The sequence below is a fragment of the Vulpes vulpes genome, chromosome X (genome assembly GCF_048418805.1).
Source record: "Vulpes vulpes isolate BD-2025 chromosome X, VulVul3, whole genome shotgun sequence".
In the NCBI taxonomy this organism is placed as follows: domain Eukaryota; kingdom Metazoa; phylum Chordata; class Mammalia; order Carnivora; family Canidae; genus Vulpes; species Vulpes vulpes.
This window is the reverse complement of record NC_132796.1, coordinates 104,097,492-104,169,580: the sequence shown is the minus strand read 5'-3', so window position 1 is coordinate 104,169,580 and position 72,089 is coordinate 104,097,492. Positions and strand designations below refer to the sequence as shown.

Sequence of the window (72,089 nt, the reverse complement as noted above, 5' to 3'; positions counted from 1 at the left end):
AAGGAGAGCAAGATAAATACAAAGAAAGCAGGAAGGAAATAATAGTGATAAGAACAGAAATTAATAGCATTGAAAACAGGGAATCAATAGAGAAAATTAATGAAACAAAGAGCTGGTTCTTCAAAAAAACTCAGTAAAATTGATAAGCTGCTAGCAAGTTTGAAAAAGTAAAAATAGAGAAGATGCAAATCACCAACATCAGGAATGAAAGAAGGATATCACAGCAGATGCTGCATCCCTTAGAAGGATCATAAAGGAATACTACAAACAACCTCATGGTTCTAAATTCTCATGCAAGAACTTGTACACAAATTCTGATAGCATCTTTTTTTGTAGTGGCCCAAACTGGAAACTACCCAAATGTCCTTCAATGGGTGATTGGTTAAACAAATTGTGGGGCATCCACCCTATGGGATACTATTCAGCAGTATAAAGGAATGCACTCCTGATAAATGTAACAACTTAAGTGAGTTTCAAGGGAATCATGCTGCAGAAAAAAAGCCAATCTCAAGAGAGTACCTGTTGTGTAAGTCCATTTATATAACATTCTCAGAATGGCAAAACTATAATGAAGGAGAACAGACTGGTGGTTGCCAGAAATGAGGGGAAGGGATAGGTGTGGCTATGGGGTAAAACAAGAGCGTTTGTGGTGATATTATAATTGAGTGTCTTGATTGTGGTGGTAGTTATACAAAGCTTCACACATGATAAAATTGCATAGAGCTACACACACACACACATTCATGTGTGCATGTGCACACACACTCAAGTGCATGTGTATGTGTATAACGGGTAGAATTTGAATAAGTTCTGTGGGTTTTATTAATGTCAATTTCTTGGCTTTGATATTGTACTATAGTTGTATCAGATGTCAACATTAGAGGAAGCTAGGGGAAGGCTGCTTCAGACTTCCCAGTGTCTTTCTTTGCAACCTCCTGTGAATTTATAATTATTTCAACATAAAATGTTACCAAAAAAATTTTGGAAACCAAGCAAGAGACTCCATATATGATGACCTTAATCAACTGAGGTCCATATATATGTTCTTTATTAATGCTATTGTTACTCACCTGCCTTCCTGATTCAAACTCGTCCCCATGTATAACAGCCTCAAATAGTATTGCCAAAGTGGGTGGCTTTGCCCAGTGTGGTCGACTCAAGGAAAACCAAGATTCTTTTTTTAACCTAGCTAAAGCATGGGGTCCTCTATTAGGCACTCCTCCTAGTCCTTCCTTGCTTTCAAGATGGGCAAGAAAACACATTTTTATTGATAGAGTAAGAAGCACTTGCATAAGGGTGAACTTCACGTCTAGTCAGAACAAGAGTTAACAGCACCAGCAATCTAAACTTTACAGGGCATACATGTATATATAATTATATATATAAGAGGAGTGATATTTGTCATTAATTTATAGGAATCCGGAGATAATGGCACTCTGCTCCTTTGCTTTGGAAACAAGCTTAGTATGAGTTCAAACATTTCTCACTCTATCTGGCCTGGGTTAAGAACATAGGCACTGCCAAGGTAAACTTATCCAAATCCCAGTTCTGACACTCACAGGTTGTGAGAACATAAGCCATTTATGTTGACCTCTATAAGCCTCACTTCCTCATCTGTAAAGTGGGGTCATAATCTCAACTACCTTAGATGATTGCTTGCATGAGCCAATAAGAGTTTAAAAAAATGCTTAGCATGACACCTCCTGGCATATAGTAAAAGCCCAATACACAGTGGTGCTACTAATAGTAATCATTGTGGTTATTGTTGTTATTACTAGTATCATCATTATTATTATTTCACCACCCACCTCTAGTGGTAGCAGAGGCCTTAGAACCCAGGGTTTTAGATTTCAATCCTTTTTGTAAATCTGAGTAAGGCTGGTCCTTTCTGTCTTCACCCTCCCAAAAACTTTTGAGCAAATCTTTAGGTTTCAAATAAACCTTTACTTCTGTGGGGTCTACACTGTGGTTTTGACTGAGTTTCACTCTGATATTTGGGTTCAGCCAAAGGTAGAATTCAAAGTGAAATGTAAAGAGGAAAGGCTGTTTTATGCAAATGTCACTGAAAAAAAAAAGTTTCTGCAAAATGGAAAGTGCTGAGTTTTGCACAAACTTTAGGTCAGTTGGCTTTCTTAAGCTAGACTACTCTGTTGTCTACACTGCCAGAGCCATAGGCCTAGAAGAGAGAAGGAGCTGGGGGCAGAGAAGAGGCCCTCTTCTGTACTCAGTAGTTATCTTGGGTGGTGACAGAGAGATGCTTGTCAGCAGGGTTAAAATAGGGGGCACCTGGGTGGCTCAGTGGTTGAGTGTCTGCCTTCGGCTCAAGGTGTGATCCTGGGGTCTTGGGATCGAGTTCCGCATCAGGTTCCCAGCCTGCTTCTCCCTCTGCCTATGTCTCTGCCTCTTTCTCTGTGTCTCTCATGAATAAATAAATAAAATATATTTGAAAAGGGGGGGTCAAAATAGGATCCTGTCCTGCAGCTCAGTGTCTGCTGATGAATCCAGTCATCTTTAGATGGCTATCCTTGTCGCTCTCTCAGGCAGAGGCAAGTTCCATGAGGCCATAGTGAGTGGGCGTCAGCACAAATGCCTCCTCTCCAACTTCTCAGATGGGAAGTAACTATGGAAACATTGTAGCACTCTCACAAGCACATGATACCTGGTATGTACAGTATGAAACACAAGTCAATGGTGCTACTAGTTTTACAGCACTAGGAAAATAAATTGTTGCAATAGACTGTGCCCCCCCAATTTACATGCTGAAACTTGACCCCCAACGATGATGGCATTAGGAAATGAAGCCTTTGAGAGGTAATGAGGTCATGAGGTGGAGCCCTCATGAATGAGGTCAGTGCCCTTACCAATGGGACCCCAGAAAGCTCCTTTGCCCCTTCCACCATGTGAGGACATGGCAACACAACACTGTCTATAAACCAGGAAAAGGGTCCTCAACAGACTCTGAATCTGCTGGTGCCTTGATTTTGGACTTCTCAGTCTCTAGAACTGTGAAAAATACATTTCTGTTCTGCAGTGTAAAGTATTCTGTTAAAGCAGCCTGAACAGACTAAGACAGTTCTTTGTGAAGCCAGAGAATTAAAGATTTTTTAAAGATTTTATTTATTTATTCACGAGAGACACACAGAGAGAGAAAGACAGAGACATAGGCAGAAGGAGAATCAGGCTCCCCACAAGGAGCCCAATGCGGGACTCAATCCAGGACCCCAGGGATCACACCCTAAGCCAAAAGCAGATGCTCAACTGCTGAGCTACCCAGGCATCCTGAGAATTAAAATTTTTAAATTCAATAATGTTCTTTTGAAACCATCAGGCCTCCCGCAAACTTTGGGTCCTATTATTCCCACAACTAAGGCCATCCATTCACGGGTGAATACTCCTTTCTGAGATGCCGGCTGGGTATAGTGCTGTAGATGCACACATTTGAAATGCCATACTAGGCAGCATTTTGCCAGGAGTAGCCAAGAAATAACCCCTTGCATGAATGGAAGATCTGGGAGCATAACTGAGCATTCTGATCAAAGAATCCTGTGAGTATAAAATAGATTTGCAGGATTATTTTTCTACATTGTTTTTAGTTTTAATTTTTCAATTTTCATGCTGGTTTTGGACCAAATGTGCCTCTTTTATCCCAGCTAAGAAAATCCCAAGTGTTTTCAAATAGCACTTTTTAAAAATTGAAGTGTAGTTGACATGCAATTTTATTTTGGTTTCAGGTGTACAACATAGCGATTCAACAAGCATATATGTTATGAAGTGATAAACGTCACTTCTTTGGAGGAGCTTTCTTTGACTCGTTCACCAAGTCCCCTGAGGGTGGGATCCTACAGTATCTCACAGTCTCTGCTTCCTTTTTGTCAGAGGGCATGTCGCGCTTACAGTTCCCTAACGAAGTGTGTAGTTGTGAGTTTAGTGTTTGTTTTTTCTGCTGGACGGTACATTCTCTAAGGACAGGGGCTGTGCCCATCTTAGTCACTGCTTACCTGGGACTCCTAGCTCAGAACCTGGCACATTGTGGATGCTCAGTAAATATATCTGAATTAATCCAATCTCCCCACCCATCCTTTATGCGAACTAGCTTGATGGGTTTCTATTCCTTGCAAACAAGAGACTTGAGTAGAACGCAAAGGAATAAATGAAAACTCAAAGTCTCTGCGAAAGCTGAGCCCAGGTTTCTTTCCAAGAGTTTATTTACAGAGGGATTAATCCTGTTGGTAACACGGAAGGTGAACATTTCACATCCGGGTGCTTGGATAACTCCATCTGCTTCCTCTAAGCAGGTACTAAAATGTTACACCACTCTTTGCCTCGCCTCCATTCTAGTTTCATTTTTAGGTTGCTTATCTGACCTTTAGTGTTTTTTTTAAAGACACCAAATGCAAAGAGAGTGTAGGTATTTTCCCCAAGTGTTATTACCAAAGTGAGACAACATCATTTCTTAGCTTCTCTGTACTTAGGGACTCATTCGCAATTAAAAGTGCCTGATCCTGATGCATATGCCAGAATGTACTCCATCTTTATCCCGGGGGCCAGTTTTTCTTGGATAAGTTGGGCGGTGGTGTTTATAAGAATGTATAGTATTGAGAAGAGAATGGTATGGTTTATCCTTTGTCCATGAAATCCAAAGGCTTAGCAAGCAACAGATCTTTGAATATGGGATTTAATAATACTCCCCCAAACAAAGGATTTGGTCCCATTCAGGTCAGAATTCAATAAATGCAACCAATTCCCTCCACTACCACCACTACCACATCCGTATTCAGGCAGAAGTTGGAAGCCCTTGGTCAGGGCTGATATAAAGCAAAGCCCTGAATTGGGTGAGAGAACAACTCTTACTCTTTCATGAAGAATATGTTGGTTAACATGTTTTAATATGTAAGAAGACATTACTTTCCTAGCCTTTGTTTCCAAGAGAGATGGTCACTCCTAATTATCTTTTGATCTCAGCTTAACATATCACATCATAGAGGGACCTGGCTGGCTCAGTCAGAAGATCATTGCGACTCTCTCTCTCTTTTTTTAAGATTTTATTTTAAAGAAATATTCACACCCGACACAGCCTTGAACTTACAAGTCTAAGATCAAGAGTCACATTCTCTACCGCCTGAGCCAGCCAGGTGCCCCTAGACGCGCAACCTCCACCCCAGAGTTGTGAGTTGGAGCCCTGGATTGGGTGTAGAGATTACTAAATAAAGTAATAAACTTTACCAAATAGTTCAGCAAGTATTAAAATCATTTTTTAAAAAGATATCTCATCACCTCCTCTAGGAAGCCTTCCTTTACCCCCACTAATGGGGTGCCCAGCTCTGTGCTTTCAGAGCAATTGCCCCACCCCCCACTACCCAGGCAGTCTCCAGCAGGGCACTTGACCCTACATTTCCTTCCAACTGTTTCTTCATTTGTCTCTAACTGCACTGAGAGGCCCCTTAGGGGGCCAGGAACAACTCTTATGCCTTTCATCAATTCTGCCCTGTCTAGCTTCTGGGCCTTCACTCCTAATTACCCTTCAGGGGCTTTCTTTTTTTTTTTTTTTTCTTCAGGGGCTTTCTTAAGCACTGTTTCCTCTATGAAGCTTTCTGGGACACTTCTCGCCTCACGCTCCCCAAGCCTACACCAAAATCCCATAGCCATGGGGCCCATTGGCTTTACCATAATCACCTATGGCTAGTGTGTCTCTGGTGCTGTGATGGTAAATGTTTAATAACTGGTTTTCTGGAAAAAAAAATCCTGCCTTGTAATGATCGCTGATTTCCTTGATATAAATTCTCCTGCCGTATCCAATCTCAGGCTACCACAGTGAGGTCACTCAACACTAAGCTGGGAAGAAACAGTAGCAGCACAGCATTACATACTATCCTATCATAGTATATATTATTTGCACCCTAGAGATACAACAGCGGTAGATTACCCCAGGAGCAGAGATAATGATAAAAGGCAGAAAAAAAAATGGTTGGGAAGCGATAAGCTTTGAGTTCTTGGTACTTTTGTTTTAATTATATTTTATTTAATGGTAAGCTGATATGAAATAATCTGTAATATGGGACACCTGGGTAGCTCAGCGGTTGGGCATCTGCCTTTGGTTCGGGGCATGATTCCAGGATCCGGGATGGAGTCCCGCAACGGGCTCCTTGTGGGAAGCCTGTTCTTCCTCTGCCCGGGTTTCTGCCTCTCTCTCTGCATGTCTCTCATGAATAAATAAATAAATGATAAAAAATAATAATAATTTGTAATAGTACTGTGTTTCACAGTCGGTCTGCAATATTCCTGAGTGCTGATTAACTCTCCCGACCCAGTACGAGCTGGCTGCAGCCTGTTACCATCTGTGTCCCCAACTAGACTAAATTTTGTGAAGACTTAGGCTGGGACAGCCCCCAGCACAGAGGACGCTCGCTAATGTTGACTGTAACCAGCCCGGCAATTCTGTCCTTTTGTCCTCTGTAAAGAAGTTAAGAGAGAGCTTAGTGTGCTGTTTAACCACAAAGGCCACTTGGCAAATGCTCTAGAGGAAGCCAGTCTGACCAAGGTCAGAGCTCTGTTAAATATAGCACCTCATGACCAACTTCCTTCACAGTGAGCTAATGTGCCACTCCCTGTTGACAGACGGAACAAGGCTTTGCCAAGTGTCTTAGACTTTCCTTGAGGGGTGATCACCTAAGGAAGCAAGCAAGATAGTATGGATCTGGTCTTCTATGAGATTCGAACCAAATCCTCTACAGGCAAAGTGAATTCTTGCCCCTTCAGGCCTCAGACACAGATCTGGTTATTCCAAGACCCATCAGAGTTCACTGAATTCCAGCCCACGGAGAATTTAGATATTTCCCTGAGGTATCTTGTAATGGTTTGGACTACACTAGAGCACCAGGCAAGCCACCAGCAGCGGAGAACTGTGGGAAGGGACCACAGAGGGTCTGAGACCAAGACAGCCATTAATAGCACCCTATGGAAATGAATTTTTATTAATTCCATCAATAGCTACTGTGCACTGAGTGCTTCCTACCTTGGTGCCCGGCTCCATGAGGGGCCATCCTCACAAACTAATGAACGAGGTCTCACATAAAGTCCTCCACCAGTGGCACCATTAAGATTGTCACTGTCCAGGGGCTGTTGTCAATCCCCCGGTTGGGATCAATAGGTTCTGCTTCATTATCTCAAATGACTCTTTCCCTTTCTGCCAAGATGGTGCCAATGTGGCTTCCTCCATAAGTGTGTTCAAGTCTCACCTTGAAGCAGTCCACTGAGAAGCACGGCAGGAAGAGGTCCCACGGGCTCAGCTTTGCCCCTCTCTGACATCCGTTCAGAGAGTTGAAATTCGTTGGCTTTTCAGGGCCCTGGGTGACACTACCCACGGTCCCCTCCAGATCTCAATAGGTTGACATTTCGCATCATTTGAATAAATCAAAGTGACAGAGGCCTATGAAGTTGCTGAGTTGGAGAGACGATCACAAAGAAGTGAAAAAGACATTTTCGTTTTCTTGCTGATGAGCAAAATACGTAAATTTTGCAAAGGAAGTGGGACGCTTTGTGAGAGGAGCCTTCCCAGGGAGAGAGCGGCAGGGCTACCTCTGCCTGGGTAGTAATAAGCTGGTGGGGGAAACATTTCAAAGCCATCCATTAGGTACACTCGAAAAGCCCATCATGTAGAATCCACACTCTACCAGAAAACGAGAGAGTCCTGATTTGGTGAGTCCTGACCTTGGAATACAAACTCAGTGTCACTTGGAAAATGGAATCCAGTTTCCCCTGAGTAAAGCTTAAACTTTGGTCTCAATGGCTGTTGATCTTCATCTTTTCCTACAACAGGAAAAAGTAGTTTTTCTACCATTGGTGGAAACATAAACTTGGGTGCTCTTCTGTTTGTGTGCAGAAACAGACTAATTCTGCTTTCAGGCTGCTTTGTTCAAAATGTGTTTCAAGGATTTGGCAAGTGGAAAAAAAAGCCAGCCAGCCAGCAAACAACAACTCTAAATTGTCCAGCAATTTGGGTCAGAAGTTGAAAAACCCAATTGTGAGGCCTCATTCAGGAAGGAAGATCTTTTTCATGCTAATCAACTACTAATTATAAAATTGGTGATAGCAGGGGAGCAAGGAACTAAAAAGGAGGGGGTGCTAGTTCATGATTTAGTCACCCTTGATTGGAAAGTGGGTGTGTTAGGGTTTTTGGCACCAAACCCCAGCAAGTCACTCTGCAGCGTGGGTTTCTCTCACTTTGGGCTTTCAGTTTGGACGCGGAAAAGAAAGAGCCAAAAATTAAAGCCCGAAGGCCTGATTTTGAAAGGCCAAGCTGCATAAAGAGTGGGTTTTGGACTTCTTTGCAAATAGAGGTGGAATAATGGGAATTAACTCTTAAAGGCCGGGGGAGAAGGAAACCCGTGGAAGTGGTCCACTATTGTGTCCAGATAATGCCCTCAGAGTAGCCCCTAGGATCCTGGGCATAATAGGAAGTTCTGGGTTGGGGGTGGGGGCTGCTAAAGCCATTCTAGGACCGAGTCAGAGTCCTGACATTAGCAATGTCAACTGGCTGGGGTTTTCCGTGTGAGGCAAGGAAGGGTAATAGATGCAGATTAAGAAGTGGACAGGGGTCAGATGGTAAAGAATCTGGATGATGTGAGGGAGCCGGAACTCTATCCTATGAGCAATTGGGAGCCACAAAAGCAGCATTTCTCCTATTTGGCTACAAATTGGAATCACCTGGAGACCCTGATGCCTGGATCCCCAAACCCCAAAATTCCAATTTAATCAGCCTCCGGTGTAACATGGGTATCTGGATATTAGAAATCTGTCCAAAAAAAAAAAAAAAAAAAGAAATCTGTCCAGGTGATTCTGTGATGCAGCTAGCGTTGAAAGCCACTGCTTTAAAGGGTTTCAAGCAGGGCAGGGATGTTTTAGAAAACCCATTGTTGACAGCAAGTGGAGAGAAAGCAGAGGCAAGAACCAGTTTGGAGGCAATTGCAATGGTCCAGATGAGAGATGATGTAGGATGGACCAAAGCAATAGCAGTAGGACTGGAGACGACAAAATTTTGGAGAGATGTTTAGTTTGTTCAATTGGCAAGACTTGGGTTATTGATTAGCTGAGTGAACTTGGGAAGAAGGAGGAATCAAGACTGACTCCCAAAGAAATTGCACCCTCATACAAGGCTGGTGGGTGTAACACAGCACATTCACTTTGGAAAATGGTTTGGCAGTTCCTCAAAAACCTAAACATAGGGATCCCTGGGTGGCTCAGTGGTTTATCGCCTGCCTTTGGCCCAGGGCGTGATCCTGGAGTCCTGGGACCAAGAGCCACGTCAGGCTCCCTGCATGGAGCCTGCTGCTCCCTCTGCCTGTGTCTCTGCCTCCCTCTCTCTCTCTCTCTGTCTTTCATGAATAAATAAATAAAAATCTTAAAAGAAAAAAACCCCTAAATATAGATTACTGTATGACCCAGAAATACCACTTCTAGGTATGTGACCAAGAGAACCAAAACTAAATGTCTCTGCAAAAATTTGTAGATGGGTGTTTACCGTGGCATTGTTCGTAACTGCCAAAATTTGGAAACAATGCAAATGTCCATCAACTGGTGAATGGATAAATGAAATGTGGTATTATCCATACAGTGGAATATTGTTCAGCCATAAAACAGAATGATCCGTGCTACAACATGGTTGAACCTTGCAAACATTATGCTAAGTGAGAGAAGCCAGTCACAAAAGATCACACATTGTAGTATACCATTTATATGAAAAACCCAGAATGGGCAAAGTCCAAAGAGACAGAAAGTAAACTCATTGTTTTCAGGGGTAGAAGGAGCGGGAAATAAGAAGGGACTGTTAATGGGTAAGAGGCATCTTTTGGGGAGTGATGAACTGTTGTAAAACCAGATTGTGGGGCCAGTTTCCCAACTGTGAATTTGCTAAAAATTACTGAATTGAACACTGTAAAAGGGTGGCTGTGCAAATTACATCTCGATTTTTAAAAAAGAATGGCTTCTAAGTTCTTAACCTTGACTGGCTTAGTTAAGGATGGTTTCATTAAATGATGCAGAGAAAATAGTGGGGGAACACATGTGGGAAGGACTGGTACCTGTGGGACTTCTGGGTACCAATGTGCAGAAGACAGGTGGGTGATGAGTCTGGAGCTCCCAGGAGAGATCTTGGCAGGAGACAGGGATTCTGGAGCAATCAGCTCGGTCATCAGTGGCCACTGGTGTTATGGGAAACGATGCACTTAGGAAGAGGGTATAGGGTGTGAATGCTGGAGGCCAAAGAGAAATCCCTGGAGGATGCTAACAATTAGGGGATGGTAGGGAAAGAAGAGTTCATGAAGGCGCCAAAGAGGAGCCTCAGAGAGATTTGAAGAAAGGAGCAAACGAGGAGGAGCGATTTTCTTTTCGTGGGATCCAGAGCAGTGAGATTAGAGAGAAGATCCAATTTCAGTGCTATTGTAGAATTAAGTCCTTGCCCACAGGACCAATTCCTACTGACCTTGTTTTGCAGATATGGATAAGATGAATTTTGTCCAATGATCAATTCTTGATAGTTCAAAAAAATTCTCCTGAGAATTTTTCAAAGTTTTTTAAATTCCTTTTTTCCCTTTAGCTACAAAATGCATTTATTTCCAGCCAGATAAAATTCTCCAACTGAGTATGTGTGCACGTATTATGAAGACCTTCTTGGATACATATCCTGTTCATCAGAGCCAATTCTGATTATTCAAATGTATACTGAGCATCTTTGACTCTTAAAATATAATGGAGAAAACCATGGGGGGGGGGGCGGTGCACCGGGGGCTCAGTGGTTGAGGGTCTGCCTTCAGCTCAGGTTTGATCTCGGGGTCTTGGGATCAAGTCCTCCATCAGGCTCCCAAAAGGGAGCCTGCTTCTCCCTCTGTGTCTCTGCCTCTCTGTTTCTCATGAATAAATGAATAAAATCTAAAAAAAAAAAAAAATACCCTGTGTGTTAATGCGTAAGCTCTGGGTCTGTCATTATCATGAATGGCATGCGATTCTTCACGGATGAGTCCAGAGCAGTATCCACACATCACCCACTCCCTTTTGAGACCGTTTTAACAAGAATCTTTTACAACTGTCTCTTACAAGTCCTGGTTCCTCTGGCAGTTTCCTTCCTGCACCCCCGGCAAGGCAGAGGTCACCTCTCCAGGGCAGAATTTGTTCTTCCAGCCTCTGTAGCTCTGGTTCTTCTGCAGCGGCTCCGGGAGACAAGAGGAAAAATTATCAACCCCAGAAGAGTGAAAACTGAGCTGTTTTGCTTACCATTTAAAATAAGGGGTTTAGGGCGCTTGGGTGGCTCAGGTTATGATCCCGGGGTCCTAGGATAGAGTCCCACATGGGGCTCCCGGCAGGGATCCTGCTTCTCCCTCTGCCTATGTCTCTGCCTCTCTCTCTCTGCCTCTCATGAATAAATAAATAAAATCTTAATACAATAAAAATAAAAGAGGGGGGAAACGAGACAAAAAGAAATAATTTGCTTTTGCCTGACTCTACAGAGCTAGAGAGCAGTAGGACTCCAGAGCACTTGGCCTTCACTGTTACTCTTCCAAGCTCTCAGGAAGCAGCATAAAGCTGTGTGCAGCAGCGAAGGGAGTGAGTTCAAAGTCACAGTCAAGTGTAAACTCTGTAACCTGACAGCTAGCCGTGTACTTGGCAGCGCATGCAACCTATCTGAGCCTCTGTTGCCCAACCTCTATAACGGGGATATTCATATTTGCTTTGCATACCTCACCAGTTTGTTGCGATGCTCAAACAAGATGTGTGCTAAGAGACCAGCTAAAACAATAAAGCTCTGTGCACAGACTCTCAATTGGCAGTTGACACAGAGTAGGGGCTTAGTACTGAGGATTGAAGGAACACAGAGGTCCTGTCCCATGCCCTCTGCTGACACTAACTGCACTTGGGGGTAATTTTCTGTTTGGGAATCCGTCTTCCCCCCTAGGCTGTTTGCCAAGGGCCAGGACCAGAGCTTGCCATCTCTGTCTCCACCGCACCTCGCTCGGTACCTGGCCCGGAGGGAGCACTCGCAAAATCGCAGAGACGGTAGAAGAGACAGCGTTAGCAGCACAGCAGGAGCAGCCCCTGCGGCGGCGTCGGAAAGGAGGCACCTCCTGGGCGCCGACAGCACCAGGCTGCGGCCAGCAGAGAGCAGCAGAGACCCCCGAGTCCGGCCCCCTCTGCGCGCAAGCCCCCACCCCACCCCCACCCCCCCAGCATCCGGGCCAGGCCTCCTTCCATCTCTAACCTTGCACCGCATTTGGCCTCTCTCCAAAGGGGTGGAAATCGGGCCCGGTTTGACTAAAATGTTTCCCCGAACCTAAGCAGTTTGCAAATTTCGGCCTGAAACTAGGGCAACGGGAGCACTTTTAGTCACCAAGGCCATTCCCAGTGTTAACGGCGGCACAGCATCCATGAGGTCTGAAACTCTGCGGGGCCGGACAGCTTACCACTTGAATGCGTTTGACAAAAGGTCTCACGGAATTTGGAAAGAATGCCTGGCTTTAGAAGATTGAGAACTGGAGAGTTCTGCTTTTTTGTTGCTGTTCAACGGCGCTTTCAAAGGTCCCTTAGAGGGGGCTGCCTATCTACATATAATTTGATGTTCTACAGTGAAGTAGAGAGCCGAATGAAAGCCGCCCCAGCCCAGGTTGGGAGTCATTAAAGTGGCTGAATGAACAGTAATTATTTTAGCTAGCAGTGGGACGAAGGACCCAGCATATTGGTAAAGTGGATCACCGGCTTTTACTAACTGATGGGCGGACCTTATTATCTTTCCCATTTGACACCAGAAGACCGCTGGAACTAATGGCCTTTCAAGAGAAAGCAAAAGCTTTCTATTTATTTACTTTATTCTCTGGCTTTTACAGGGTTCCATTTTAATGCTTTTTAATTACGCTACAGCTAGCCGTTGAGTGTAGGGGTTAAGAGTATGGGCTTTGGAGGCAGACAAAACCGGGCTTCCATCCCAGCTCTGCAGCTTCCCAGCTGCGTGGGCTGGGTCACTTGCTTGAGCACTCCAGAGTTTTATTTTCCTTTCTCTGCAAAAGAGTGACTCTAATTCATGACTCGTAGGGTTATTGTGATGATTCAGTGAGCTGATGCATCTAAAGCACTAAGCCTGGAACCATAGTGCTCGGTGGGTATGTGGTAAATCGGAGCAGTTATTACTCAAATATTTTAAGAATTTTACGCACGGCGCACGCGTGCATACATGCATAGAGTTATGAAATCACCTTGAGGGTGGTCCATGGCAGTGATAAGATGCTCACAACAAACCCTGACAAAGAAACAAGGCTCAGAGGGATGCTGGTCATAAAGTGCTGGTGATGAATGGCAAACCCTGTGTGTCTGAAGCCAAAGGCCTTACTCCTAATGACAAGAATGAAATCTCCCCTGTCAACTTTTTTCTAGAGGGACAACCTGTTTTTCTCCACAGCTTTAGCTCTTTCTGAGCCCATGTGTAAGGGAAGGCCCAGTGCCCACTTGAAGGGCCATCTCTGAACTCAGCACTCTGACTGAGGCTGGCTCCCAGAAGCCAAGCTATTTGTCTAAGGTCACACAGTTAGCTAAGCAAGGAGACCTGGAGAAGGAGTAGTAACTCCATTATTCCTTAGCCTTGACCTTATACTACTGGAACATGGAGTATGATTAATATCCTACGCATTCTGTTATTCATAGACATGGCACTGGGAGTGTGGTAATGGTCAGGTCAGAGCCAGCTCATGGTCTGGTGAGGACCACAGACAAGGGAACAGTCAAGGAGGATAAACACAGAGTGACCAGTGCTGTAATAATGGAAGCCGAGCAAGCTGTGGGAGCCTTGGGTGGGGGTGAAGGTGGGGTTCCAAGAAGGATCCATTAAAGTTCATTTGTTGTCCTTGTCAGCCAATAGTAATAGCAATTGGTCAGTGGCAAAATGCTATTTTCATTCATTTATTTATTGAACAAAAATGTACCAAATGAAGTCCCTGTGTCAGGCACCATGCTGGGCATGATAAAATACAGAGATGACTCAGACATGAGGATTGCTTTTCTGAAAGCTGGCTCTTTTCTTTGGAAGTGGCGGCAGTGATGCTTTTTGGTTTATTCAGAATGATCAACTGGATCCACTTCAGGTAACATAACACCAGAAGTAATCTGAAGATTTCATTGGTTGGATTTCTATCTGACTTAAACATCCATTGATTATCTGTCCTTTTTGCATCACAAAAGGCTTTGGTTCTTGAGTAGGAAAGTGTACCTGAATTTCTAGGCATGGTTGTATTTACGATATTAGCTAATGGAGTCTTGAAGACCAACCTCCAGCTTTTGAGTGTGAAATCAAGTTCAGTGTCAGTGGTATGAGGAGACATGTTAACACTGAGGTTTGTCTTTTTGTTTTTTGGTTTCATTTTTCATTTTTTAAAGATTTTATTTATTTATTCATGAGAGCAGAGAGAGAGAGAGAGAGAGAGAGGCAGAGACACAGGCAGAGGGAAAAGCAGGCTCCCTGTGGGGAGCCCAATGCAGGACTTGATCCCAGGACCCCAGGATCACCATCTGAGCCAAAGGCAGATGCTCAACCACTGAGCCACCCAGGCGCCCCTGGTTTCATTTTTCAATTCTAGTCTTATGCCTTTTAAAACCTTGGCATTTTACACCATAGGTTTGTTCTGCCTGGCTTTTGTTTTTAAACTGTATATAAATGGAATCCTGCTACTTCCTCTTTTAAAACTCCAAAGTATTTCTTTTCAGTACAAATGACAATATCCTTTCAAGGTACCAGGCTCTTCTAACCTAGAATTGGAAAGCCTTCTTTCATAAGTTCAATAATTCTAGAAGCTGCTGAGGTGAGGCCAGTTAGAGTGGACATACCACCATTGCAATTAAAGTTTTGAGACACAAAACCCCAGCCAAAGGGCTGAAAATTTTTGAAAATGAATCCCAATTGTCTTCCCCCAAAGTGCTATTTTTGTCATTAGCTAGCTGAAAGCAAACTAACAGATGACAGATTCACAGTACTCCAAATTAAATACACTGCTGTTGCCTTCACAACGTGAGCAAATCATTACCAGAAATCTAGGTTTTTGTACCATCTAGTGGTGCATCCCAATACGGCTGACATGTAAATGTTTTTTAAGTCCATGATTCTTGACGAGAACCACTGAGGGCTCAGTGGGTTGTTTCAAATAGAGGTTGCAGGTGCAAGGAGATGGTCAGCTTCCTCACCCTGCTGTTAATCTGAGTTTTGTGGCTTGATTCATCACCTGTCACAAGTAGGATAGATTCAGGCCTACAATCTGCAGATTCCAGGTCTGCACTCACCACAAGAGAAAGACCACGCGACAGCAAAGAACAGAACGTGTTCTCCACCTCGCTCTTTTTCTTCCTTGGACACTGTTTAAAAGCACCCAGAGCTCTCTAAGGGGTTTTTAAAACCATTTTCTTCAATGTGGTCAAAAACATATAACATAAAATTGACTATCTCAGCCATTTCTGAGTGTGCAGTTCAGTGGTATTAAGTATGTCCACATTGTGCAACAGATCTCTAGAACTTTTCATCCCACAAAATGGAAACTGTTTCTGGGGAAACACAGCCCCCAATTTCCCCTCCTCCACTAACCTCCTTTACCAATGGATCACTCCGCAGGCAAACATTTCTCTAGGGGCCCGTGTTTTTACCATACTTATTAAATTATAGTATATGTGAATAATGAATAATTGTCGTGAGAAAGCAGTCATTATCACAAAAACAAATGGTTCTCTCCTATTCCCGGCCTGCTACCTTGGGAACAAAAGGATGATTTTGAAGTCGTGATTCCTTATCTTTTGTTAACCAAATATCTGAGCTGAGTTCCCGTTTGCCCACCGTTCTTGCTCAGGAAGGCTGGGAGCGGGGGTTTCAAGACCTTTAAATGCAGGATTCTATAAAAAGAAAAAGTTAAAATTATTTTTTTTAATTGCAGGATTATATCAAAGGAACTCCAGGCTCTCCAGGGAAAAGCTAGGGAGATCTCTGTGGGCTAATGGAAGGAAAGGGCCAGGTTTCCAGCTGTGTGGCTGCTATAGCCAGATTTTTCTCTCTGCGCCCCCCCCCCACAATTTCCAGGCGCCCCCCCCCCAAACTTCTAGGCTTTAACCAAATCCCTGAGTATTTAGTGATGGTATTTGGAGGTGGGGCCTTTGGGAAGTGATTAGATCTTAAGGGCAGAGGTTTCATGAATAAGGAACTGAAATGTTAGGGAAGGGACCTCAGAGAGCAGCCTTGGCCCTTCCCCCTGTGAGGACACTGCGAAAAGATGGCCACTTAGGGGCCACCTAGGACCCAGGAAGCGGGCTCTCACAAGCTACCAGATCTGCCCATGCCTTGAACTTGGGCTTCCAGGCTCCGGAACTGTGAGACATAAATTTCTGTGGTTCATAACCTATCCAGTCTGTGGTAATTTTTTGTGGCAACTCTAACGGAGTGAGACAGAGGCCTTGGGGTAAATTAGTGAGCCTCTGACAACCTCAATTTCCTCATCTGCCAGATGGGAATGACAATGCCTACCTGTTGTGAAGCTAAAATGAAGTAAGTTATATACCATAGCCGGCACATAGGAGGTGCCCATTAAATCCATTCCCTCCTCTCTCCCATTTTTGGTACTATATATGCGTATCTCCCTGAACCTCAGTTTCCTTATCTGTCAATTGCACAGGTCCCTGTGAGGTTCAAAATGAGGCGATGCATGTGCAAGTTAACTTCATAACAGACGAGATTTTTTTTAAATGTATTTTTATGTCTACAGAGCACTAACTAATCAAGAAAGAAAACTCCTTGAATACAGGTGATTAGTGTTTCCCAAAGAAGGTTATTAATATTGTCCTCATAAGCAATGATTTGTCTTGAATCACTTAAATACTGTATACCTCTGAAGGCAGGGGCCTGGCCTGGCCCGGGTCATCTCTTGAGGCTGTGTCTTCCCCCGGGAGTCTATCACTCTCTTCCAGTCTCACAAAGGGAACAGGACTCAAAAAGAGAATTGCTCTGGGTTATCAGGAAAGCTTTGAAAGAACCAAACATATTTTGCTGCTTCACAATGTTCACACCACTCAGAGAGAACCACTGTTCATTTCCTAAGAATGTTCTGCATAGGGACACCTGCGTGGCTCAGCGGTTGGGCGTCTGTCTGCCTTTGGCTCAGGGCGAGATCCCAGCGTCCTGGATGAGTCCTACATTGGGCTCCCCGCAAGGATCCTGCATCTCCCTCTGCCTATGTCTCTGCCTCTCTCCGTGTCTCTCCTGAATAAATAAATAAAATCTTAAAAAAAAGAATGTTCTGCATAAGACATGTATGAAATAGTATGAAAACTATTTTCTCATGAAAATGACACATACTTGTAAAAGGCTCAGAGACCAAAAGAGTATAATGTGAAAAGTCAAATTTGCCTGACCGCCACCACCACACACAGATATATACTACATACACGCATCAGCTCCCCCAACCCACTCTTCAAAGGAAATCACTTTTGAGGTGTCTGAGTGGCTCAATCAGTTAAGCATCTGCCTTTGGCTCAGGTCATGATCTCAGGATCCTGGGATCCAGCCCCACATCAGTCTCCCTGCTCTGTGAGGAGTCTGCTTCTTCCTCTGCCTCTGCCTGCTGCTCCCCCTGCTTGTGCTTTCTCTATCAAAAAAATAAACAAATAATCTTTAAAAGAAAAAAAAAAGTAGGGATCCCTGGGTGGCGCAGCAGTTTAGCGCCTGCCTTTGGCCCAGGGCGCGATCCTGGAGACCCGGGATCAAATTCCACGTCGGGCTCCCGGTGCATGGAGCCTGCTTCTCCCTCTGCCTGTGTCTCTGCCTCTCTCTCTCTCTCTCTCTGTGTGTGTGACTATCATAAATAAATAAAAATTAAAAAAAAAGAAAAAAAAGTAAATTACTGTAGACAGATTGTCTGAGCCTCTCCCAGTAATTATCTATGTAGGTTCTACACATGTACAAATACACGTATACTAGATACATATATACATACATACATGTGTGCATGCCTGCATATACACACACACACATCCTGTGTTTCAGAGAGAGCCTTAGTCAGGTACAATATCATGATAAATGTGAGTAGTTACCCTGAAATTGTGTAATCTTGTGCAAAGCAACAACCTGCCCCTTACCACCACCATGTTAACAACTCTTTTTCCAAAAAAACACAGAGAGATAATACCAAACTGGCTATTTTGGAACTTGCTTTTTTCAATTAATAATATAGCTTTCCATTTAAGTGGAAATGACTTTACCTGACTGTACCTGCTCCCCAGTGTTCAATTGTATAGATGTATTATAATTTATTTAGCCAATTTGTTGTTGTTGTTTTTTAAAGATTTTATTTATTTATTCATCAGAGACACACAGAGAGAGAGAGAGAGAGAGAGAGAGAGAGAGAGAGAGGCAGAGACACAAGCAGAGGGAGAAGCAGGCTCCATGCAGGGAGCCTGATGTGGGACTCGATCCCGGGTCTCCAGGATCAGGCCCCAGGCCGAAGGTGGCACTAAACCGCTGAGCCACCTGGTCTGCCCTGTTATGTTTTTTTTAAAGATTTTATTTATTTGAGAGAGAGAGCACAAGCAGGGAGAAGAGGCAGAGGGAGAGGGAGAAGCAGACTCCCCGCTGATCAGGGAGCCCTATGTGGGGCTTGATACCAGGACCCTGGGATCATGACCTGAGCCAAAGACAGATGCTTAACTGACTGAGCCACCCAGGTGCCCCTAGATAATTTGTTTTTGACAGAAACTGGGGCCACTTCTAATTTTTTTGCTACTACTAATATTGTAATAAACAATTATGCCTATTTGAATTATATGTGTATATTTCCCAATGAGCTTTGAGTACCTATGTGTGTGCGGTGAATGTGTGGACAGCTTTTTAACTTAATAATATGCATTTTCATGACAAAAGATCTATTGTGTCATTTTTTAAAGTTTATTTATTTAAACCCAACGTGGGGCTCAAACTCACAACCCCAAGATGAAGAGTCACATGCTCCACCGACTGAGCCAGCCAAGCGTTCTATAGCACCATTTTTAAAGGCTGTATATTAAATAAATAAATAAATAAATAAATAAATAAATAAATAAAAATAAAGGCTGTATATTGGGATACCTGGGTGGCTCAGTGGTTGAGCGTCTGCCTTTGGCTCAGGGTGTGATCTTAGTGTCTGGGATCAAGTCCCACATTGGGCTCCTTGTGAGGAGCCTGCTTCTCCCTCTTCTTGTGTCTCTGCCTCTTTGTGTCTCTTATGAATAAATAAAATCTTTTTAAAAAATAAAGACTTATACCGTATAGTATTGGATGGATGAAACATAATTTGTTTCACAGATGCCCTGCTGTCGGGCATTTATATTGTGCCTGATTTTTCACTATTAGAAACAATGTAGTGGGGCAACCCTGGTGGTGCAGCAGTTTAGCGCCGTCTGCAGCCCAGGGCGTGATCCTGGAGACCCTGGATCAAGTCCCATGTCGGGCTCCCTGCATGGAACCTGCTTCTCCCCCTGCCTGTGTCTCTGCCTCTCTCTCCCTCTCTCTCTCTCTCTCTGTGTGTGTCTCTATGAATAAATAAATAAAATCTCTTTTAAAAAAAGAAACCAAAAATAAAAAAATAAAAAAATAAAAAAAATAAAAAAAGAAACCATGTAGTGTTGAGCACCTATGTACTGAAATCTTTGTGCATTTGTCGAATTATTTTCCACGGGTACACTCCTAGAGGTTAAGTTGCCAGGTCAAGGGGTATGCCTATTTTGAAGAGTAGCCACTTCATTTAAAAGAAAAACTGCCAATTCTGTCATGCAGATTTGCTACACAGAGGTCCTCAGATATGATAGCCTCCGAGGGGAAACATGTATATCAGATATGTAGGTGTTTTCCAGACCTGATATGGCAGGGCAGGATAATAGCCCCAGCGAGGTCCTCATCCTGGCCCTCGGGCCCTATGACTGTCTTCATTGACAGGGCAAAGGGAAATGAAGTGTGCAGATAGTATTAAGGTAGCTAATCAGCTTAATGTAAAACAGGGAGATTATCCTGATTATTTGTTGCCCAATGTAATCACCAGGATCCTTGACAGTGGAAGAGGAAGGAGGCTCTGAGAGTTCGGGGTGTGGACTTATTGGGGGAGCCTCAACCTGTGAAAGATACAAGGGGGGGAGGAAGCAGAGGTGAACAGAGACTCAGACCATCATGGGGAATCTCACAAAGTCTTGGCCAATTCAACAGGAATCTGGAACAAATATCACCCAGTAGAGGAGCCCCACAATGGGCAGAAGTGGCCAGGCACCAGTGCCTCTATAATGCTTGGTTACTGGTTGGGAGCTACCCACAAATAGCATGGCTGAAGCAGATGCTAAGTCTCCAACAGGTAGAGACACTCAATGAAGTGCACTTCTTGCAGCTGAATGGCAAATCTGGGGCCACCGCAATTCTTCCTTCTGTTCTTCAGCTGTCCAGACCCTGGCCTCTTCTTTGAGCTCTGGTATGGCAACTGTTGATAGGCCTTTTTGAAAATACATTTATTTCAAAAAAGATTTTATTTACTTATTTGAGAGAGAGACAGAGTGAGAGCAGAGGGGAGGGGTAGAGGGAGAGGGAGAAGCTGACTCCCCCTCTGAGCAAGGAGCCCATGCAGGGCTCGATCCCAGGACCCTAGGATCATGACCTGAGCCAAAGGCATATGCTTAATCGACAGAGCCACCCAGGCACCCCATAAATACATTTATTTCAAAGTGTAGGCCATCAGAGCTGGAGATGACTTTAGGGATCACCTCATTTTCCACAAAGAAAAACTGAGACCTAGCAAGGTAGGGGCCTATTCAAGAGAACAGCTAGCATGAACAGCAGAGCCAGGACTGGAACACAGGGGTCCTCATTCAAGGTTTGCAGTAGCATTAATAAAAGGCCGGTCAGGGGCACCTGGATGGCTCAGCAAGTTAAGGGTCCAACCCTTGGTTTCAGCTCAGGTCACAATCTCAGGGTCGTGAGATGGAACCCCCCTATGGGGCTCCCGGCTCAGCTGGGTATCTGCTTCCCTCTCCCTGTCCTTCAGCCCCTGCCCCTACTCACGTACTCTCTCTCTCTCAAATAAATAAATAATTTTTTTATAAGCCTGCTCATTTGGAAAGATTAGTAGAGGGTCACCATTTTCACCAAAAAAGTAACGGTCACTGCTATAAATAAATACTCAACTTGCGTCAAAGTACAGAATCATTAAAAGGAAAAAAAATAACCAGCCTGATCTTTGAGAAGACCTTTGAGGTTTAAATTAATCTTAATTAAATTCATTTAAAAATAACGATAAGGGATCCCTGGGTGGCGCAGCGGTTTGGCGCCTGCCTTTGGCCCAGGGCGCGATCCTGGAGACCCAGGATCGAATCCCACGTCGGGCTCCCAGTGCATGGAGCCTGCTTCTCCCTCTGCCTATGTCTCTGCCTCTCTCTCTCTGTGTGTGACTATCATAAAAAAAAAATTAAAAAAAATAACGATAAAACGCTAAGCCTTATAAAAATGCTAGAGCCCACTTCATCCCCACTAATCTGCAAAAATTCACAGTGACATACAGTTTTAAAATCTTACACAGTAAGGGAATTAAGATGGGGTACTGCATTATTACTGCACGGGTGGAAGATACAAATGGTTTACTAATTATTTTCAATTCATGATATCAAGCTAGGGAAACCATTATGGAAAGGGCAGAAATTATGTATATGGGAGAGAATGATTATATTCTAGTTAGCATTTACTTGTGGAGAGATGACTTTATTTCCAGTGTTACCGGTGGAGTTGTAGACTGGAAAAGTGCGCCAAACCCGTCTCAATTGGATCTGCAAACAACATTCTTATTTGGAATTCTTTTTTTTTTTTAATATTTGTTTGTTTGTTCTTTATTTTATTTATTTTATTTTTTTTAAGATTTTATTTATTTATTCATGAGAGACACACAGAGAGAGGCAGAGACACAGGCAGAGGGAGAAGCAGGCTCCATGCAAGGAACCTGATGTGGGACTCGATCCGGGGTCCCCAGGATCACACCCTACGCTGAAGGCGGCACTAAACCGCTGAGCCACCTGGGCTGCCCTGCTGGTTTGTTTTTTAAAGTAATCTCTACATGCAACATGGGGCTCAAACTCATGACCCTGAGATCAAGAGTCTCAGGCTCTTCCAACTAAGCCAGCCAGGTGCCCCTCTTCCTTGGAATTCTTAAGATGGTCTTTGCTACTAGAAAAAAAAGGAGTTGTCACTTTTTCCTTGCTTTTTCAGTACAGGTATCATTCAAGTATGGGAGTTTCCCATTTGAAGCAATTCCAATTTTCCCAACTGTCAAGTTCAGAAATGGGTGTGTTTGGGGGGAGGGACAGCAACCAGTGAGTCAATCAGGTCACTTGTCCATTTCCCAAAATTGTAGAGAAAGATGTGAATGAGATTTGTGAACTCAAGCTCTGTTGGGCCCTGACTTCCCTGGTTCAAACCTCGATCCATCTGCTAATTCTACACCCCCACCCCTAAACTAGCATCTCACAAGATCATCAGCTAGGAGTGTAGATAAAGCCAGGCAACACACGGGGCCAGTCACCCCACCTTTGTGTGTGAAGAGTGACACACATCATGTGCGTGCGTGTGTGTAGATTTTTAATTCCAAGAGTAAAATGCCAAAAGTGAGTCAAAGAAATGTTTTTTGAGTTAGCTTTTTGGAAATGAGGTGGGAAAGGAAACAAAGGATGGGTATAGAAAGTCAGGAATCTAAGACTAGGATTAAGTGGTTGATCTGGGCAGGGATTTCCCAGCATGTGTCAGAGAAGCAGGGGTCTCTCAGAGGCAGGACGCCTTGTCTTCCCCCTTCATTACAGTGGGTAACTTCAGTACAGCTTTCAGTTTCATTCAAGAGAGAGCTTCGGAATTTGCAAGGAAATGTTATCAGGTTTTACCAGGCTACAGAAGATGCCAGCCTTCTTGGAATCATTTCTTCTTTTTCCCTAAAGAGTATATATTAAGGGTTCAATCCTGATGGTACATATTATCTTTGAGCACAGATGAATCTTTCCAGCGTGAGCCAGAAGAAATACACACTTGGATAATTATGCATCACAAGCCTCCACCCTGAACTTCTCTCAGCCATCACCTAAAAGAGAAATGGCTTTTGAAGGTAACTTTGAGAGAACCTGTATTAGCCAAGTTTCTTTTCTCTTACTAAATCTAGGAAACAGGGACACCTGGGTGGCTCAGTGGTTAAGCACCTGCCTTTGGCTCAGGGCATGATCCTGGAGTCCGGAGGATCAAGTCCCACATCGGGCTCCTTGCATGAAGCCTGCTTCTCCCTCTGCCTGTGTCTGTCTTTCATGAATAAATAAACAAAAATCTATAAAAAATAATAAAATAAAATAAAATAAAATAAATCTAGGAAACATATGTAACACAATGTCTTGAGATCGAGTTACTGTATTAAACTGCCAAGGTCATGGACTCACTCAAGCAAGAGCTGTGGTCTTTATTTACACAGCAGATGGGAGGAAACATATCCAAGAGCCATGTTGATGTTAACCCTTGAAAAGTCCTATGGTGGGGAGACCTGGGCAGGTCACTTACCAATGCTAAGCCTCAGTACGCACATGGATTACGTGGAGATAATACCAGTCCCAGGGTTACTGGGAAGTTGGCATGAGATCACGGATGTGAAAGAATTTGAAACAGAGAATAGCATAATCCAAAAAAGTAGTTTTATTGTTTATTCACCCTCCGAGCTATTACATAGGAGCAAGTAGGGGGTGCTGTGTGGACAGCCAACACTGCCAGCAGGGGATTCTGAGGTTGTCACAGGCTACCTGCCAAGCTCACGCTGACTGCAAGGCTATCTACTAGATTAGAGACATGAGGGAGTTCAAAGAAATTTATCATTTAATCTGGAACAATCTGTAGGGAGGTCCTGCTGCCACGTCTTGGACTAAACCTTATCTTTCACCTCCAATTTGTCTAAGATGCTGTGGGTACCTATTTGGGTGGCCCCAATGGCTCTGTGCCAAAAAGAGAGCTAATGGCTTCCAGATGTCACTAACAGTGAAAGAGCTAAGGGGCAGGCTTCATGGTTTATAGAAGCCAGTAACGTGTCACCAAGGTCCAGATAAACACCTGCGGGGGGGGTGGGGGGGTCAGATGCCAGAGTCCTCATCCTCAGAGAGAGGGCAGAAAGCAGTTGGATCCACAGCTAAGAGATGCTCTTGGCACAGAACTGTCTAGGCCCAGCTCGGGACGGGGCAGTCTGTTCCCTAACTTCCAATAAGTCAGCTCTCAGGTTTCTCAGCAACTCTATTTGGAATCCCCTTTTTCAGAACTGAAGAATCAAACATTCCCAGCGAAAGTACTTCATTCATGAGAGCCCTTCCGAACCTTTTCTGCTTCTTTCCAGACTCTGAGGATGCTGGCAGAAAATGCCCAGCCTCAACTTCCTCAGTGGGTCTTGCCCACTCCTGTTCTCATTTTGCCTTTGGTGGAGGCAGGAGTGCAGCCTGCCACAGTCTGGGCTCAGGCTAGAAAGCTTCAGGCCATGGCTGGTATGTCGTCCATTCAGTTGGCAAACTAGGACAAGCCCATAGGACACCACACGGTCAGTCTCGGTCTGAAAGACTCTGCTGGTAGGGGGTAAGGAGACTGATTTCTAAGTAGGGAGGCAGCAGGTACAGGGAAGGTAGGATAAGCAAGCAGGGGGCCCTCTAAAAGTTCCCAACACTGAACTGCTCTTTTAACCATTTCATATGCTGAGGAGTCACTGATGTTTGAAAAAGTCTTGCCATAGGTCACAGGTGCCAGGGAAGAAATGTGTAGAATTTTAGGGAGAACATCAACTTGCTCCTGGCGCAATGCTCTTTAGTGACGGAAAGAGAAAAAGGCGGTGCAGTCTCTAGGCCCTCTAGATTCACAGTAGAAAATCATGAGCAGGTTTGGAAAAAAAATTCTCTTCTTCGTACTGAGGTTCAATAAAAGAACACATCTCTTCTCTCTGGAGACTGGTTTTCTGAAAAACAGGATAAGCATGATGAGGAAGAAGCTGGCTCTGGGGTCAAGTGAGCCCAGATCTGAATCTTGACTTCACCACTGCCTAGTTGTGTGACTTCAGGCCAGTTACCTAGCCTCACATTCTCATCTGTTAAATGGGACTACTAATGCTACCTTCCTTCCCAAGATCCTGGAAGGGATTAAGTGAGTTAAACACATGGAAAGTCCTTCCAACAGTGCCTGGAACATGTATGCTCAATAAATGTTAGCTATTATTTTGAAAGAGGCAATGTTGGGCAGCCCGGGTGGCTCAGTGGTTTAGCGCTGCCTTCAGCCCAGGGCCTGGTCCTGGAGACCTCAGATTGAGTCCCGCATCGGGCTCCCTGCATGGAGCCTGCTTCTCCCTCTGTCTGTGTCTCTGCCTCTGTGTGTGTGTGTCTCTCATGAATAAATAAAATCTTTAAAAAAAAAAAAAAAGAGGCAGTGTCTTTGGGGCACCTGGGTGGCTCAGTTGGTTAAGCATCTGACTCTTGGTTTTGGCTTAGGTCATGATCTCAGGGTTATGAGATGAAGCCCAGTGCTCAGCGGGGACTCTGCTTGTGATCCTGTCTCCCTCTCCCTCTGCCCCTTCCCCCTAACCCCGAATGTGCATGCTGGCTATCTCTCAAGTAAATAAAATGTTTAAAAAAAAAGAAAGAGAAAGAGAGACGATATCTTTATATGTAGTGGAGTAGAATTAGCTTTGTAGGGAAGACCAAGGATTTGGAAGTCAGAGAAAGCAGAATCTGGCACTCACTCAACATTGACCTTGGGCAAATTTACTTAACCTCCTTAAACCTCAATTTTCCTATCCTGTGAATGAGGATAAAAATAGTACCTGCCTTGTAGATAGCTACTGGTTCTTATTTTGCTTCACTTCCACGAATCTTATCATTCTCCTCATCTCTAATGACCTTTTACTTCCTTCGACCTCAGCCAGCCATTCCCATGGCCACACACTAGACTTTGTCATCACCCACACGTGGTACCCTTGCCATTTCAATTTCAAACATCTACTCTCCACCCACCACCTCCCACATTATTGGTGTAAGTAGTCTTAGCACTACATGTTTCCATAACCTAATGCTCTGGTCCATCAACCTCCACTACCCCTCTTCCCCATCGGCCTCCTCCTTCTTTGTGCCACTCAGAGACCAGGCTCCCTTGTTACAGTCACTCATTTGCAAATACCCTCAGCAATTTTTCCTCTCACCCCATCCATCACGCTTAGCTGCCAAAGCCAAAGCCTCCATCCCAGATGAACCTCGGACGAACCTCACCATCTTCCTTCTATGCATCACCCTAACCAAACAGCACTCAGGTAAATCACACCACCCAGCTCTTTCTACTTGTGACTCTTGACCTCAAACGTCAGCTGGGAACTCAAGAAGCTGACAACTTTCATACTTGCCCACCTTTCAACACTCAGATTCATTCTCAGCTGATGTTCTTGCCCCAGAGTTGATGGAAAAAACAGAGGTCATTTGATTAGTACTCTTCCAAATCCCTACAACAAACATGCAAATTGACTTGTACCTGTGTCCTTATTCTCCTTTTGTACAGTTTCAGTGCTACTATGTCCCCTCTTTCTAGCCATGTCAGTACTTTCACATGGACCTTCTCTGGTCTCAATGACCCCCCACCCCATGAAGTTATCCTCATCCTCCTCCATCATTATTTGATCTCTTCATCTTCATTGGATCATTCCCATTACCATACAGATAAAAGGCAAATATTAGAGCCTTTAAAAATATTTTATTTATGTATTTGTGAGGAAGCGGGGGAGGAGCAGAGGAAGACGGACAGCAGACTCTACACTGAGCACAGATCCCATGACCCTGAAATCATGACCTGAGCCAAAAGCAAGAGTTAGACGCTCAATGGACTGAGCCACCCAGGAGCTCCTGCCTTCTTTTTTTTTTTAAAAGACCCTCGCAACCCCACTAAGTCTCTAGCAACTACATTTCTACTCATTTGGGGCTAAACTTCTCTGAGGGGCGCTGGTACCTACAATCTCCACTTTCTCATCTTCCATTCAGTCTGCCAGCCACTGCTCCTATGAGGAAAACTGCTCTTTATTTTTTTTTTTAAACTGCTCTTTAAAAAAAAAAAGATTTTATTTATTTATTCATGAGAGACACAGAGAGGCAGAGATACAGGCAGAGGGAGAAGCAGGCTCCCTGCGGGGAACCCAACGTGGGACTCGATCCTGGGTCTCCAGGATTAGACCCTGGGCCAAAGGCAGTGCTAAACCACCAAGCTACCCAGGGATCCCAGGAAAACTGCTCTTAACAAGGTTATCAAAATCTGATGCCACAGGCAAGAGAAATTTCTGTCTGTATCCAGGAGAATTTTCCCACTCTTCTTGAATATCTCAGGAGCCTAGGGCAGCCCCGGTGGCTCAGTGGTTTAGCACCGTCTTCAGCCCAGGGCATGATCCTGGGGACCCGGGATCAAGTCCCACGTCAGGCTCCCTGCATGGAGCCTGCTTCTCCCTCTGCCTCTCTCTCTCTCTCATGAATAAATAAAATCTAAAAAAAAAATCTCAGGAGCCTTTGACCAAGTGGATCATTCCCCCTGTTTTGAAACATCACTCCTCAGTATCCTCTGCTGGTTCCTCACAGCCCCACCCTCTAAACATCGGCACACTTTTGGAGTCTCTCCTCTGTCTTATCTACACTTTCTGCTAAGGTGATCATTCAGCAACTTGAAGTACTGTCAATTTATATATTGATCAACCTCAAAGGTTTACCTAGGCTTCCCTTCTGAACTCCTCACTTATATACACAACTATTTAAGGGATATATCCCCTTGGATGTCTTATAGGCACCTTAGACTTACACGGCCAGAGTTGAATAGAGTCAACAGAATTGTGTTCTCCTACAATTTCCCTTGTTTTGACGCATGTACCACTATCCACCCAGTTGCTCAAGCAGGAAACCTAAGAGCTACCCTGGATTCTTCTCCTTTCCTCAGCACTCCCATCTAAACCATTAGCAAATCCTAACAGCTAAACCTCCCACATAGGTCTCAAATGCATCAACTTGTCTCCATTGCAGCCACGTAAACCAAGCTGCCATCTTCTCAGGTGTCTTCCCTCCTAACCAGTCTGTTTTCTTTCTTGCCTTCCTCCAGTGTGTCATTTCCATGATGGCTGAGTTGACCCTAGTAAGTACAAATTGGATCACACTTAAAATCTTCCCATGGCATGGCTTACCAAGTCACTTAGAGCATAAAATCCAAACTCCCAATATGACCCATTAAGATCACAGGTCACCTGGCTCCTGTCTACCTCTCCAGCCTGGTCTTGTGCCACACAGCCCTTTCTCACCAAACTCTGGCCACACTGATCTTTCTCCATTCCTCACAGACATCTAGGCCTTTGCATGGGCAGCTTCCCCCACCCTCTCCATCTCCATGCCAACTCTCCCTCAAGCTGACTCTCCCCTCCCCCTTTATTTGGGCCCCTGCTCACACATCACTGTCTTAGAGGAGCCCTCTGACCACCTTATCCAAAGTTGGTTCCCATTTTCCCATATTTCAACACCCTGTAGTTTTCCTTATAGCACTTATAACTTGTAAATATTTTTTTCCCTTTTGGGGAGAGTGAGGTCTTGCCTTCCCCACTAGATTATTAGCTCTACGAGGGCAGGGACAGAGAGGGTCATTCACTAATATCATATATGTACATTGTAACACCATGCCTGGCAGTTAGCAATGTTAATGAGCAATACTGATGTATTATTATCTGTAGACATTAAAGCAATGCAGTGTCTATTTCTACAGACCAAAAAAAAAAAAAAAAAGCAAATTTGCTAAAAAATTTTGGCACCAAAGTTTTTGGGACTCACCTCCAGAAAGGTCTGACTACTATTCTGGCTGATTGCTCTGCTCCACATGGCTCTGTCGCACAGATGTGTGACAGATAGCACAGGGTACTGAACCCATGTGGGAGGGGCAGGAGACTCTACCCTCCTTCCTTTGACAAATCTTTTTCTGGGGCCTCACTCAGGAAATCTTTCATAACTACTGAAATTCCTACTGAAAAGTTCATCCAGTTCATTTTGAAACCAGCTTCATATAAATTATACAAAGAATCAAACACATAGAAGTGACAGAGTTCTGTGCCAGATCTATTGTAACAGGAAGTGAGGATGCAGAATCTGTGCATTTCACAAGCTCCCCCAAGATACTCACTATCAGTCAAGACTGGGAGCCTGGCACATGCTGAAAAGCAGGGGCTTTGCTGGAGTTCCTGGAAGTGGCTCCCTTTCCCAGTTCCCGTGCCCTGCTGCCTCCCTCTGCCCAGAGCCACAGTGGCAGGATAGCTGCCCTGGGACTGTTGGCATAGCCAGTAGCCACTCCCCATCTCCCTTTAACTACTCTCCTTTCAACTACTCTCCCTTCAACTACTCTCCGCTCGGGGAGTCCAGCCCCTTGCCCATTTCCATAGGTAATGTTGTTCCTGTGCCTGCTTTCCAAGCATTCCCTCCCCTTATTCTAGGACAGTGTCCAGGCCACAGATAGACAGTGAATCCAGATACAGTGGAATGATTTTACCAGTTGCCAATTCCCACTGTTGTACACTTGATTTAGGTTGGAATTGTTTTTCAGGATTTATGTTTATTGCAATTTAGGATTCGGGATGGCTTCAAGACTGAGAGCAAAAGAGAGTAGTACCCCTGCCACCTATTGCTGTGTGACCTTAAGGCAAGTCCTGTCACTCGTTTGAGACTTAGTCTCTGTGTCTATAGAATGAGAGTATCTATGCATCCATTCAATCCCTATTTACCGAGTATCTGTTGTGTTAAGGCACCTAAGATACATACATACATAATTCACAAAGTCACTGTGGGCACTGAGCAGGAAGGCATGCATGGGATCCGGCTCATTGTCCCCACCCGTACATGTTGTTGCTGTTGTTTTTGGCCTGTAAACAATTTAAAGCATCAAGTTTCCAGTAATTCTAAGGCTTAACATTACCAAGTGTATAAACTATTAACAAGTACTTAGAGAAGACTTTATAATCCTGACTTTCATTAATTAGTAGGCTAGAAAAGCTCCTCTTGGGTAGAGATTAATGCGAAGCCTGACTCAGCCATGCTAAAGCTCTTGAACCAGCCCTAAATCCATCTCCTCACTTGGGCATGACAAATTAATCACCGAGGGTGGTTTATGGCTTTGTCTGTTGGTCTGTCTTACAAAGGGGCTTCAATCAAAATAATCTGTACTTTATCGGCAGATGTATTTTTACTCTTTCCTTCTTCAGCATTCTTCTATTGTTCCCAGGATTCACTCATTCATCCACTCAACAAATATGCATTCACCTCTGTTCCAGGCTTTGTTGCAGGTGCTGGGATGTGGGTGTACACCCCTCAAAGTCTTGGCCCTTGAGCAGCTGACATTCTAGGGAGGTCTACTATTGCCCTCACCCCACTCTACACTAGACTGTAAAGTATTTGAGATTGGGGCCATGGCAGCAGCTCTTCCCTTCCTTATACACACAGCTTGGAGCAACCTGAGACACACAAAATACCCTCTCCTCCCAAAAGTCACTTTTTGATAGCTTACTATGTGCCAGTCTTATCCTGTGTGTTTGGTGGCTCATTTTTTATGGCTTACTGTGACTAATTTACAGTGGAATGTCAATCCTCAGCATTTACATATATTATTTTATTTAATCCTCACAGAAACTTGGGGGGGGACACACAGTATTTTAATCCTCAGTTCACAAATGAGGCAACTGAGGAATGAAGAGGTTAAGAAATGTGACCAAGTTTCTGAGGCTAGTAAGTAATGAGCCCAAATTCGAACCCAGGCCATAAAGACCCCCAGGCCTTTCCATCCAGATTGTTCCCTTTGTACGTTCCTACTGACACCACTTAAACATTGAGTGTGGAGCCCAGAGTCCTGGCCTTTAGCCTCAGGTGACATTTTCCTCCCGCAGAGTCCTGGGGTGGCCCTATGTTCCAGGCTGAAAAGTGAACACCTGGGACAAGTAAACTCCGCCTCATGAATTTGTTCATTTTGCTGAGTCATCTGGGTTAAATCTAGCTAAGGTGAAAGAACTCAATAGAGCTACTAGGATAGCAAAATAGAGAAAGAAAGAGACAGAGAGAGAGAGAGAGAAAAGAAGAAAATGGCCAAGACATTTTATAAGGCACCAAGTGCATGTGCTCTTTGACACTAAGATGAAACAAATTACAACTATGAAAATACTAAATAATAGAGATCAAGGTATTTTCAGCTGAGGAGCCTGGTTTTCACATTGGGAGCTTCTCAGGTTTTGTTCTCAAGATACAGAAATGTAGTATCAAAGGCAGAACCAGATACCTACTTTCACTTGCAAGGTTGGCACTGGCAGGTCCACCATCTGGGGGGAAATATATTTTCTTATCTAGAAAGGAAGAACACATGATTAGAAATCTCCAGGGACCCCAAATGGACTTGTCCCTATTTTTTTTTTGTTTAAGATTATTTATTTTTTATTTGAGAAAGGGAGAGGAAAAGAGCATGAGCAGGGAGAGGGGCAGAAGGAGAGGGAGCAGCAGACTCTCTGCTGAGCATGGAGCCCACAGCTCCTGCGGGGCTCTATTCCAGGACCCTGAGATCATGACCTGAGCTGAAGACAAATACTTAACTGACTGAGCCACCCAGGTGTCCCTGCCCCTCAATTTATAGACTCTGGGCAGATTCTCTCTTATCAGAAGTCACAAAAACAGAGAAGCTTCTGTTTTTAAGGTACCTTGGGTCTTGTTCCCATCTTACAGGCAGTGTTCCTGACTTCCCCAACAGATCCTAAGAGCATCAGGTCAATTAATACTACTGACATCAATGTTAGTAGGAGAGTATGAAGTTCGCAGTAGTCAGACCTGGTGATAAAAATTTGAGAACGGGTCTACAGGTTTCAGAAATAGGATCACACCTGCATCATAATTTTGCCATGATGTGCCTGGCATATAGTAGATGCTCACTAAATATTTGCTGAATTGGGTTTTAACTGTATAGTTGTTATGTTTGGGAGGTGAGGATTTGAGCCATCTGTGTTCTAACCAACTGTCGAAACGGGGCTCTGCTTTGTGTATGCACAGGCATATATGCAGACACAGTTGGCCTAATTTTTCCTCTGAATCTGGGAGGACAGATTTGTGAAAGAGTACAGGGATGGGAATTTTCATTGGTTTCCCAAGCATGACATTTTTATGATTTACTCTTGAAGTACATTCCTAATCAAACTCTGGAAATGACAGAGTGGTGTTTTAATGGGAAATTTGTTTTCAACATTAGGCTGGAACACAGTGCCTGACTTAGGTAGGCTATGCTGAACAGGCCCTTTGTGTACTGTATATTTAGTTCAGAGTAAAGGCAGCTTCTAGCAATTTCTTTCAGGCATGGAACACTAGAACTACTGACACATACGGACTAGGGGGCTGTAAAAGAAAATTTGTCCAGAGTATAGAATGCCAGAGGATGCAGACTTGGCCCATTGAAACCATAAAATATATATTATTACCAATGTTTCACATAAAGGCAAATTTTGTAGCAGATTGGGTTGTTCTGTTGGTGAAAGTATACTTCAGACCAATTCTTTTACAAAGAAGGGATTCTTATTTTTTGGTGGGTATTTGGCATCTAGTAGGCACTAATTAAATAGTTGTTGGGTGAATGAAGAAGTAAATGAGCCTTAGGGGATTTTAGTTCAGGGGTAGGGGTAGTGTCCAGGGAGCAGGAACCCAAGGGAGACTGCACAGGAGGGGCCCAGTTCACAGGCACAAGCCACCGACAGCCAGATGCTGTGGCGGTCCCCAGGCAGCAATGGGACCACCTCTATGGTGGCTTTGAATTTTAATATTTGGAGCAGATGGTTGGTATACAATGCCCTTGTTTTTACCCAGGAACCTGGAATCACTGCTAGTCACCAACCTGTTTAGAGGATAGAGTTTGTGCCTGTAGGTATGTCACAGAGTTCTGTTTTACAAATGGATTATTTGGTGGCTTATGTGGTGAGGTAAATGCAGGACCCTGTGAGTTTAGGTAGTAGCCTAAATCATTTTTCTAGAATAAGTCCAAGTCAACAGACTGGGGTGAATATTCGGGGACAAGTCCATCTGGTTGGCTATCTATGTAGAATGTCGATGAAGCTTAGTGAAGATCTATGGAAGTCGAAGCAGAGCATTCCATATCTCGGAAACCCCATGTCTGAAGCGGGAGCAATTAGCCTTAGCACCCCTTCTCATTGCCAACTCCCTCTCAACTACAACCAATCAGAGACCATCCTCCAAGTATCTGGAGGCATTTTCTTACAGTGGGCTGAGCTGGGAGGCAAGCTGCAGAGCAATCCTGTGCTTCCGGCTATCTGGGTAGAGTTGCAATCCTCCCACACTGCAGACTCCTGAGGATGGGCTAGGTGTCGATCTTGCTGGAGGAGACTTAGGAAGGGCTCATAGTTCCCATTGGGTTGGGGCTCTGGGACCATGTGCCCACTGGAGTAGGCCTGAGGGTATCCAGGCTCTGAAGAGCTGGGGCTGGCTAGGGAGGGGTAATGCCATGGCTCGTCAGACTCAACAGGGGGGCTCCCCGCCAGGGACGCTGGGTACTGATCCATAGTCATGAGACTAGGCCCATTCAAGTTGCAGTTGGTGGCACCATATGCAAAAGATGCTTCTGGCTCTAGCTCTGGCTCTGGCTCTGGCTCTGGCTTTGTCCACTGAGACGAGAAACGCCACTGGTTTGGAGGCATGTCACTATCTGGGAAGGAAAGATGTACAAGACACGTTAGGTGTTGTTTTCAAAATGGAAATAGCTAAAATTTTTTTCTGGTTACTACACACTCTATTTTTTAATGTCAATAAAATGTAGAAAAAGTAAAAACAAAAACAAAAACAAAACACCATGCTACCTATAATATCCAGAGACCACCACTGTCCACCTTTAGGTATACTTCTTTCTAGGATTTGTTTCTATTCAGGTCCACAGGGTTTTCACATTACATAGGATTTTTTTAAGATTTTATTTATTCATGAGAGACACACACACACACACACACACAGAGAGAGAGAGAGAGAGAGAGAGGCAGAAACACAGGCCGAGGGAGAAGCAGACTCCATGCAGGCAGCCCGACGTGGGACTCGATCCTGGGTCTCCAGGACCACACCCTGGGCTGAAGGCGGTGCTAAACCACTGGGCCACCTGGGTTGCCCATCTTCACATAGGATTTTTAAGGCAGTTTTTGCATCATTAAAATACCACAAATATCCTCCCATAGCAATGAACAAAGCCAACACCAGCAGAATGTTCAGTTATGTTAACAACACTGCGATGACCATCTTTGTATACACATTTTTGCAACGATGTCCAACGAGCCCCTCAAGGAAACTTTTCTAGAAGTAAAATTGCTTGATTAAAGGTGATTTGTGTTTGGTTGTTGCTAGCTGACTTTATTTTATAGCCAGTGGCTTGAATACACCGAATAGAAGGATGCCAAAAAACTTTGTAAAGGGTTTAACGCCTGTGTAAGTCACTCATACAAGTCTAAGTGTTCAAACACCATTTTCTAGAGGCATCGGGGGCATGGGGATGCTAAGACTGGACCAGGTTAGCAAAGCAGATTAGTCAAGTAGGGAACTGAGCTAGAGCAATAAGTGATGGGTAGGGAAGTGATTGCTCGGACCTCTTCCTGCAGAAGCAAAAATGCTCAAGGTCAAGCAGTGATGGAATCTCCTTTGGTCTTATAGATACTATTCTAATTGTGCTTATGGTAGCAGCTGAATTTGAGTGTTCAAAAAGTCTAGGGCAGCTCTCAAAATGGATGGATGTTTTCCCCATTCGCAACACCCACACAGGCGAGAAGGGAGGAGGGAGAGAGCTCTGGCAGATGGTGCTTAAAGCCTAGAGCCTCTCATCTATCCAAGATAATGAAGGGGGGCGTGGGCGTGGAGACAAAGGAAGATTGGAGGGCTGGAGAGACTGTCTGATCCCCTTCCCCCCCAACCACGTGTGCCTCTCCCAGATCTCCTGAATGTTCCACTTCCTTGGGTTTTGTACAAGTTAAAAGCATCTTGAGTGGTCTGCACAGGGACACTGCAGCAACCCACCCTCCCATCATAGCTTTTCATGTAATACAGATGATAAGGGCAAAATAAGCCCTACCCTATGTGGCATAGACATTCTACCCAACATTTCAAATCACTTACAATGAGCTGAGGGCTATGGTTGGCCTCTTTTAATGAAACCAAGGGCAAGGAAACATATTAAGATTTGTTCCTGGGGGGGGGGGGGGAAGATTTGTTCCTGGGGATAAATGCTACTTTTGAAAATTGGTATCTGCAGACCGGTAGCGGTTCAGGGCACTGTGTAGCACAAATAGAGCGATTAAGTGGACTTAGTATAATCACTCTGCGTGCTTCATGTTGAATAAGGGTACTGCATGTTCTGAGCACAAGTTAGAAACAATGTGTAGCCTGACAAGCGGGCAGTTTCCATCTGAACTGGCCTTACAGATCTCATACATATGACCTAGAAGCTGAATGCTTGAAATGTGCAAGGCAGGGCCCCAGTGGTTTTTAAATATTTCTTTTAACTGCTTTCCTTCCAGAATTTTCTTTTCAATTTTTTAGGCCATCCAGAATTTTCTTTTATTTTTTTAAGATTTATTTATTTAGGGACGCCTGGGTGGCTTAGCAGTTGAGCATCTATCTGCCTTTGGCTCAGGGCGTGATCCCGGAGTTCCCGGATCGAGTCCCACATCGGGCTTCCTGCATGGAGCCTGCTTCTCCATGCAGATGAATAAATCTTAAAAAAAAAAAAAAAGATTTATTTATTCATGAGGCAGAGACATAAGCATAGGGAGAAGCAGGCTCCTGGCAGGGAGCCTGATGCAGGACTCGATCCCAGATCCCAGGATCACGACTTGAGCTGATGGCAGATGCTCAACCCCTGAGCCACCCAGGCGTCCCATAGGCCTTCCAGAATTTTCTGATCAAAATGTTAAGGGGAGTGGGTGGTGTGTCACTGTCCAAGGACCATTTTGTCCCTGAGTGCACCAGAGCACAGTTTGGATGGCAGCATGTGTGTGGGGGGGCAGTGTCCCAAATCCCAAATTCACAGCAACCTTATAGTGGGCCTTGGGTCACCTGGGGAAAGCCATCTTTCCAGAGCAGACTTGGACGCTGGTGTCCCAAGGAATGGAGGCCCTGAATTTTGGGGAGGGGGCCACTCTTTCCAGCAACCATGCTCATCTAGCCTGTGAACTATGAAGGTATTCTAAGCCACAGCCCTTGCTGTCTCAAGGTGGCTGCTGCTGCTGCTAAAAGTGACCCTGGTGACTCTTTCTTACCCAAGGTCCCCCCCTCTCTTAGTTACCTCTAGAGATGAGAGAAAGGGAGCCTCGGGGAAGACTGCTGCTATACCAAACCCCAAACTATAGTAATGAATAGAGACCAGTCAAGAACATTTTGGTCCTGCGACATTTGAGGCAGCCTGGATTTTCCTTTCGGTGGATACAAAAGGCTTCCATCCCATATACTCCCAACTCTGAGCACCTAGGCCCTGCCTCTCGGTCCCATCCCAGCCTCAGATATACTGGCCCCATTCCCCACCCCACCCCACCCCTTTAGGGTGAAAGCGGCAGGCCATTCCCCTGCCTCCTAAGCAAACACAGACAGGACCCTCACATCCACCCAGATACATTTCTTTTTTTAAGATTTTGTTTACTAAGGAGAGAGATAGAAAGATGAGAGAACATCTCATTATTATTATTATGTAATTGCAGTTATAATTATTGTAAATTATTGTTCTCTCAGAGAACAAGCAGGGAACTAGCAAACTCCCAGAGCAGGAAGCCCAAAATGGTGCTGGATCCCAGGACCCTGAGATCACGACCTGAACCTAAGCCACCGAGGTGCCCCTGGAATAATCATTCCTAGTGTTTTTTTTTAAAGATTTTATTTATTTATTCATGAGAGACACACAGAGAGAGGCAGAGACACAGGCAGAGGGAGAAGCAGGCTCCTCACAGGGAGCCCGACGTGGGACCTGATCCCGGGTCTCCAGGATCCTGCCCTGGGCTGAAGGAGGCGCCAAACCGCTGAGCTACCAGAGCTGCCCTCATTCCTAGTGTTTATTAAGTGCACTATGCTTTATGTGTAGAGGTTAAAAAATTCAAAATGCTAGTATTTTATATATTTTTTTACCTACAGGAATGAGAATTTCAGAAGGTTCAATCTACTATTATCACATGAAATTTTAACAATTCTATCAGGTTGGTAATACATCCTGTCCACCTTACAGAAGGGGAAAGAAGGCTGAGAGAAGGTCAATAATGTAGCCACTTGGCACAGCCAGGCTTTGACATTGGATCTGTTTGATTCAGGAGCCAGAGCTCTTCACCCCTACACTATGCTGCCCTCCTAAGTTAGTGTCACTACCTCCCACCCTGCTGTTGGTTGCCCCAGGGACCATGTCGTCAATTGCTGATATATTCACTTAAAAGCAGAAATGTGGACTTCACAAATTCAGCAGTTCTAATGAAATCGATTATACTCATTGTGTAGCCTTGATCTGAAGTGTCAAAATAATTCCTATGAAATTTCTTGTATGAAAAGTTTTTTTAAAAAAGATTTTATTTAGGGCAGCCCAGTGGAGCAGTGGTTTGGCGCCGCCTGCAGCCTGGGGTGTGGTCCTGGAGACCCGGGATTGAGTCTCGCGTCGGGCTCCCTGCGTGGAGCCTGCTTCACTCTCTGCCTGTGTCTCTACCTCTCTCTCTCTGTGTCTTTTTAAAAATATTTTATTTATTTATTCATGACAGACACACACACACACACACAGGGAGAGAGAGAGAGAGAGAGAGAGAGAGAGAGAGAGAGAGAGAGAGGCAGAGACACAGGCAGAGGGAGAAGCAGGCTCCACGCAGGGAGCCCGATGCGGGACTCCATCCCGGGTCTCCAGGATCACACCCCGGGCCAAAGGCGGTGCTAAACCACTGAGTCACCAGGGCTGCCCTACAATTTCTTTTTAAAATATATTTTTATTTTTCTTAAGTAGACTCCACACCCAATGTGGGGCTTGAACTCACAACCCCAAGCTCAAGAGTCACATGCTATATTGACTAAGCCAGCCAGGTGCCCCTCCTAACCTGCAATTTCTTTTTTTTTTAACATCTGTTTTTTTTAATATTTTATTTATTCATGAGACACACACACACACGGAGAGAGAGAGAGAGAGAGAGAGAGAGGCAGAGATACAGGCAGAGGGAGAAGCAGGCGACATGGGACTCGATCCCGGGTCTCCAGGATCAGGCCTTGGGGTGAAGTCGGCGCTAAACTGCTGAGCCACCCAGGCTGCCCATAACCGGGAACTTCTTAATTCACTCCCTCACTCACTTGATATTCCCCACTAGCCAGGAAGCTTGGGGAACATGGAGAACTTTTCTCTTTTGCTCACCATCATACCCTCAGGGACTTGCACAGTGCCTGGCACATAGCGGGCCCTGACTGAACACTATTCTAAGGAATGCAGACACACACATGCACTCATATGCTTGCACATAAACACACATGCACACTCACAAACACGTATCCCCTCTCAAAGACCTGCACACTCAAGCATACACTCACATCCCCACTATATCTTTCTATATTGAGGTGACCAGTGTGCAAAATGGCTAAGGACACAGGCTTTGAAGTCAGAGAGGCTTCTCCCCTCTTCCTGGTCCAATCCCAGCTCTGCGACTTTCTAGTTGTGGGACACTGAGCACATCTCTCATCTCCTTCCAGGATTGTTGGGAGATTGAATGGGATGATCCTCGATTCCGCTGAAGGGCTTAGCACAGTGCCTGGTCCCTAACAGCCCCCACTCCCTCTACCCCGGCCATTGCTATTGTTGATTATTACTGATCCTTATCTGGGTTCATACTCATGGGCTTCTTTCCTGATTTGCAACACTCCATGTACATTAGCCCAACCCAGGAAAAAGGAAAATGATAACGGCCAAGGTCTGAGGGTCGCCCCCTGCCATTGGTCACCTAGTCCCAGGGAAGGGAAGAGTGCAGGGCTGAGCAGAAAAGCCCGCAGCAACAGCAGCAGGAGCAGCACCTGAGGGCTGATGTGGAGGGTGGATGGTATAGATAGTGGATGTAGAAGAGAATTTTCGGAAGCCATTGCTCAGTGCATGTCCATTTCCAGGAAATGATACACCAGAGGTGGGCTGGAGCAATTGCAAATCCACAAGTTTTGTTTACTGAGCACTTACCAAGGCCAAGCGCTTCACTTAGCACTCTGCCCACATGAGCTCATGTGATCCTCACAGCAACCCAGATGACAAAATAAAGACTTGGAGTGGCTAAGGTAACTTGCCTAAGGCCACAGGGTTGGCAAGCACTCTGGCTGGCTGATTCCAAAACTTGGCCCTTAGCAGCTATGCCTCTCTGGTATTGCAAAAATGCAGTGAGCTGGGTGCTCTCACATATGCCTGGTGTTAGAAAGTGGCAGGTAGGCATAATATTTCTGGGGGCAATTTGTATGCACCCTTTGATCCAGTCACTCCCCTTACAGCAATTTAGGGATATAATCAATGATGTGTGCAAAAAATGTAGCTATGAGGATATTCAAAAGGATATTTATAATATAGTGAAAAACTGGCAACAACCTAATGTCCAAAAATTGTAATAGATTTAGTACATCTATAAGAAGGATACTCTGGGGCAGCCCCGGTGGCCCAGCGGTTTAGCACCACCCTCAGCCCTGGGTGTGATCCTGGGATCCCGGGACCGAGTCCCATGTCAGGCTCCCTGCAAAGGAGCCTGCTTCTCTCTCTGCCTGTGTCTCTGCCTCTCTCTATCTGCATGTGTGTGTCATAAATAAATAAAATCTTTTTTTTAAAAAAGAAGGATACTCTAGAGCCATTAAAATGATGTTGTAGGGGCGCCTGGATGGCTCAGTTGGTTAAGCATCTGGCTTCTACTCAGGTCATCATCTCAGGGTCCTGGGATCGAGATTGGTATAGAGCTCCTTGTTCAGTGGGGAGTCTGCTTCTCCCTCTCCCTCTGCCTCTGCCCCTCCTCCCACCCCACTAGTGCTCTCTTGCTCTCAAATAAATAAATAAAATCTAAAGAAAAATGATGTTGTGGGGATGCCTGGGTAGCTCTGTCAGTTAAAAAGTGTTTGCCTTTAGCTCAGGTCATGATCTCGGGATCCTGGGATTGAGCCTTGCTTCTCCCTCTCACCTGCTTATGGTCTCTCTCTCTCTCTCTCTCAAATAAATAAATAAATAAATAAATAAAAAATAAAATCTTTTTTAAAAATGATGTTGTAGTAGAACACGTAATGGCATGGAAAGAGAGAGAAAGAGAGAGAAAGAAATACGACTTACGTACAAAATGATGTTACGTTGTAGAACTTACCATGTGTGCATAGATGCACATGTGGCTATGTCCTGAATGCTTACCTTTGTTTTCTAATTTTCAAAAAATAACAGTACTTTTGTGATTAGAAAAAGTTATTTTTTTAAGTAAGAACTGAGGAAACCACTTGACTCATTGAATCTGAGTCATGGTTGTAAAAGACCAATCCAAATTGCTGGCTTTCCTTCCACCCATCCTTCCTTCTCTTCCCCTTCCTTCCCCTCTCTCTGTCTCCACCTCTAATACAAATCCTATTTTATTTTATTTTATTTTTTAAGATTTTATTTATTTATTCATGAGAGACAGAGAGAGAGAGAGAGAGAGCGAGAGAGAGGCAGTGACACAGGCAGAGGGAGAAGCTGGCTCCATGCAGAGAGCCCGATGTGGGACTCGATCCCAGGACTCCAGGATCACGACCCGGGCGGAAGGCGGCACCAAACCGCTGCGCCACCCGGGCTGCCCCAAATCCTAGTTTATGATGATGTTAAAACCAAGCACCCTCCAGACACACACTCACACCCCGCACTATGACAATCCAACCTCTGGCCTGTCTGATCTGGACGCATTGACTCTCCCTTCTCTGCCTTCTTGGCTAGTGGCTCTGGCCTCTTATTCATTCACCCCAGAAACAAAGAGGATACTGTTTGTATTAGACGAGGTTGAAACAACACTGGGGACAGAAGGACAGCTTACGGGCCACAATCCTGTTCCAGGGCACTAAGGTAGCCTGCTTGATCCCACTGCCGCCTTTACTGTCACCTCCCCCGGGTATCCAGTCTTTTGCTGATTATCCAGGGCCTTTTCCCAGATGAAAATGAAGATGAAACACAGAACACGTGCAGTATTTGAAAGTGGCTAAGAGCTCAGGATCTGAGTCAAACTGGCCTGGTCTCAAATAGCCACACTACTAGAGGTGGGATCTTGGACAAGTCACTTGGCTCTCTGAGCCTCAGTTTTCTTTCCAAGATAATGGGCACTGTGAGAGTTAACCAATAGCTGGTGTGAGAATTAAATGAGATAATCCTCGTGAGAGCTCCCAGCAAAGTGCCCCCCCCCAAGACGTGCTCCATAATAGTTAGCCATTGTCAACAGTATTAGCTACAGTCCTTCTGGGTATTAGCCCTTTCGCTGGGGGTGCTGTCATGGTCTACAAAGGCAGGACAGTGGACTAGTAAAGAGTCCAGTGGACCTGAGTTTCCATCTCTAGCTCTCTCTCACTGGCTGTGTGACCCATTTCAACACTTAACCCTATTTGGGTTGCTTTTCCTCCTCTGTGAAGTAAGGATATTGATACCCCTTGTAAAGTGGGTGAAGTGTGAAATACAACAGGCATGCAGGAAAATACACAAGTGTGCTGCTGGGGGGAATGTTCACGAACTGGGTAATGAAGACCCAGATCAAGGAACAGAACCCGGCCGCCACCCCAGGAGCCCATCTCCCCAAAGGTAATTGCTCTCCCTTCTTCTAACACCATATTCAGTTTGCCTGTGACCTTCGTAAATCACAGTGGCTTTTGAGGACTGAAGTGGATACAGTCACTGTAGCAGGTGCCTAGCACCCAGCGGGGACTCCCTCTATGGTGCCCCGGATTCCTCTCCCTCTCTGGAAAGAAAGATACAAGAAAGATACAAAGTTCACAAGGGCCACAGACAACTAGCAGGACTCGATCTCAAATGGATCGTCACACATAAAGAAGAAACCAGTGTTTCTTCCCCACCTCCACTGGATTATGGTTGAGGGGAGAGAGGGGAAGATGTGAGCGTTTGGGTCTTGCTACAGAAGATCTCTGGAGGGGCACCTGGGTGCCTCAGTGGTTGAGCATCTGCCTTTGGCTCAGGTCGTGATCCCAGGGTCCTGGGATCAAATCCTGCATCACCCACGGCTCCCTCTGCCTGTGTCTCTGCCTCTCTCTCTCTGTGTCTCTCATGAATAAATAAGTAATATCTTAAAAGACCTTTGGGTGCTCAGGTACACATTCACTCACCTTCTCACAGCAGCCCTTGAGCAATGCTGCCAGGCCTGGGGCTGGGGCGAGAAGAATATGGAGTAGGATGGGTACACCGAGACCCTGACCCCCGTGCCACCCCCCCCCCCCGGAAGTGGTAACTACTGAAGCTTCTCTGGTTCTCTGGGGATACTCTGAAATCCCCAATGTCCTTTTTAAAGGGGAGATAATCCAAAAATACCTTCAGCCTGTGTTTTCTTTTCTAAAGTACGGCCAGTATAAAATATACATAAGTAAATAAAAAAATCATTTGGACTTGGGAAAAAAACAGCCAGGAAATTTGATGGCATTTCCTAGCCACATGGGCCTCTGTGTTTGGGTTTTGCATATTTGGCTTGACAGAGCTCTCTTAGAAAGTGGCCGAGGAGATAACTGGAGACCGTGAATGGGAGCCTGTTCTGTTGGGCATGGTTCAGTCAGGGCTCGGTGGCCTGGGGCCGGCCTGCAGGGAATGAGAGGATGCTAACGGTCAGTAATGAATGGCCACTTTATGGATTTCCCACCATTTCCGAAGGTGCACGTCTCTCACATAACACCTCTTCTGAGAACCACTGGGGGGCTGGCCTTCTTTCATGCCCCACCCCCAACCCTGAGGCAGCAGAGCTTGTGAGAAACTTGACTCCTCACCTTAATGAGAGGTCTTGAGGAAGACAGGCCTTCCTTTGCTCACTCAGCTGGGCCAACATTTGCCCAGCCCACCCTGCTCTCATGTGAAGAAAACATCTTCACAGTCAAGGGATCCGTGAGAGTCTCAAAGGGTAGATGCAACCAAGGAAGTAGTTGGTAAAGATGGCCACCTCTCTGTTTGGCCTGGAAAGGTTGGCATGGGCAGGAAACAGGGCCATATTAAGTTGCCTTCATGCACTGGGGCGTCACGAGATAGAACGAAGTCAGAAGGCATAGGAAACCATACAGCGGCCACAAGGCAGAAGCCCCTCGAAAACATGCAGACTTCCAAGAGGGGCCTGCTGCTCTCTGATCTTAATGTTTTGAATGTAGTCCCTCATATCCACTCTGACCACTTAAAAACATGTCAAGCTTGCATTCCACCACACAAAAATAACGAACACCTACATGTCACTGTCAGTGGACATGCATAATCTCACGGACTCCTCCTATAGTTAAATAATACTCAGTTTTAGAGAGGGGGAAGCTGAGGCACAGGCAGAGGACATGATGTGCCCTGAGATCACACTGTTAATAAATGGTGGAGCTCCCTTGGCCCCAGGCTGCCTGGTTCTAAAGCCATATACCACATGGTGCTCACCCTCTGTGGAAGACATCAGTACCCTGTGAGCTGAATCACAATTCCATTCATTTAAGTGATATTTACTGTGCACCCTCCATGTGTCAGGCTTTGGGTTAGGTACTTGGGAAGGAGCAATTAACAGAGTCCCTGCTGCCATGGAATTCAGAGTCTAAAGGATGGGAGGAGACAAGAAAGAAAATACATAAATATATAATATGTCCAGTGGAGACAAAAGCTAAAAAATAAAATAAAATAAAATAGTGTAAGAAGACAGAGGGTGACAGGGGTGAGGGGGGGCCACTTCTTTTTTTTTTTTTAAAGAGGCTGTGCAGAGAGGGCCTGGCTGGAGAGGTGACATTCCAATGGAGACCTGAATGAAGAAAAGGTAAGTCATGCAGTTATCTGGGGAAAGAGCGTTTCAGGGAGAGGGGTGGGGAGGTGCAAAGGGCCTGAGGCAGTATCATACTTGGCATGTTCTACAAATAGCAAGGAGGCTGGGTTGGATTAAATGAGGTAGGAGGGGGCACCTGGGTGGCTCAGTTAGTTGGGTGTCTGCCTTTGGCTTGGTCATGATCCCAGGGTCCTGGGATCGAGCCCCACATCAGGCTCCCTGCTCTGCTGAGAGCATGCTTCTCCCACTCCCTCTGCTTGCCACTCCCCCTGCTTGTTCTCTCTCTCTCTCTCTCTCTCTCTGTCAAATAAATAAAGTCTTCTTAAAAATGAGGTAGGAGGTGATAGGATATGAAATCAGAATGAGGGATCCCTGGGTGGCGCAGCGGTTTGGCGCCTGCCTTTGGCCCAGGGCGCGATCCTGGAGACCCGGGATCGAATCCCACGTCAGGCTCCCGGTGCATGGAGCCTGCTTCTTCCTCTGCCTGTGTCTCTGCCTCTCTCTCTCTCTCTCTATCTGTGACTATCATAAATAAATAAAAAAAGAAAAACGATTAAAAAAAAAAAAAAAAGAAATCAGAATGAGAACAGGGCCTCATTCAAGACTGGATTTGATCCCAAGTAAGAGAGGAAGCTACTGGAGGGTTCTGAACAGAAGGGATATAGGATGAGAATTTCCTTTTAGTGATATCATTCTGACAGATATCTTGAGAACAGACTGGTGGAAGGTGAAAGCAGAGACCAGTCAGGAAGCTACTGCAAAAATCCAGGGGTGAGCACTGGGTGTTATGCTATATGTTGACATATTGAACTCCAATAAAAAATATATATATATACAAAAAAAATCCAAGGGTGAGATGATGGCTTCCTGGACCAACACAATAGCAGCAGAGGTGGGGAGAAATGGTCAGAACTTGGATATATTTTGAAGGTAAAACTGACAGAAAATTTCAAAGGACTGGACATGAGGTAGGGGATGAAGAGGAGTTAAACATGACTCCCAGTTAACTGGAAGGGTGCAGCTGCCATAATTGAGATGGGGTGACGGTGAACATAGCAGCTCGTGGAGGAGATTAAGAGCTCAATCTGATACTCATTTAGTTTGTGATTTCTAGTAGATATGTGAAGGGATCAGGTGGGCAGCTGGATAGACAGGACAGAAATGCAGTCTGGGCTGGAGGTAATGCATTTGGAATTGATAGAGATGGTACTTAAGACAAAGATACAGAAGAGATCCCTTAGGGAAGGAGGGAGTGTACATAGAGAAACTGTCTGACACCCGAGTACTGAGGCCTCCAAACATTTATTTAGAAGCTGAAGAGAAGAGGATGTCCAGCAAAGGAGTCTGAGAAGGACTAGTAACCCAGGAGGAAGGAGGAAAACCAAGGGAGTGTGATGTTATGGAATCCAAGTGAAGGAGGCATTTCTTTTTTTTTTTTTTTAAAGACTTTTATTTATGCATGAGAGACATAGCGAGAGAGAGGCAGAGACACAGGCAGAGGAAGAAGCAGGCTCCATGCAGGGAGCCTGACGTGGGACTCGATCCTGGGTCACCAGGATCAGGCCCTGGGCTGAAGGCGGCGCTAAACCACTGAGCCACCGGGGCTGCCTGAAGGAGGCATTTCTAAGAGGAAGGAACAACCAACTGCAGCCAGTGTTGCTGACAGGTCAAAAAGAGATGGAGGTAAGGATGGAGACCATTGATTTGGCAAGTGGAGGTCACTGGCTAACCTTGATGAGGGTGGTTAAAAAGTGATGAGGATGAAAGCCTGAGAGGAGTGAGTTCCAAATTGCAGGGAGGGATTATAATGACTCCAAGCCAATGCGTTCAGAACTAAACCAAAGTCAAATAGCCAAAGTCCATGCGTGTGAAGTCCCTGCATGAAGAGCTCGAGGTTTTGACTCTTCCAAGGAGCTGGTTAGAACCTCTGAAACCTGCTTATCCCATATTTCAGCTCTTACTACATGCCAATTCCCCCAAATGACTCAGTTGGAGTCATTCTTGCTCCTGCTCTGAAGTACTCAACAGACTCTTGAACATCACTTCCCCACCCTCCAGCCACCCCACTGAGCCCATTGCAACAGCAAACTCTACTACATCATTTCCTTTAACTGTCTGCTGCTACCACACCCCCTTCCACATGTTTACTTAACTCACCAGAGTCTCAGAAAATCACATCACCTGAGTGGAAAAATAATTTCTAGGACAGAAGTAAATTCTGCAAAGGTGAATACATGAGATATACACCAACACCCAGTTCAGGCCAAAAGAGCAAAGCTGGAGTGATGGTTTCTGAAGAGAGGGGAGATCTTCCCCCGGCAAGCAGATGTCCCACCTGGCAGCTTCATACAAAGCCAACAACCATTTGGAGGCATGTACATCCTCCAGTGGGGGCCAGGCATTCAGTGTGGGTGCTGGGCAACTACACCAGTGAGTTCTTAAAAATCAACCAGACCCTGGTTTATTGCACATTTCAAAATGTTGGAATGGATTTCCATCCACCTGGTAAGGCAACTTCTCCATTAGGCACAGCAGATACAGTGCTTAGGGCCCACGGATACTTTCAGGAGCCCTTGAAAATGTTTTAACATCCTTTAAAATTGGAAGAAAATGAATATAATAAAATAATAAATACATAAAAATGAATCCAGCCTATACCCCTTCTGTTCAGAACCCTCCAGTACTTAAGACCAAGAGATAGAAGAGATCCCTTAGGGAGGGAGGGAGTGTAGATAGAGAAACTGTCTGACACCCGAGTACTGAGGCCTCCAAACATTTATTTAGAAGCTGAAGAGAAGAGGATGTTCAGCAAAGGAGTCTGAGAAGGACTAGTAACCCACCCAGGAGGAAGCAGGAAAACCAAGGGAGTGTGATGTTATGGAATCCAAGTGAAGGAGGCATTTCTAAGAGGAAGGAACAACCAACCGTAGCCAATTTTGCTGACAGGTCAAAAAAAGATGGAGGTAGGGATGGAGACCATTGATTTGGCAAGTGGAGGTCACTGGTTAACCTTGATGAGGGTGGTTAAAGAGCGATGGGGATGAAGGATTAAAGTGGTTTTTATACCAATGCAGTCACAAGATGTCCTTTTTCTTGGCTGTACCAAGGAAGAGGCCCTTAGAGCCAGATATGTCTAGGTCCATCAAAGTCCTACTACATCCCTGCCAGCTTAATTTTTATAGCTTTCTCCAAACTTGGGGGCTTTGATGAACACTCTTTGACATAGCTTTCTTGAAACAGTTGTTTAGAGATGTAAAAATGTTTATTTATTTATTTAAGAGAGAAAAAGCACACACAAGTGGGGCAGGCAGGCAGAGGGAGAAAAAGACAGTCTTAAGCAGATGCTGAGTTGAGCACAGAGCCTGATGCAGGGCTCGATCTCATGACCCTGAGATCATGACCTGAGCCAAAACCAAGAGTTGGACACTTAACAGATCGAGCCACACAAGGACCCCAAAAATGCTTACTTTAAAAAAAAAGTCACCAAAGAGTGTGTGCAATTGATGCCCAGATACTGTTAAGGTCAGGGAGGCGGTTCTGTGAGACACTTCTTGGATTCCTCTGGAGCCCTACCCTTGCTCACCAAATCATCTGCTATTAGATGAAAGGAGGCTGGGTGCACCTACACAGGACTCCCTGTCAGGCCAGTAGTAGTAGGAGTAGTAATAATAATAAAGGCAAGGCACCTAGATGGCTCAGTCGGTTGTATCTGCCTTCAGGTCATGGTCCCAGGGTCCTGGGATTGAGTCCCAAGTCAGGCTTCCTGCTCACTGGGGAGTCTGCTTCTCTTTATCCCTCTGCTGCTCCCCCTGCTTGTGCTCATGCTCTCTCTCTCTCTCTCTCTCTCTCTCTCTCTCTCTCTCTCCCTCAAATAAATAACAAAGGCTGATAATAGTGAACAGTCGTGGCGCTCTTACTGGGTACTAAGCAGTGAGCCCAGCGTTGAGGAAACAATGAAATAGGTGAACTGGCTTGATTAAACAGTGTTGATTTTCACACTAGATTTCTAAAAAATGGGTGCAGATTCTTACTTACAGTGTGACTTGCCTTCTGCAAATACACACACACACACACACACACACACACATACACACACACGTCAGTGCATCAAGGGCATCGGAGAACTGGTCTTTCCATGATAGCCTTGATAGGGAGTTCCAACATGCTCACCATTCCTCAGGATCACGTCTGCGCCCTGGCTCAAGGGGCTCAATCCCTGAGGGCTCCTGACATTGCTCAGAGCTCTGGAGAAGTGTTCGTCCACTACGCTGCCGATGTCTCCTTGGAAATAGGTGAACAGGACACACTGGGGGTTCCACTCGGTCTTTATAGGTCTCTGTAGCTGGATATCTGTTTTCTCCATTTCTTCCATCGTGAGCGACACAGGTAGGTGATAGCTGCGGATCAAACACAAAATGTTAACTGCCACTGTTTTCAGCTTGGCTGTAGTTTGGATGAGAGGATGGGGCCTGCAGTATAATTGCTCACAGTGGTTCTGGGGAGCCACTAAGCACCTGAGTGATGCCAAGAAGCTCACCAATCCCACCATGCTGGGCTGAGTGAGGACCAGGTGCTGAGCCTTGACTGATCCATGCTCAGGGAACAAGACAGAGCTCTACAAAGTGCAGAAGGGGCCCTCAAGAGCCTCACATAAGAATTATCTGGCAACTCAAGTAGAAAAACAGCAGGAAGTTTTTTAAAAAAGGCCATTGAGGCCAGAACAAGTAACTTGCCTTCTGGGAAAGTGCCTTCCTCCTCCAAAACAAATGAGCCAAGACTGACCCAGAATTGCATTTAGATGCCCCCAGAACTGCACGTAGATGCCCCTGGATGAAGGCCTGGCCCAGCCTGGAGAGCTTGACTAAGCAATCCAGTGGGTATTCCACTTCACTTTTCCTTAAAAAGGTTGCTTTCCATCTTGATCACTTGCGTGTGAGAAAAAATTCTCCCACTTCCCTGTTGCTGTTGACCTCTGTACAATGGTGTCCTACACCCACCACCCACCCCACGCTAAAAATGGGTAATTGCAAATACCAGTCCTGAGGCCCCCAGACAGATGTACCCTGAACCAAATAACAGATCTCAAAAACAAACATTCTTTACACTAACATATATGGCAACATTGGTGAGAAGTTCCTGAAAGATTGTCAGATTGTCAACCCTGGCCACCGCCATATCCTCCGCACCTAAAACAGTGCCTGGGACAGAGTAGATGTTCAATAGCTGTTTGCCGAATTGCCTTCGACTTGGCTTCCATCATAGTATCCTAACCATGAGCTCCTGTAAGATCAGGGGCTGTGCTCTTGCACCAAAGCCAGGACCGGGCACACGGTGGGCACTCAAGACATGCCATGTGGCCTTCCTTGACTCAAGAAGTAGCCTGTCTGGATGCTTCTGCACCATTGGCCACTCGGCCAGACTTGCCAGGGTGCTCGGGCTAAAGGCACCTTTAGTCTATTCACTCATTCATTCAGTTGCAATGCAACTGTTTAGAGTTTAATAGTCTCTGTTCCGGGATGCCTGAGTGGCTCAGTGGTTGAGTCTCTGCCTTCGGCCCAGGGCATGATCCTGGAGTTCCAGGATCGGGTCCCACATCGAGGTCCCTCCATGGAGCCTGCTTTCTCTCTCTCTCTCTCTCTCTCTCTCTCTCTCTCAAATAAATAAATAAATAAATAAATAAATAAATAAATAAATAAAATCTTTTAAAAGATAGTCTCTGTTCCACTCTAGTCCCTGAGGGTGGGGGCCATTTCTTATTCATTTCTTTATCCCTAGCACCTAGCATAAGTAGGTCAGTAAACAATGGCTGAATGCCTGAGTGCCATTTCATGCAGAGAAAGCACAATGCAAGGAAATCAGACCAATTAAAAGTCAGAGGACCTGGGGTTTTCCTCAGCTGCAAGAGTTTGGGGGAAGCACATGGCCTCTCTAGGATTCAGATTCCTCTTGGGTAAAATTAAGAGGCTGGAGAATATGAATTCTGCAGCCTATTCTTTCATGGTCTGGCTGGAAATGTCAGGAAGGAATCTGGCAGTGAGCAGGGGACCCTTCTAAAAAGGTCTCCTTTCAGACCCATTTCTGGCCCCAGTCATGACTAGGCTCTGCTGTCTACAGAAGCCTTCCACTGAGCACATCACTGTTTCCCCCGGTTGACAGCCATGCTAAGCATAGCCAGGCACTACCTGAAAAATGAATCCATTGTATCCTGATTCCAAAGGACATGCAAACAACCACTTTGGCAGTTTCTTACAAGGTGAAACACATGCTTACTATTTGACCCAGTAATCCTACTTCTGAGTATATATAACCAAGGGACACGAAAACGTATGTCTACACAAAGACTTGTACATGTTGTTCATAGTAGCTTTATTTAAAATAGACAAAAGGTGGAAATGAGCCAAATGCCCACCATTGGAGGGATGAATAAACCAGCTGCAACACTGTCATATACCAGCCACTGAGCAATGAAAAGGAACAAACACTAGCAATCCACACAACAGCATGGATGAATCACAAAACCACTATGTTGCATGAAAAAAGTCAGACACAAAAGACCACCTGTTAAAGGATTCCACTTAACACAGGGCAGGCACGACTAACCCATGAGGATAGATATCAGAACAGTGGCTGGCTGTGGGGTGGAGACTGGGAAGGAGCGTGAGGAACTCCAGGCAGTGTTGGAAACGTCCTACATCTTGAGGAGGGTGAAGGTTATACATGGTTGCACACGTCTGTCAAAACTGATCAGGTTGTACACTTAAGATCTGTGCATTTCACTAAAGGTAATTTATTCCTCGATAAACACACACACACACACACACACACACATACACACAACACATGCCATATATTCAGATTCTCAGAGTTGTAGAAATAAAGCAAAGGTATCATCCTTGAGTACAATATAAAGAGTTCAAGAAAGACAAATACCATTAACCTTTGAACAACGCAGGGGTTCAGAGTGTTGATCCTACACAGTCAAGAAATCTGCATATAACTTCAATGCCCCAAACTTAACTCACAGCCTACTGCTGATTGGAAGTCTTATCAATAACATAAACAGTCAATACATATTTTGTGTGTGTATTATACACTGTATTCTTACAATAAGGTAAGCTAGAGAAGAGAAATGCAAAGAAAATCCTAAGGAAGAGAAAATACATTTATAGTACTGCACTGTAAGATATTCACGTACAGTCAAACCCATGTAGATCAAGAGTCTACTGTATTTTATAATATCACTTCTGTGTGGAATTTTAAAACAGCAGAACTCAGAGTAAAATGGTGGTTACCAGGAGGATAAGGGAGTGGGGGGACCAGGCAGGTGTTTAGGGTACAAAGTCAAGAACAGTAAACAGTCCCTAGAGATCTAAGGCACAGTACAGTGAACATACACAACAATATCCTAGCATAATCCTCCAAATTGCATAGAGATTGGAACTAAATTATTCCAGCTACTAAAAAGAAAGGATAATGATGTTAGGCGATAGAGGTGCTAATTATCGCCACAATGGCAATCAGATCACAATATATAAATTTATCAAATTAACACATAACACCTTAAATTCACACAGTTATACGTCATATCTGTTTCTGAAACACAGCCCAAAAAGAAAAAGAAAGCGGAGGTGTTACAAATTATAAAGTAATGATAAATGTTGGAGCCAGCACTTTTCCAAAAGCCTACAGTTTACAAAATACCACCTCTGTGCCAGCTCTGCGTACATTTTTCTCTAGTCTTTACAACTCTCAATGTAGGTACTATTATCCCCATTTTATAGATGAGCGAATTGGGGCCCAGAAGGGGAAATGAACTGCCCATGCCACCCGGCTAGGTGGGGGCCGAGCTGGGCTTTGAACCCAGGGCTCTCTGGCTTCAGTGTCTGTCCTTTCCCCACCGTCCCTTGCGAGTCTCTGGTGAGACTCACAGAACCCCTCTATGAGCTTCAGTCTCCCCATTTATCAAATGTGGAGGCTTGATTTCCGATCTCTGAGGGAACCTTGAGCCAGGCCCTTAGCCGGCCATCTGGTTTCCTCTAGGGAACGCAGGCAGAACATCTGTCCACTCCCTGCAGGCTTCTTAGAGCCTCCACTTGCAAGGGCTGCTTAGCACCTTTGTAAGATTCGCGGTTTTACCCTTGGAGATGCCAGCTTGCAAATCTATCTTTGCAGAGACTCCTGGAAGCTACAAAGGAGGCAGCCGGCCAGACCCTTGGGACATCAGGGCTGTGGAGCACGCTCCTACTCTCCTTGGGGAAAGACCATAGAGACCACAGGCCACCAACCATAGGCAGGAAAGGTTCGACAGGGAGAAAGTCAGAGGCAACAGTCTCATCCCCATCACCTTGGGGGGCTCAGACCTTAGACAACCAGGATGCTGATTAAAGCTACAGATGCCACCTCTGCCCCTTCTCTTCCTCCCCAAATGCATGGGCACACCTCCCAAGGGAAATCCATGGTTTACTTATCTGGATCTAGCTCACAAGCAATTCTCTAGGCTGCACTCAGACCTCAGTAGAGGGGATGTGCATTTGAGAGCTACTAAAATTCTTAGAATGGTTATTGGCCACAGCCTTTTTGCAGAGCTGCATCTCGCTGCACCCCTGGAGAAAGAAACATGGGCAGTCCCATCCTCGAGTGAGCCCTCTGTGTGAGGTCTGATGCAGGCGTGAATTAGCTGAAGTCCGGCTCAGGAGAACGGGTGCTGCAAAGCTGGAACTGAGGGGGCAGCTGTGAGGCAGAGGGAGGGTAGGACTTTCCAGAAGATGTTCCTGACCCAGTCCCTATCTTGTGATAAAAGACTCTTGCAGACAAAACCCTAAGGTCAAACTTTGCCAGCTATTCAGTTAGAACGGAATAATTACAAAAGTACACTGTAGTTCAAAATCTTTCCCCAGCGCACAAATTATAAAGACACCTAATGCTCCACTTCGACCTCAAAATGATGCCCAAAAGTCTGCACAAATATTCTAGCATGGAATCCAATGCCAGCAGTTTGGCCTCAACTCTACCAGCCAGCCTGCAAGGACACGATTACCACCCTTCTGCAGAGAGGTTGTCACAGTGATCACTTGGAACGAAAGCCCCAAAGGGACCAGATTGTATCGCTGTGAGTAAAGCATGTGATGCTCACCGCTCCACACCGCACCCCCCCCGCCCCGATTCCTTCCCAGTTGAATTTTCATCCCTCCCTGCCCCCCCAAAAAATGTCTCCAGCTTCTCCTACCTTAATTCCTGACCATCAACTGAGACAGCCAAGATGCCACAGCTGAGCAAAGGCGTGTAGTACTGGTCAGAGTTCCCTGGCCCCCTTTGGAGGAGCTCAGTGCTTGCGGAAGCAAGTCCTGGGGATTTTGTATCCTCCCCTCGCTACTTTCTATCCCTCTAGCCGGGGCTATAAGAGGCATTTCCTGCTGGCTATCTATTAAGAATGCAGAAAATGCGCTCCAACAAGTCATTCGGGTTGGGCACCTGCAGGAATGAGGAAAATAGGTAGCTCTTTTTTTTTTTATTTCTTCTTTTTGCATTAAAAAAAAAGCACTTAGTGATTTTGTCTCTTAAAGTAGGTGGTCAGTTGTTTGCCGGAAACTACACACAGAGTCAATAATGTCTAAAACATCAGTTATAGGGCTCGTGTTGACTGCTGTCACCTTCACTCTCAGAAACTGGGAAAGTCTGTTGGGCTCATCACAACTTTCTCCCTCTCTCCCCGTGGCAAGAGAAGGGGAACCCAGACTCCTAGAATTCTGGACGTGTCATGGGCTTCCATGGGCCCCAGAGGGAGGGACTGCATCTCTGAACCTGCGACAGAACGAAGCAGCTCAGAGAACGAAGCAGCTCAGAGACCGCAGCCAGAGGTTTGGAGCAAGGGGGTCCTGATGCTCACTTTGAAAAATCTTCATTATTGCCTTGGGTCGGTGGCACCGTCATTCAGGTCCCAGACCCTAGAGCCATCCTTTGCTCCATTCGTTCTCCATTGCAACAGTATTTAGCAAACTTTTAGTAAACACCTACTGCATGCCAGGCACTGTTCTGGGTGTCGTGTTCTATGGTGAATGAGACAGACCAAGTCTTTGCCTTTGGGGAATAAACACACACACACACCGCTTATGTGCCTGGGTGTTCATATACTGGTGTATGGTATTTGTGTATGTCAGATGGTAGTCAGCGCAACAAAGAGGAATTGGCCAAGAAAATAGAGCAGGGAAGGGGAATATATAAGATCATCTGATAACGTGACATTTGAGCAGAACCCTGAGGGAGCAAACCATGTTGGTACCTGCTCTCCTGATATCCGAAGGAATACGAAATGCAGAAGGGCTCTCATGCTTGGTCTGTTCACATAAGGGTGAGGAGGCCAATGGGGCCTAAGAGGAGGGAGGGAGGGAGGGAGGGGAGTCAGGCCTCACGGGCCCTGCTGAGGCTTTTGACTTTTGCTCTAATGAAAAGGAAAACCCACTGGAAGATTTGGAGAAAACACATGAGCAAATCCCGAAAGTTCTACCTTCAAACTGCATTCCATCCTGTGCTTTCTCACCACCTCCTCCAGGCTCACTCTTGTCTGAGCGCCCATCATTTGTCCTGGGCATCACGCCAGGGCGTAACGGTGCTCCCTACTTCCACCCTGGGCCCTTCTGAACTCGTTCCCCTCCTGACTAAGCCAGTGATCATTTCAGAATGATCCAGTCACTCCTTGTTTAAAAGCTTCTAACGGCTTCTCTTCCCAGGTTTTGGCTACAAGGCCCCAAGGGGATGACCTGCACCCCCACCCTCGATCCCGATCTCACCACCCTCCCTTTCGCTCCACTCCAGCCCCACAGGGTTCCAGGCAGTTCCTTGAATAGGGTCAACATCCTGTGGTCTTCACCCTCCCACTTCCTCTCCCTGGGATGCCCATCCCCCACACGCCCTCCGGACTTGCCCTCTGGTTGCATTTACATATCTGCTTGGAGGCCTGCTCCCAGAAGCCTTCTCTAACCATGCTTTGCGAGTCAGCAGCCTCCTGTAGCCTCTGCCCTATTACCCCGCTTCCCCATTCTTCACAGCACTTTTCACTGCTTGACGTCATATTGCGTATTTATTTCTTTACAGTGTGTTGCCTCTTCTAAAATAATGCCTGGCACACAGTAGGGGCTCAGTACATGTCTCTTGAATGAATGAATGAATAAATGAATGAATGGTGGGGGAGAGAGAAGTTATTCAGTCACACAAATTTAAAACTACAATGGTACTAAGTCAGTATCGGTACTAAAAGGGACTCTGATAAGAAGACCTGGCTTCGGAACACCTGGGTGGCTCGGTGGTTGGGCATCTGCCTTTGGCTCAGTTTGTGATCCTAGGGTCCTGGGATCGAGTTCCGATTCTCCACTGCCTACGTCTCTGCCTCTCTCTCTGTGTCTCTCATGGATGAATAAATAAATAAAATATTTTTTAATAAAAAAATAAAAATGAGGGGTGGGGGAAAAAAACCTAAGACCAAGCCTTGAGTAACTACAACATTGACTGGCAGGTCAATGTGACAAGCCAGCAAACATTACGGAGAAGGGATGGGCAAGGAGATGGGATGAAAGACAGGAAGGTGTTAGCATCCCAAAGCCCAAAGAAGAACAGGTTTCATGATGCTGGAGCTGGTTTACCTGGGTGCAATGCTGCTGAGAACTGGGAGGATCTGGTACCTGAAAATTTTCTGTCAGATTGAGTGGCATGGAGGTCACACATGACCTTAACAAGGGATGTTTGCTGGAGTGATGAAGCCAGAGGCAGATGCAAGTGGGGTGGAGGAAGAGAAAAGCACTGGCAGTGGGGAGGGTACTTTGCAGGAGTTTGGAGGTGAAAAAGAGTGGAAAGATGGAGCAGAGTCTAGGGGTGCAGGGAGGGGTCAGATAAGTTTATTGTTCATTTTTTTTAAGATTTTATTTTTTTAAGTCATCTCTATAGCCAACGTGGGGCTCAAACTTACAACCCTGAGATTAAGAGTTGCATGCTTCCTTCGGTTGCCTGGGTGGCTCACTGGTTTACTGTCTGCCTTCAGCTCATGGCCTCATCCCAGGGTTCTGGGATCGAATCCTGCACCAGGCTCCCTACAGGGAGCCTGCTTCTCCCTCTGCCTATGTCTCTGCCTCTCTCTCTGTTCTCTCATGAATAAATAAAATCTTTTAAGAAAAAAAAGAGTTGCATGCTCCCCTCTGCCTACACCTGCTCACCACCCCACAGACTGAGCCAGCCAAGTGCCCCTGTTGGTTGCTTTTTCTTAAAAGGATAGATTTCGACATGATTAAAAAAGATCTGGTTATGGGCAGCCCGGTGGCTCAGTGGTTTAGCGCAGCCTTCAGCCCAGGGCATGATCCTGGAGACCCAGGATCGAGTCCCACGTCAGGCTCCCTGCATAGAGCCTGCTTCTCCCTCTGCCTGTGTCTCTGCCTCTCTCTCTCTCTCTCTCTGTGTGTGTGTGTGTGTGTGTGTGTCTCATGAATAAATAAATAAATAAAATCTTTAAAAAAAAAAAAGATCTGGTTAAAAACAAGGGGTTGAATATACTACCCAAAGAAGGTATTACTAATAATAGAAAATGCTGAGGAAAGCAGAAGAGGATGGGATGAAAGTCCTGGTGGAAGGATTGGCTTTAGGTAGAAGGTGGGACTGTTCTGTTGTAAAGGAAGGAAAGGGCAGAAGATGAGCACAGACGTATACTTAATTACTTATTTTTAGCGGTAGGGAATTTGGCCTAGGAAGCAAGGATCTCTTCCTCTAAATAGATCCGCAAACTTGGGGAAGGTATTTTTCATTTCTTTGCTCATTTTAAAGAGAGGTGGTCTCCAAGGGTTCTTATAGTTATGCTGTTCTAAGTAAACAAAGAATGTGAAATTCAAAATGGCAGAAAATTAACCACCTTGAATGTTCATTTTTACTGTTTTTAGAGGCAAGTGCTCGCGTCCAGTTCAAGGTGATGGACAGAGTTCATGTATTTCATCTCGTCTTCCTTCCTAAAATCCCACTAAAATGCCAGAAGAAATATAAAAATAAGAACAAATCCAGAGCGGTGCTGGAAAACCAGAAAAGGTCTCACTAGCAGACCAGAGAAATGTAATGGCTGATAGTTATTCAGTGTTTCCAAAGGGCCAGCCACAGCACTAAAGAATTTACATGTATTAAGCTATTTAAATAATTCTACAAAATAGGTCCCATTATTATCCAAATTGAAAGATGAATAAACAGAGGGGGATGGGTGAAAAAGGATTAAAGGATTAAAAGGTACAAATTTCCAGTTACAAAATAAGTAAGTCAGGGGTATAACATTCTGAATAGGGAATACAGTTAATAATACTGTAACAACGTTGTGTGGTGATAGATGGTAGTGAGATTTATCACGGTGATCACTCCATAATGTATATAAATGTGTAATCACTAAGTTGTACACCTAAAACTAATATGTCAACTACACTTCAACAACAACAACAACAAAAAGGAAACAAAAAGAAAAGATGTTTGCTGATTCTAGGGCTAGCCCAATGAGGCAATATCAATAAAATAAAATTTAACACTGTAAAAACAATTAGTAAACAGAGCCACAGAGAGGTTAAGAGCTTGTCCAAGCCAAGGAGTCTGACTCTAGAGTCTGTGCTCTAAACCACTGTTATGTGACAATAAGAAATTTCTGGAGATTATAATGTGGACCCCCACAGCCTACTAGCACAGGAATAAGAGGAGGATATTGGAGAGATGATTATGAATCTTCCAAATGGACCCCCAGAAAAACCTCTGAATTAGTAGGGACTAGAGTGAGTCATGGAGCAGAAAGCAGAGAAGTTAGTGAAAGGTCTGCCAAGGCAAATGGGCCCTTCTCCAAATCTGTGTACAGTGTCTTGCTGTAGTGTTCATCCCTGGCTACAGCCAGTGAGGACAGCTTTCTAAATAAAGCACTTCTTGTGCCCAGAGAGGGGGCCCAGCATGGACTCTGTGGTTGGAGAGAGTAGGGAGTGCCCAGGTGATTGGGGGCCACCACAGCTATAAGAATGGAAAGACAAAAGGCATCCTGGCAGGACAGTTAAATCCCCCCAAGCTCTATACATCTGGTAAGACGCTGATAGCAACCTGTTCCATATGCAGGCTTCACACCCCGATCCTCCTGGGGCACGCTCCCCAACCATTCACCGCACAGCTCTGCCACATTCAGAGAGAAAAACTGTCAGGTGAGCAGGGATCTTCACAACTGCAGAGGACCCCAAAAGCACTTACCAAACTAGCAATCTAGTCCTTCCTGTGAATGGCCAATCACCAGACATTTAAACAAAACCAACAGCACAGCAGAGAAAAACTACAATGTGCAAGCAAAACCACTGACTTTTGAGGGGGAAAGTTAATGTGGAAAATGTTTTAAAATTTCAGATCAGGGATCCCTGGGTGGCGCAGCGGTTTGGCGCCTGCCTTTGACCCAGGGCGCGATCCTGGAGACCCAAGATCGAATCCCACGTCGGGCTCCCGGTGCATGGAGCCTGCTTCTCCCTCTGCCTATGTCTCTGCCTCTCTCTCTCTCTCTCTCTCTCTCTCTCTGTGTGACTATCATAAATAAATAAATAAATTAAAAAAAATAAAATAAAATTTCAGATCAATATCTTGAGAGATGTCCAAGAGAATATTGCATCCATAGAACAATAGAAATTCCGTCTGCCAAATTCTGTTCTTTTTGTTTCCTTTTTGTTGTTGTTGTTGAAGTGTAGTTGACATATTAGTTTTAGGTGTACAACTTAGTGATTAAACATTTATATACATTTATGGAGTGATCACCGTGATAAATCTCACTATCATCTATCACCACACAGTGTTGTTACAATGAAAAAGAAGTAATGGAGAGAGTAAGACAGAGTTCTCACAAATTGGTAAACATAATTGCTGAAATAAGGTGATTAACAATGGACATAACCTGCGAACTGTCTTAGCAACTTGGAACTAGTTATGGAAGATCAGTGGAACAATCTGTCCAGGACACAGGGTGGAATTTCTTTTCTTTTTTTTTTTTTTAGACAGAGACAGAGAGGGAGTAGGGTGGAAGGGGCAGAAGGAGAGGGAGAGAGAGAAAAAATCTCAAGCAGGCTCCACACACAGAGCCCAACTCAGGGCTGGATCCCACGACCCTGAGATCATGATCTGAGCCGAAACCAAGAGTCAGACACTTAACTGAGCCACCCAGGCGCCCAGAAAATTTCATATTTTTAAGATTTTGTATCAGTAGGGAACAGATGAATTAATCAATTGATGATATTGAGACAATTGCCAATTCATTTGGCTTATCCTAAACCTCGATTATCCCCTTTCTCTCCTGCTTCTATTTCTCCATCTCTACTGGAGCATTTCCATTGTCGTTTAAATATGCCCACGTATCTCCCATTTTTCTCAACTGCTTGCCTCCACTTCCATTCCCCTGTTCCCCTTCAGCAACACTTCTTGAACTTGTTGCCCATGGCTGGTCACTATCTCTGCTTCCCCCCCTTTCTTTTCACTCTTAAAACCCCATTTTAGGGGAGATTAAACACATTTGCACACTGCTGCTCTGAGTAGTGGTGTGAGTTTCACACTTCTGGAGGGCAATTTGGCAGCATCAGTGGAAACATAAAATACACATGAGTTATGATGCAGAAAAGCTACTTTATGAATTCAATTTTTTAAAGATTTTATTTATTTATTCATTAGACACACACACACACACACACACACACACACACACACACAGAGGCAAAGACACAGGCAGAGGGAGAAGCAGGCTCCATGCAGGGAACCCAATGTGGGACTCGATCCCGGGTCACCAGGATCACTCCCTGGGCTAAAGGCAGCGCTAAACTGCTGAGCCACCCGGGCTACCCTATGAAGTCTATTTTAAGGAAATACTAAAAGATATGCAAAAAAAAAAAAAATTAAAATAAAAAATAAAAGATACACAAAAATAAACTTGGATTTAACAAAAACAGATTTTTTATTTTAATGTTTCATTTTTTGGGAAGCCTGGGTGGCTCAGTGGTTGAGCCTCTGCCTTGGGCTCCAGACATGATCCTGCGGTCCGGAATCAAGTCCCACATTGATTGGGCTCCTTGCAGGGAGCCTGTTTCTCCCTTTGCCTATGTCTCTGCCTCTCTCTCTCTCTGTGTCTCACATGAATAGATAAATAAAATCTTTTTAAAAAATAATGTTTCTTTTTTTTTTTTTAAAGGAGGCTCCATATCTAATGTGGGGCTTGAACTTGCAACTGTTAGATCAAGTCTCACACTCTACTGACTTAGCCAGCCAGTCGTCCCCAAAACAGATTTCTGATTTATAATAAGATAATTGCAAGGCAACTGCGAGGTTTCAACATGAACACTGTTCATCTGCATTAACATCCAGAGAGAATTACAGCACTGTTGGTCTTCGCTTTATTTAAAAACAAGATAAAATTAAACCAAGCTAAAGAATGTCAATCTATAGGGAGGTACAGCAAAACTCTCTTCATCAGGTGGGTAGAGCCTGCAGCTATAAAATAAAGAAAGGTTTGGGATCCCTGGGTGGCGCAGCGGTTTGGCGCCTGCCTTTGGCCCAGGGCGTGATCCTGGAGACCCGGAATCAAATCCCACGTAGGGCTCCCGGTGCATGGAGTCTGCTTCTCCCTCTGCCTATGTCTCTGCCTCTCTCTCTCTCTCTCTCTCTGTGTGTGTGTGACTATCATAAATAAATAAAAATTAAAAAGAATAAAAAAATAAAATAAGGAAAGGTTTTCTGGAGGAGGTGAAGTGGATATTTATCTAAAGTATTTATTACAATTTTATTATGTTTTATATAGGAAATGAAACATGTTCATGTCCCTCCCTCTTTCTTCTCGGGTAAACGAGTTAGGGGGTGCCTGGCTGGCTCAGTTGGAAGAGCACATGAATCCTGGTCTCCAGGTCATTAAGTTCGAGCCCCACGTTGGGTGTAGTGATTACTAAAAATAAATAAATAAATACACTTTTTAAAAAGTGTTATAAATGAATTAGGATTCCCATAATCTAGATTCACAGTACAGAAATAATGAAGGGACATTCAAATCTTCCCCCATCATATTTATTTACTAAAACTAACACATCCATTAAGATCACATCACCTGAAATTAGTATTTCCTTGGAATGGTTGCCAGCACAGCAGATGTGTTCATTATATTTGTGTTAACAATCAATGTCAATTGCCACATGATCAATTTGGTTTCAGCTGCCAACACCCCAAAAAATAAATGCCCTTCAACTCCTCCTGGTGTTAGCATGCCCAAAACGTATACATCTTTGCAGCTCACATACCTTGCCTGTGAAGCTTTTCCTGATCTCCTCCACTGAGGAGGATCTGTGTTTCTTTGTTCGCGACTGCTTGCAGGCCAGACTCCTATCAAGGCCAGCAGGAGCAGTGGCCCTTAAGAGCTTGTTAGAAATGCAGAGTCTCAGACTCTACCCCAGACCTATTGAATCACAATTTCTGGGGAGGGAGTCCGGTGTTCACTAGCCCTTTGGAGTTTGCATGCTAATGTTTAAGAAGCACTGACTTAAGAGCACTTCACCAGAGCCTCATCAGTTTCTGCGTACAAATGAGGTCACATTGACATTAGTGCTCAAATGACCTGAGCTCCCTTGATCACCTACATTTGCAGGACTCTGAAATCCTTTTCAGGTCTGCTTCCTCCCCCAAGAGTATTTCTGGGAGTCCTGAGGGTCTGCTCATACATGCAGCAGAACTGATCGGGATTGCTGCTCACCTCTGCAGTCGTTACTGATCTCCGCTGTTATACAATACTTTCAAGCAGACAATTCTGCACAATCCACTTAAAAGCTAGTCCAGTCCCCAAAGTTATAGAAAGTACAAAATGCATTTTGGCCTGGGTAGGGTGAGATGAGGAAACTACTGGACACAATGTGGAGCTATACGTGATGTTGGCCGCCAGACAACTCACACCAATCTATCGAATTGCCCAGCCAGAGGCCACTTGATTGCATCCCTCCAACTGAAATAGCCTACTCCAGGGCTTCAACTCGGCTATTCTCCTCCCTTCTCCTGTACATCCATTCATCCCCTCTGCAACTTCCCAGCAGCATACATGTGATTTAATATAACCCACTTAAAAAAAAAAAATTCACACACACAAAAAAAGGATTCTTCATGCTGTTCTGGCAAGTTAAAAAGCTTGGAAGTCACCACTCTGTCCTAATAACAAGCAGAAAGCTGAACAAACTGAAAAATCACCAACTCTTCTTAGAAAAGATAAGTGGGGTCACAGGGCAAACTGCTGCCCCGAAATTGGAGAGACTGACAGGCAAATACAGAGAATCACAACTTACTGGAGCAGAAAGCTCCAAGGGATGCAGTGCTGGGCAGGAAACCTGAAATGTAATTGACACATTGCTGGAGGCTCGTTGTGACAGAGACCAAAGACTCCAGGGGAACCCAGTCATCACTGGGTCTCCACAGTCTTGTGAGTTTTAGCTCTAGGAGCTTGATCAGGTTCTCACACTGAATATCCAAGAAAAATCCCACCTCCTGCTTCTGGCAGTGGGAGGGGAAAACAAACCACTTTGAACACATCAGAGCATTCTGGGATTTTTGTTTGTTTGTTGGCATTGTTTTTCTTAACAAGGTCTGCCCTCAAAGAAACAAAAGCAAAAATGAACTATTGGGACTTCATCAAGATAAGAAGCTTTTGCACAGCAAAGGACACAGTCAACAAAACTAAAAGACAACCTACAGAATGGGAGAAGATATTTGCAAATGACGTATCAGATAAAGGGCTAGTTTCCAAGATCTATAAAGAACTTATTAAACTCAACACACAAGAAACAAACAGTCCAATCATGAAATGGGCAAAAGACATGAACAGAAATCTCACAGAGGAAGACATAGACATGGCCAACAAGCACATGAGAAAATGCTCTGCATCACTTGCCATCAGGGAAATACAAATCAAAACCACAATGAGATACCACCTCACACCAGTGAGAATGGGGAAAATTAACAAGGCAGGAAACCACAAGTGTTGGAGAGGATGCGGAGAAAAGGGAACCCTCTTGCACTGTTGGTGGGAATGTGAGCTGGTGCAGCCACTCTGGAAATCTGTGTGGAGGTTCCTCAAAGAGTTAAAAATAGACCTGCCCTACGACCCAGCAATTGCACTGTTGGGGATTTACCCCAAAGATACAGATGCAATGAAACACCGGGACACCTGCACCCCGATGTTTCTAGCAGCAATGTCCACAATAGCCAAACTGTGGAAGGAGCCTCGGTGTCCATCGAAAGATGAATGGATAAAGAAGATGTGGTTTATGTATACAATGGAATATTACTCAGCCATTAGAAACGACAAATACCCACCATTTGCTTCAACGTGGATGGAACTGGAGGGTATTATGCTGAGTGAAATAAGTCAATCGGAGAAGGACAAACATTATATGTTCTCATCCATTTGGGGAATATAAATAACAGTGAAAGGGAATAGAAGGGAAGGGAGAAGAAATGGGTAGGAAATATCAGAAAGGGAGACGGAACATGAAGACTCCTAACTCTGGGAAACGAACTAGGGGTGGTGGAAGGGGAGGAGGGCAGGGGGTGGGGGTGAATGGGTGACGGGCACTGAGGGGGGCACTTGATGGGATGAGCACTGGTGTTACTCTGTATGTTGGCAATTTGAACACCAATAAAAAATAAATTTATTATTAAAAAAAGAGCAAGGATAAAGAAATCTTCAGGTTTTCAAAAATAATAATAATAATAAAAACAAGGTCTGCCCTCAAGAGAAGCAAGTTACTAGGATTTTATCAGAGCCTAACTGACCTTGGGGAATGGAAAGTTGATTCTTGAACAACATGGGTTTGAACTGCATGGGCCCACTTATACATGGATTTTTTTCAATAAATATAGTACTGGAAATGTATTTTCTCTTCCTTATGATTTTCTTTTTTTCTTATGATTTTCTTAATAACATTTTCTTCTCTCTGGCTTTACTTTATTGTAAGAATACAGTTTATAATACATAGACCATACAACATGTGTGTTAATTGACTATTTTATTGGTAAGGTTTTCAGTCAACAGTAGCCTGTTAGTAGTCAAGTTTTGAGGGAATGAGGGGTGCCTGGCTGGCTTAGTCAGTGGGGCATGCAACTCTTAATCTCAGGGATGTGAGTTTGAACCCCACAATGGGTGTGGAGATTACTTTAAAAAATGAAATCTTTTAAGAAAGAAAAGACAAGAAGAAATTACAAGACATATTAAAAGGCAAAAAGCAGTTTGAAGAGACAGAGCAAAGAGAACCAGAGTCAAATATGTCAGGAATGTTGGAAGGCTGAAGACTCCTCATCCAGGCCCCTGGCTTTAAATATCATCTCAATGCCGATGTCACCAAATTTAAATCTCCAGCTCTGACTTCAACCCTAAGCTTTATAGACATATCAAATTGCCTGTTTGACATCTCATGCAGATGTCATATAGACAATTCAGGCCATGTGGTTGGGACAGAAGCCATCGCTTGCTCCCCTCCAAGAACCCTTCCCTTCCCTACTCTTCCCTGCTACAGCTAGGAGCACCAGCAGTTGCTTGCTTGGCCAGGACAAAATTGTATAAAATCATTCCTGATTCTTCTCTTTCTCTCAAGCCCACATCCACTCCATTAGCAAATGCTATTACCTCTACCTCCAAAATATATGCAGAATGAATGCAGTAGTTTCTCACCGTCTCTACTGCTATTTGTTTAGTCTGAACTATATCACTTGTCAGCTAGACTCCTGCCCTCGCCTTCATTCTTTTCCTTCTCTCCAGTCGCAGTGATCTTTCTTTTCTAAATTAAATTTATTTTATTTTATTTTTTAAAAGTAATCTCTACGCCCAATATGGGTCTTGAACTCATGACCTCAAGATGCAGAGATGCATGCTTTACCAACTGAGCCAGCCAGGCACCCCACAATGATCTTTCTTGAAGCATAAACCAGACCACATCACCCTTCTGCTTAAAAGCTCAAAAGAATTTCTTTTGTAGGGATGCCTGAGTGGCTCAGAGGTTGAGAGACACAGAGAGAGAGAGGCAGAGACATAGGCAGAGCGAGAAGCAGCTCCTCGCAGGGAGCCCGATGTGGGACTCAATCCCTGGACCTGGGATCACGCCCTGAGCTGAAGGCAGATGCTCAACTGCTGAGCCAAAATTTCTTTTTTTTTTTTAAAGATTTTATTTACTTATTAATGAGAGACACGGGGGGGGGGTGGTGCAGAGACACAGGCAGAGGGAGAAGCAGGCTCCATGCAGAAAGCCTGACATGGGACTCGATCCCAGTTTTCCAGGATCACACCCTGGGCTGAAGGTGGCGCTAAATCACTGAGCCACCTGGGCTGCCCCCAAAATTTCTTAACATCCTCATCCCCCACGTTATACCTATCTCCAAAATATGTTCTGAATCCAATCATTTCTCACCATTTCCACAGCTATGACCTATACTACCATCTTTACTTGCTTGGACTACCAAAATAGTCTCCTTTCTACTCTTTCTTCTGGTTCGTTCTCTACACAGCAGTTAAAAAGATCTCTTTGAAACAGAAGTCAGGTTGTATTACCAGTCTTTAAAAATCAACTCTCAGGGATCCCTGGTAGCTCAGTGGTTTAGTGTCTGCCTTTGGTCCAGGGCGTGATCCTGGAGTCCCGGGATCAAGTCCTGCGTCAGGGGCCCTGCATGGAGCCTGCTTCTCTCTCTCTCTCTCTCTCTCTCTCTCTCTCTCTCTTTCTCTCATAAATAAATAAAATCTTTAAAAAAAATCAACTCTCAGGGCACCTGAGTGGCTCAGTGGGTTAAGCATCCAGCTCTTGATTTCTGCTCAGGTCATAATCTCAGGGTTATAATCTCAAATAAACTCTAATGGAGTCCCATGTTATTCCAAATAAACCCATGCCCTTCCCATGGCTCTCAAGCCATGCCTCAGAATCTTTTTGGTCATTATTCCCTCTGTCTAGAATCATCTTCTTCAGCTCTTCACCTAGCAGGTTCTTTCTCATAATGTGGGTGCTGTCTTAAATGTCACCTCCTCATCAACCTTCTCTTCTTACCACCCTAAAGAATGCTCTCCTGCTACCAAATTGTCTGTAGCAAATCATCCTGATTTGTTTCTGTGCTATCTGAATTTATCTTTTAAAAATATATGAGTATTGTCTATTCCCCCCCCCCAGTTTTCTCTTGTTAATCCCTGTATTCTCAGACCTAAAACAATGTCTGGCCCATAGTTTGGGTTCATTGAATGAATGAGCAGATGAACTAATAGTCCAGAAAGTTTTTTTTAAGACTTTATTTTCAAGTAATCTCTATACCTAATGTGGAGCTCGAACTCGATCAGAGTTCCAGAGTTGCATGCTCCACCAACTGAGCCATCCAGGTGCCCCATTTCAGAAAGTTTTATAAACAAACTCCCAATTGCATGGGACTCAGATATAAAAAGCCTAAGATTTGTAAACCTGCTCTTGTATTCCATGCATATACTTGAACACTTCCACTCATTCATTTGAAGAGGTTCATTGCCTTCATCATTATCCCTATCATCATTCTGGGTGATTTCAACATCAAAGTGGTTGATGAATTTCACTACCTTGGAATTGAGATAGTGAATTTCTAACAGAAATATAAGTAAATGTATGATAAAATATAGTCTTCTTGCCAACTTGTCCAAATCCCTATAGTAGTGCTGGCATCTGCATTTGAATCTGGCTCTCATTTCTTCATTGTCATCAAAGATGAAGATAGTTCTAATGGTTAATGATAATGTGTCTAGTCAAACTGGAAGGGACCCAAACACGTTTGTAAAGTCACAGAATTTTGGTAAAATTTTCCAATTTGTGGAGCAGGTGGAGAGAATAAATAACAGAGAGGAAGAGTGTAGGGAAGTTAGAGAATCAAGTCATTTTAGACATCAAATCAAGGTATTTTCCAAAGGAAATTTTGTATAATTCATTTAAGAAAGACATTTTGTATCCAGTAAGATTTCCAGAAATGTGGATTCCATAAGCCCCCCTCTGAGAGGCCCTAGTGATTGTTAGAAAGCTTAACATGTCTTACCAAGGCCTTTTACTATAATTCAAATCCAGTTCTCCATGAAGATAATGAACAAGAATATAATGAAACTGTAATAATATAATCTTTATGTCCCCAAATGGTGATTAACTCTACCAGTGAGCCTTGTATTTTCAAAATCTCATCTCATTGGTTTAGTATTATAGATAATTGTTCCTACTCCCCTTCTTTTGCCCTACTTAAAGTTCTGCACATTTCTCTAAAAATGTGGAGCTCCTCACAGAATACACCACATTCAGGATGAATTATTCCCAGCCCTGAAAAAGTATTTGATTGTCTATTATATGCCAGTTACTGCTCTAGGCCCTGGAGAGACAGAAGAGATCAGGAGAAAGCCTGGCTATTGTGGAGCTCACATACTGCTACGGTGAGGGGAGGAGGGGACGAGACAAGTAAACACATAAACCAAATAGTATTAGAGTGTATAATTGCTCTGGAGAAGATTCCACAGTGGAGGCTTGGAGGAGGAGCTGGATGGAGAGGAGGGGCAGGGGACCACAGGACGGTCAGGATTTCTAAGTAGGTGATACTTAAGTAGCCTGAAGGATGACAAAGATGTAGCTTGGCTGGGGAAAGGGCATTCCAGGCCAAGGTACATGCAAAGGTCCTGACATTGGGTGAGAAACAGCTAATGCCCACATGACCGAAGAGTGGTACAGTACATAGGGAGAAGCACCCTGCAATGAGTCTGGAGGGGCAGGCCACAGTGAGGAGTTTGGATTCTATTCTAAGAGCTATTGGAGCATGGTAATAGAATGCTACTCAGGGCATTTTTTAGGCAGTGAAGTTTTAATTGCCCTGGTTGTCATGTAAGAAAATCCTTGGAGGGGGACAAAAGTACAAATGGGGAGTCCAACTTGGAAGCTCTCTGATGGGGTTATGGTGCTTTGTACTACTGTGGTAGGATGGGGGCATGGGGAGAAGTATTTAGATTCTGGGTATATTTGGACTTCGAGGCTCTGTCAGGGCTTGGATGTAGGGGGTGAAGGAGACCGAGAAATCAATGATTCCTAGATTTTTGGTTTGCACAGCTGGGCTGTTGAGATGGGAAGACTAGGGTGGGGTGGGGGGTGGTTCGAACAGCATTGTTTACTTCAACACTGAAACCATTAAGAATGTTAACAAGGTAATGGTGAAGCCAATGAACTTCAGTGATGATGAATGGGGATATGCAAGTATATCTATAGGATAAATGAATTCATCCAGCAACTATTGAGCCTCTAGTATGCAGCAGGCACTGTTCTAGACTCTGGAAATGATATTGCTGGATCAATGCCACATTTTTGGGGGGCTGCCTTATCTTGACATAGATTACAACTGCCATTTGAGGAGGGTCTACACCTAATGCTGCCTTTATGTCCACTGCCCTACCTCTTCTAGCATATTAATGGACATGCAGTAGTCTAATCTCTACTTGCTAATTGAACCAAATTATATTAAACAGATGCTGTATTAAATCTAAATCAGTAAGACTAAATCAATAAGACTAAATCAATAGTCTAACACTACTAATATCTCAGTATGGTAATAAATATATTTCCAGTAAACAGTGCTATCAAAAGCATTGAAGTAATGTATAAATTTTTGAGACCCTAATCTATAATTTCTAAGTATCACCAAAAAACCCAAAGTTTATGGGGCACCTGGCTGGCTTAGCTGATAGAGCATTCAACTCTTGACCTCAGGGTCCTGAGTTTGAGCCCCATGTGGGGTGTAGATTACTTAAAAAAAAAAAAACTCCCCAAAGCTTACATTGTTTAAAAGCAGTATAAGGGCAGCCCTGGTGGCCCAGTAGTTTAGCACCGCCTTCAGCCCAGGGTGTGATCCCGGAGACCCGGGATCGAATCCCACATCAGGCTTCCTGCATGGAGTCTGTTTCTCCCTCTGCCTATGTCTTTGCCTCTCTCTGTGTCTCTCATGAATAAATAAATAAATAACATCTTTAAAAAAGCAGTATAAAATACTTTAAGAAAAAGAGAGGTCAAGTTATCACATTTTCAACTTTAGACATATAGTTGAGTCTAGAAATTTGATGTTGATGCTGCAGGTTTATCATCACTATTATTTCAATTTAATTTCTATGAAAAAAGTTGGAAATGGCCGATCAAAAATTTTATTTATTAACAGATTAAAAATAAATTTTTTAGTAATCTCTACACCCAGTGTAGGGCTCAAACTCACGACTCCCTAGATCAGAGTCACATGTTCCACCCCCAGCTGAGCCAGCCAGACATCCCCAGGTTTTATTTTTTTAAGTTCTTCATTTCAGTATAGTTAGCATACAGTGTTATATTAGTTTTAGGTGTACAATAGAGTGACCCAGCACTTCCATACATCAGCTGGTGCTCATCACAAGTAAACTTCATCCTCCCCCAACACACCCACCTCCCCTCTGGTAACCATAAGTTCTCCATAGTTGAGTCTTTTTTGCTTTATCACATGGTATTTGTCTTTCTCTAATTTTCATTAGTATTATGCCCTCTCGCTCCATCCATGTCATTACAAATGGCAAGACTTCATTCTTTTTTATGGCTGAAGAAAATATATACTACCTCTTCTTTATCCATTCATCAATCGACACTTAGGCTGCTTCCATACTTGGCTATTGTAAATAATGCTGCTATAAGCATGGGGGTGTATGTATCCCTTTGAATTAGTATATTTGTATTCTTTGGGTAAATATCTAGTAGTATGGGGCAGCCCGGGTGGCTCAGCGGTTTAGCATTGCCTTCGGCCCAGAGCCTGATCCTGGAGACCTGGGATCGAGTCCCACATCGGGCTCCCTGCATGGAGCCAGCTTCTCCCTCTGCCTGTGTCTCTGCCTCTCTCTCTCTCCTCTCTGTGTCTCTCATGAATAAATAAGTAAAATCTTTAAAAATAAATAAATATCCAGTAGTGTGATTGTTGGGTCATAAGGTAGCTATATTTTTAACTTTTGGGGGGAACCTCCATACTGTTTTCCACAGTGGCCACACCAGTTTGCATTCCCATCAAAGTGTAGGAGGGGTCCTTTTCTCCATGTCCTTGCCAGCACCTGTTGTTTCTTGTGTTGTTTTTAGCCTTTCTGACAGGTGTGAAGAAATGCTTTCTGCTTAGAGCTTTACTCTTCTCACATCACCATTGCTATTTCAGCAGAAGCATTTAGAAATAGTGCAAATGCTGGCAGTAGCAAAGCCACCTTCGTGCTGCTGCTGGTCTAGCTTCCCTTACCCAGCCCAGGACTAGCAGTGCATCTTAGTGTCATAGTCTGGAAGTTCTACAGATAACCCAACTTTAAACACAAGCTGCTCCGTTTTTGCTTTCTATGTGCATGTAATGCATCTGTCATCCCACAACATCAGAATCCTCTCAGTTCCAAAAGAAAAGTAAGACAGATCTGTGGGACTCGAAATACCTAAAAGTAAACCTTAAACCATAAAGTAGGGCACCTGGGTGGTTCAGTCGGTTAAGTATCTGCCTTCAGCTCAGGTCATGATCTCAGGATCCTGGGATCAAGTCCCACATGGCTCCCTGCTCAGCCGGGAGTCTGCTTCTCCCTCTCTCTCTCTCTACCCCTCCCCCACTGCTCGTGCTCTCTCACGCTGGCTCTAATAAATAATAAAAAAAATCTTTTAAAAAAACATTTTTCTCAAGCAATTGATCTCTGTGATAACTGGTGTCCAGGATTTTAGGCTATTTGCAGTTACTGATTTGTGAACTTAGGGGTAATTTTAACTTTAAAAAATTATTTATTCATGAGAAACGGGGGGGTGGCAGAGACAGAAGCAAGCTCCACGCAGGGAGCCCAATGTGGGACTCGATTCCGGGTCTCTAGGAACACATCTTGGGCCAAAGGCAGGCACTAAACGGCTGAGCCACTCAGGGATCCCCTAACTTTTGTTTTCTTATATCAGACTAGTATTTCACTTAGATATGAACAAGCCAGTCACGTAAATGAGGTGTGGTAAGAGGCAAAAATCATCTGAGTGTTCTGATTTTAAATGAAGTGACTATCTAAAACAAAACAAAACAAAACAAAACAAAACAAAACAAAAACAACCCAGCATGCAATCAATTTATATGTGACTCCATAAGGAAAAAATAATCTTTAAGAATACTGACAAATAGGGATCCCTGGGTGGCGCAGCGGTTTGGCGCCTGCCTCTGGCCCAGGGCGCAATCCTACATCGGGCTCCTGGTGCATGGAGCCTGCTTCTCCCTCTGCCTGTGTCTCTGCCCCCCTCTCTCTCTCTATCATAAATAAATACATTTAAAAAAAAGAATACTGACAAATACTCACAAGGGCCACACTTATAAGCCTTTTCCTATTCTCCAAGCCATAGCTCTGTTCAAATGAATTAAGAGCACTTCTTGGCATTATATTGAAATGCTTGGTTCACTTTAAGATTCACATTATTTGAGAAAGGTGTATTCAGAAAATCAGCTGCCTCCTACCTTTTCTCCAAGCCTCAGAATACACAAACAACTTATACCAGAAGAACAGATTCCATTCTTAAAAGGAAGAGGCAGTGGCTTTCAAATGGACCAGATATGGCCACTTTGGGCTTCAGAAAGAGCCCAGAGTTACCACAAATGGAGAAGGAAAACAGAGACCTTTGAACCAAATTGCCCCAATTTTACTCTATCAGGTTTCTTTTGTAGAAAGCAGTAGTAACTTCAAATGTCTCATGAATATTGCAAGGCCAGCAACATCTTTTTTTTGTAACATGGAGTTTCAAGTTTACTCCTATACAGGGCACCTGTAGACTCAAGAGAGCTGGCACTCATACCATTTGAAGGCATCTTTGAAGCCACTTCTGGTTCAGGCAATCAGGGTGGGATGTGTGTTAAGTAAGCAACATAGCCTTAAGGAACATTAAGCTTAGACTTTGTCAGGTAGTTAAGCATTGCTGTGCTTAAAACCCATCCCTGTATTGTTCTTTTCTTTTG

At 44.5% G+C, this 72,089-nt stretch overlaps 1 protein-coding gene across 1 annotated transcript; it reads right to left on the bottom strand.

Moving 5' to 3' along the window:
* Positions 1 to 23,707: 23,707 nt before the first annotated feature.
* Positions 23,708 to 53,490, bottom strand: VGLL1 (vestigial like family member 1). Its single transcript, XM_072743472.1, has 5 exons — positions 53,305 to 53,490; positions 48,249 to 48,475; positions 33,341 to 33,784; positions 31,374 to 31,433; positions 23,708 to 25,016 (listed from the first exon to the last, which is right to left on the bottom strand). The coding sequence occupies exons 2-5, from the start codon at positions 48,448 to 48,450 to the stop codon at positions 24,976 to 24,978; spliced, it is 747 nt and encodes a 248-aa protein (XP_072599573.1). The 5' UTR covers positions 48,451 to 48,475; positions 53,305 to 53,490; the 3' UTR covers positions 23,708 to 24,975.
* Positions 53,491 to 72,089: the final 18,599 nt, after the last annotated feature.

Coding starts and splice junctions, on each gene's coding strand:
- VGLL1 (XM_072743472.1), bottom strand. CDS start 48,450: ATGGAAGAAATGGAGAAAACAGATATCCAGCTACAGAGACCTATAAAG. Junction 31,434..33,340: donor GCCTCCCAGCTCAGCCCACT/GTAAGAAAATGC, acceptor CTTCCTTTCTAG/ATAAGAAAATATATTTCCCC. Junction 25,017..31,373: donor TGCCAACCTTGCAAGTGAAA/GTAGGTATCTGG, acceptor CCTGTTTTTCAG/AAAACCAGTCTCCAGAGAGA.